The 72089-nt window shown below is 36.2% G+C and overlaps 2 protein-coding genes and 1 pseudogene across 3 annotated transcripts; all 3 read left to right on the plus strand.

Moving 5' to 3' along the window:
• Positions 1 to 14300: 14300 nt before the first annotated feature.
• LOC127130677 (cysteine-rich receptor-like protein kinase 4) lies at positions 14301 to 18153 on the plus strand (annotated as a pseudogene).
• A 3407-nt stretch (positions 18154 to 21560) lies between these two features.
• LOC127130685 (uncharacterized) lies at positions 21561 to 22254 on the plus strand. Of its 2 annotated transcripts, none has more exons than XM_051059653.1 (2): positions 21561 to 21640; positions 21897 to 22254. In XM_051059653.1, the coding sequence occupies exons 1-2, from the start codon at positions 21569 to 21571 to the stop codon at positions 22200 to 22202; spliced, it is 378 nt and encodes a 125-aa protein (XP_050915610.1). In that variant the 5' UTR covers positions 21561 to 21568; the 3' UTR covers positions 22203 to 22254. The 2 variants fall into 2 exon arrangements, with proteins under 2 accessions (XP_050915610.1, XP_050915613.1); XM_051059656.1 differs by lacking the exon at positions 21561 to 21640 and adding an exon at positions 21734 to 21813.
• A 4785-nt stretch (positions 22255 to 27039) lies between these two features.
• On the plus strand, positions 27040 to 28470 carry LOC127103478 (cysteine-rich receptor-like protein kinase 7). The gene is made up of 7 exons (XM_051040733.1): positions 27040 to 27058; positions 27215 to 27289; positions 27383 to 27520; positions 27604 to 27725; positions 27908 to 27968; positions 28056 to 28118; positions 28232 to 28470. The coding sequence occupies exons 1-7, from the start codon at positions 27040 to 27042 to the stop codon at positions 28468 to 28470; spliced, it is 717 nt and encodes a 238-aa protein (XP_050896690.1).
• Positions 28471 to 72089: the final 43619 nt, after the last annotated feature.

Raw genomic sequence — 72089 nt, forward strand, 5'->3', positions numbered from 1 at the left:
TGCACCCATCATTGTACATACATTCTCATATTAAGTCATAGCATAACATGGTCCACTGCATAGCATTGCATTGTCCCATTTGCCTCAAGTGCAAGCCAATCAAGAGAATTAGGTCAAACTGGTCAGGAGATCAGTCAGTCGAGCAAGCAAGTGCATTTCTCAAGGAGCCAAGGCCCTAGGGTTGGTCCAACATGTTCACATGACTTGGGGATCCATTTGAAGTGTTGTGGTCAAGGATTGGATGTTCGGAAGTCATCAGTCAGTGCACAGTCAACCAGAAACCCTAAAAGTCAACTGTGGGTCAACTGTCCATTTAATCAGTGATTTGATGATGGAAATTGGTTTGAGAGGTCTCATTCATGTCCATATAGGCCTCATATATCATGTCAAACACCATCATGGAAGAATTTGAAGCCAGATCAGAAATTTCCAAAAATGGAAACTGGACCTGTAATTGAAACCTGCCCAAAATGGAAAGTCTTGATCCTCAAACTTACATCATGATACAAGCTTCAAATGAATTTTTGCCCAACATGAAAGTTGAAGATCTTGTTCTCCCATTTCCAAAAAGTCCAAGAACACTCAATTCCCATGTATGGTTGGCAAGTTATGATCGAATCGTTTTCAGAAAATCTTGAACTTCAAAAGGCCATATCTCTCAAACCATTTGGCCAATTTGGGTGGGGTTTTTTCCTACAAGTCACATTTGATCCCCTCTTTCCAAAAATGTAACTTTCATGCACCAAAACTTTACCAATCAAAATGGAAATTTTGAACCTACTTGAATTAATTTTAAGTAAGGTAAAAAAGTGAAGTTTTAAAATAATCATTTCCAATCATTTCTACCATCCAAACATGTTCTGAAATGTTGATTAAAACTTGTTGGAAGCCCATTCTTGTGCAGTACATGTAGCCATTCCCTAGTTGCTTGGAACTTGGACAAAAGTACAATTTTCAACAACTCTATCCCATATTTTCATGAACTTGGATTTGTACTCAAAAACAACAGAGATAAACATCATTTTCTGTCAAGTGAAAACCCCTAGCAGCTGAAAACCAACACAGAAAACTCACTCTCTAAAAAATCTCATTTTCTGAACTGTTGAGCTTTCCTCCAAAAAACTCCAAAAGCATTCGAGCCCTGGTCCTTGCATCATCATATATCAGCATTCAGGAAGCAGTTTTGGAGCATTATTCTTGACTGTAGGCCAAGGAACCACAGCTGCATTAACAGCCACCCTTCCATGGCAGAACTCGAGTGAATCAAAACCAAGCATCCTTGAGATTGAAACCTTCCACCATTCACTTATTGGAGCTTGGACCTTCACCTGTTTCAGCCATTGGAGACCAAACAACATCAGAATCACAACTGTCCATTAACTTTGGTAAAATTTCGACCTCTTTGTTTTTTGAAATAGATGCATGCTTTAGATAGGTCTCTTGATGCTGAGTTCATTGATGGTTTTGGTTTTGAAAATGATTAAGTTTACTGAAAGATGTGTTGGTTTGAAGTTTGGTGATGAAACTTGTTTGTGCTCGATTCTTGAGTTGTGTGATGTTTTAATGAAAAGTGATGATGGATTCGTGTTTGCCATGCCTTGATGATCATTTATGTGTGCTCAATTGAGATTTCTGGAAAAAAATGGTTGAACACGATTTGAAGGAGATGGAGGTACTGTTGCTGTAACCAAACCCTAATTTATTTCCAAATTTTTCTGGTTTTGTTTCACGCGTGCATGGCCGGTAACGTCAACAACCAATAGGAACATTTCATTCCCGTGCCCTAAACGACGTCGTCCCGTTTAATGAAGTCCAATATTACACTTTTGCCATCCGGTCCTTTAAAATCTAAATTAATTCATTTTTCATTTCAATATTTATTTCATTTAATTACTCAAACTTTGAAAAATCATAATTCATCCAATTTTAATCCAAATTTCATGGGATTTTTTGCATCATGATCATCATAATCCCTAGTTTTTTATCATGATTTTTGCTGATTTTTGCATGGATAGATTTTAAATGGCATTAGGGTTTTGTTCATGTATGCAAATTTTGTACACTTTGCCAAAACATTTGTGAAATGGTGATACTTTATCCAATGGCTCCCAAATTTTTTGTGCTTAAACTAGACACACTCATGGTGATTTTGGTGTAGAGTTTGTGAATTTATCATTGCTGGTTTGTGAGTTATGATTTCTTGAAGTAGGGTGTGACAATTTGTGTCACACCTTTGATGTCCAACTTCATGATTTTTGATACCATGCTTCTTGACCTCCAATTGATCTGATTTTTTGCATGAACCTACTATTGTATGTCTAGTTTACATGTGAATTTTCTTGGAATTATTTGTGGCATTTCCTAATTGTTTGAGATTTTCTCCCCTGCTTGGTCATATGTTGACTTTTTGTGACACATGTTCCCATTTCATTTGTGAAATTCTCATACTTTATTAGATGGACATGATATTTTACATGAGATAACTAGACATCCTCATCTTTGCCATGGTTTTAGTCCCATTCATTTATCATACACCATTTCTGATTTATGATTTTTCTAAGTTGATGCATGTTTGGTTGACTTCTTTGAGCATGTTCAAAATTGCTTTGCCTTTCTGATTTTCATTGACTGCCTTCCACTTGTCCAAATGGGATGAAATTTGACATGCTTACCATTCTGTGGGTTGTGATTGGTCATGATTTATTTGGTGATTTTTGGAAATGTTTAAGATTGCTTTTGAGTTAAGTCTTGCTGTTGACTTCTATGAGCTTCTGTTTGCTATACCTTGACCTAATTTGCTCATGAAATGATGAGGATGATTGATATGAATGTGAACCCAATTGGTTTTGGTTCTTGATTGTTTGAGCATGATTTTGGATACTTGCCCTTTGCTGTTTTGACTTTTTCATTCTCTTTTGACCCTAGGCTTGCCCTAGTGGTCCTGTTACTCACCTTTGAGTTCATGTTTTCAGGTTGATCAACAAATGACCAATGAGACCAACTCTTTTTGATTGAGCTTGCTTAAATATCATTGTCTAACTTGTTTGTTTTGTAGGTGGCTTGGCTCACATGCCTTAAGCCTCATGCCTTGCACATCCATTTGCCTCCAATTAACTGTTGATGTCTGTTTCTTTTTGCTTTGTTTTGAAGTTGCATACTAACATCTGCTTGACCATTTCAGGTGCTTTTAGTTGCTCAGTTCCTTGTGAACTTTTGCTTTGCTTTGCTTATATAAGCAATTTGCATTGAGGTACAACTTCCTAACTTCATGTAGTCTGGAAGACCTGGCCTGTTACTTGGCCAGGCAACTGTCTGAAGTCCTCCTTAAGAGGCAATGTTTGTGATTGTTTACTTTTTCCTTGCATAGAGTCAAAGACCTCCTAAGTGAAGAGGCAATTGGCAGAACCCAAGGGATATGCAATCTATCCCCTGCTATTCTGTGTGTCATCTGCTTTGCTCACACCACTGTGTTGATGCATTGCAGATGCAAACCCAAGATCTTGTACAATTGTACAGTTGAGCCAGTTTTAAATGTGTAGAAGGGTTCCCACTTTCTGAACCCACACATTCTTGTCTTAAAGCTCTCCCAGGCCAGGGATAAGAGCTGTGAAGTCTTATCTTCACTCACCTTTCATCTGCTTCACCTTAGCCCCTCAATGGCAAGGTTAAGAGCACATTCACCCAGTTCCAGAGGTTTGTTTGTTGAGGTTGATATGACCCCTCGACTAAAACCTAACCCTTGTTTGAGCCTCTTGTGTGCATATAGTGTGTGCTACTTGTGCTGGTATGTTTGTTTGACTTGCTTCCTATGCAAGTTAGGGTTAGTTTAGACTTGCTTCCTGTGCAAGATAGGTTGTGCTTGGCTTGCTTCCTGTGCAAGTTAAGTGTGTGTGTGGCTTGCTTCCTGTGCAAGTCATGACTAGGATAGGCTGGCTCCCTGTGCCAGTTAGCTAGAAACCTTAACTTAGGGTTGATTTTGCATGATAACATCTAGGCTCGAGTCGTAGTCTCCCTAGTTGTGTCTCCCTCTGTTATCTGGTTAGGCTAGTCCTTTATCCCTGCGTAGGGGAACTACGTCGCCCTGATCCTCATACCAGATGAGGTACGTAGGCAGGAGATGAGCAGATCTCTCCGGGCGCCTGTGTCTTTGTTTTGTCTTGTTGTGTGCTTGGAAGCTGATGTAAGTCCATCGAGTGGCATTTGGGTTCCAGTGTGCGTGTGTTTTGGTTCGGATGCTGATGTAAGTCCAGTGATTGGCATTCAGGCTCCATGTTTGCCTTTGCCTGTGTTTGTTTGTGTGCGTGTCAGCCGAGCTACGAATGCTCTGATTCTCCTTCGTCCAAGGAGATACGTATGCATAGGATGCGATATCCTAGCGAGCATGTGTTGTTCCCCAGTCCGAACTACTTCGACTCTGATGTCTATGCTTGATAGACTAAGTAGGCCCGGGATGCGATATCCTGCCGAGTCAGTTTCAGTCTCTTTTGTTTTCTTGTGTCTCTTTCAGCCAGTGTGTGTGAGTTTGAGCAGTGTTTTAGCAACCATTTTCCTTTCTATTGTGCGTGGATCCCGTCGAGTACGACGGATGCGTAGGGGTGCTAATACCTTCCCTTCGCATAACCGACTCCCGAACCCATTCTCTTTGGTCGCGAGACCATGTCTTTTCCTAGGTTTACTTCGAGCGTTTCCTTTCCCTCTTTTGGGATAAATAACGCACGGTGGCGGCTCTGTTGTGTCTTGTTTTCCCGCCGGTTTTTCGCGTGATGCGACACCCAGGATACGATATCCTGCCGAGTCAGTCTCTTTTGTTTTCTTGTGTCTCTTTCAGCCAGTGTGTGTGAGTTTGAGCAGTGTTTAGCAACCATTTTCCTTTCTAGTGTGCGTGGATCCCGTAGAGTACTACGGATGCGTAGGGGTGCTAATACCTTCCCTTCGCATAACCGACTCCCGAACCCATTCTCTTTGGTCGCGAGACCATGTTCTTTCCAGGTTTACTCTGAGCGTTTCCTTTCCCTCTTTTGGGATAAATAACGCACGGTGGCGGCTCTGTTGTTCTTGTTTTCCCGCCGGTTTTTCACGTGATGCGACAGGGAGTTGGTCGATTTACCACTTGGAAAGAAACCGATAGGTGTGCGATGGGTCTATAAGGTTAAAGCAAATCCTAAAGGTGAAGTAATCAAGCACAAAGCACGATTAGTGGCGAAGGGGTTCTTGCAACGAGAAGGTATAGACTATGAGGAGGTATTCGCACCGATGGCTAGATTAGAGACTATTTGTTTGGTTGTTGGTATTGCGCATAACAACAATTGGATGGTTTACCAAATGGATGTCAAATCTGCATTTTTAAATGGTCCTCTTGTTGAGGAAGTCTATGTGGAGCAGCCACCCAGTTTCGTGATAAAAAATCAAGAGATGAAGTATTACAAGCTACACAAGGTGTTGTATGGTTTGAAACAAGCTCCAAGAGCTTGGAACAAGCGTATTGACAACTTTCTTATTAATATTAGTTTCAAACGATGTGTATCCGAACATGGAGTTTATATGAGATCGGATACAAATGATGGTGTTGTTATACTTTGCTTGTATGTTGATGATCTCTTGATTACGGGCAGCCATGACAAGAGTGTTTCAAGGTTCAAAAGTGAGCTCATGAGAGAGTTTGAGATGACAGACCTTGGTGCCATGAATTACTTCCTTGGCATAGAGTTTCACAAGTCAAAAGTGGGGTTGCTTATGCACCAAAGGAGGTATGCTCTAGATATTTTGAAAAAGTGTGATATGGAGCATTGTAATGCTTCTATTACACCTTGTGAGGCTAGAGTGCAGCTGCTCAAAATTGATGAGGAGGATTATGTCGATCCAACGCTTTACCGGAGCTTGATTGGATCGTTACGGTATTTGTGCAATATGCGATCGAATTTGGCTTTTAGTGTCGGTATTGCGAGTAGAGGATCCTTAGATATGTGAAAGGTACTCTTGGTTGCGGAATTCTCTTTCCCGCATCGGACACGGGGCGTAAGTGCAATTTACTTGGCTACACAGATTCTAATTGGTGTGGAGATAAAGATGACCGAAAATCAACGACGGGATACATCTTTATGTTTGGTAGTACATCAATCTCTTGGTGTTCGAAAAAGGAACCGGTTGTAGCACTCTCTTCTTGTGAGGCCGAGTACATTGCGGCGTCGTTAGGTGCGTGCCAAGCTATGTGGCTTATGAATCTATTGAAGGAATTGGGATATGGTGATGATGCTGCAACCACACTGTTTGTAGACAATGTTTCCGCAATAAATCTTGTGAAGAATCCGATTGCACACAGAAGGAGCAAGCATATTGAGATGCAGTTTCATTATTTGAGAGAATTGGTCGGTGATGGAAAGCTTAGATTGAGCTATTGCCGAAGCGAAGACCAAGTCGCAGATTTGTTGACAAAGGGTGTGACAAATGATGTGTTCAAGACGCTGAAAAAGTGTTTGAGCATGGTGGACTTGGAGCAACTAAAGTGAGGTGGTGTGTTAAATGCAATTAAATTCTGTTATTACCTTTCCAAAACTAATAGAATTTATTTGTAGAGTCACTTTAGTTGTATTTTTAAGTTGTATCATTTTATTCTCTGAATCTATAAATATTCTTGTAATATTCACAATTCCAATTAATGCCAAAATTACTATTCATCCAATATCACTATATTCTCTCTAATTCTCTCTCAACTTCATCTTCCCCAAATTTCTATCTTCTACCACTGTCAACCCTTCAATTTGAGTTTTATGTTCTAACATTTTCATCTGTGACACAGACCAAACAAATCTTACTTCAGTTGGATTTTTGTGAACAAACAAGTCTCAAGCTCATTAGAAGGGTTTAGCAAATCAATATCGTTTTGAAGAACCTGTAAAAACCACAAACAAATTTAATAAAAATGCAACTAGAAATCAAATATCAGAACTTAAGGAGGGGAGTTGAGAGACATGTATCGAAGAGAGAAGAAAAAGAGAGGGAAGAAGAGAGAGGGAGAAGAGACAAAGAGTAGTGATGACTATGGTTTTGGTGATGAGAGGAGAAGAGAGAAAAAAAAATTAATGCTTAATAAATTAAATAATAAATTATTAATAAAACAATTTTATGACCTACGTAATTTGAGGGACTTAAAACTATAATATATTAAATAAATGAGGAAACTGAAATCTAAAATTAAATTAAAAAATTAATAAATGTATTAAATCTATATTTTTTAAGGAAAAGAAAATTATTCTCAAACACGAGAAATACTTGCATGGAGTTATACTTAAATTCATATTCTTGGAAACATCCGATAAGAAAAAAAAAATTTATTTTATTTTAAATTTAATTTGTTTTTATTTAGATTCATATGGTGATTGTGATTATGAAGGAGAGAGAAAAAAATATTTTTATTTTTTAATTAATAAAAAGTTATAATTGACTGTGTAATATTCACAATTTATGCTATATTTTTCAATGATGTTTTATGGAAATAATGTTGTAGGTGGGTGGGTCCTTTAATTTATGTCTGTGTTGATTTCTAAGAGCACTCACTATCTTGGATGTGTATGTTATTTTTACTTTTCTTTGTAAACTTGATGTCTATGTTAATTAATAATAGAGGGATTTGTGCATATTGAACAAGTCAATGATACGGTAAGCCAAGCAAAATAGTTAATTAATGAGATCATGAAAATAAGGGTATTAATTGATAAGATCATGAGAATAAAGGGATGCTTATTTCGGTGTTTTTTAAAATGATTTCTATAGTATTATATATTTTCGTTTAAAAATTATATATATTTTTTAAAAAAATCATAAACAATTAGGTTAAATAATTTTTCTTAAAATATTATTTTCTATATTAAATAAAACAAACTAATTTAACGCATTTGTGAAGTTTTCTAGGAATCAAATCGTGAACTTTGATCGGTGTCTTTGATGGTGGATCCTTTTATTTCAATTATTTAATATTTTTTAATGATAAAATATAATATATATATATATATATATATATATATATATATATATATATATATATATATAAGAAAAGGAAGGAAAAAATCAATCCAAATATAAAAACAAAGTTAATTTGGCACAAGAAGTACTGAGAAAACTATAAAAATAAAAATAGAAGAAAAAGAAAGAAAAAAAAAGCTAAGGAATTCCTACCAACCACCAAACAGAAACCAAAAAACCAGAGAATGGATACACACACAACGAAGCCCCACCCAACATAAACCGAATTAGCGCTTATTTGTCAAACCCGCCATCAACAGATCAGGAGAACCTTAACAACATTAGAAATCATTAACCACCTCTAAAGACAGTCAGACCACTTGATCTGTTATTGGTTAAGACATATGATAGAGTTCTGAAGGAGAGAGAGAGAGAGAGAGAGAGAGAGAGAGAGAGAGAGAGAGAGAGAGAGAGAGATGAACGACTATAAAAGCAACACCAAGCCAAAAAATACTCTTATCCACCACCTCTTTCATGTTTGTTGATGAACCAGAGAAGAACTTATCATTACACATTAACCATATATGCCACACAAATTGCATGTCAGATCATGGCAAACACTCTCTAAGGGTTAGCCTTCGACCTTAAAGAGAGGAAAAAATTAAAAAAGAGACCTAAGATCCCTGTAAAGAGCAAAATGTGCCTCTAACCACACGAAGATCATATATCAAACACTAGATGCTAAATAACATGGGACAAATAGATGGAATGTTTTTTCCGGCCAAGCTCCCCTAAAGATACAAGTGATAGTCTCTAGATCGATAATGACCTTCCGCTTTGACAAGTTTTCTCTGGAAGATAACTTATCTTGTAAAATCTTCCAGAAAAAATCACCACCTTAGATGAAGCCCATCTATCCTTAATAAAGGGAAGAAATGGAACCTCACTAACAAAGAGGGCCTTAGAGGCCTGCATGCGAATTGCAAGGGATTGGTACAAACGTCACAAAAAAGACACCATCACTAAAATGCCTCCAAGCCCACCTATCTCTCTCCCTTACTAAACTGGAACTCGTTGAGAGCCAAGAAAAAAACCAGAAACCAATGGTTCCTCCCGGGTGAAGAAAGATCTCCTCCACCTAAGGTCCCACATTATGCTCTCAATTTTCCACCTCCCTATCTCACTCGCCAATCTGGCTTGAATATGGTAAATGATAAAAAAAGTCTCTAAAATCCAATCTTAAAGAGGAATACTTCCTAACCAAGGCTCTTACTAAAAGGATGTTTGAAGACTTGTCCCCACCTTTTAACAAACCCTTCCTCAAATCAAATAGGATGATTTTGCTTTTTGGATATAGGAGGGACATTCCTTTCCACCAAGAAGAAACAGAACGGAGCCCCAAATACCTACTTCCACATAGGGAATAGATCGTGGAAACGTCATACCTGACCGAGAGAATATCAACCCACATGCCTGAAGCACCCGACAAAAGTCTCCATCTCCATTTTATTAAGAGGACTAAATTGACTAGTCAGATATCCCTAACACCTAATCCTTTGTCCCTCAAATACTTACAAACAACATACCACTTAACTCAATAGATTTTAGCTTCTCCTTTCACACCTCCCAAAAGAAAACCTCCTTAAAATTTGACTAACTTTTTGCACACTTTCACACAGTGGCGGAACTGAGGGGGGACGTGGGAAGGCCATGGCCACCCCTCAACTTTTTTTTTTTAATTCATATATATTAAATTACTAAAACATCCTTATTTTAAACTAAAATTATATTTTTTTTCATTCAAAGTTAGGTTAAAATACAGATAAGGTAAAAAGCTCATACCTTTCCTTTCTTTCTCATATGGGTTTGCTACCGGCACCGAAATCGGAACAGATTAAAGTGATCGGCATCTAACAGGTAAATTTTTTTATTCATTCTTCTTTTATAAAAAGTAACAAATTAAAGTGATTGCTTGATTTGTGTTTTTGAGATTTTTAGGGTTCTTCTTTCTTGATGTGTTAAAATAATCTATATGAGGTTTATTAAGCCAATTCATAACACTGTAATTTACAAATATAGTTATACACTGTAATAAGGTTTATTTAATCATTGTTGCTGCTAATTTCTAATAGTGAAGTTACCGGTATTTGAAAACGAATTAAAGTTGATTAATTATGTTTATTAATTTTTTTCTCTTTTAATTTTTATGTTCTCTAAATTGATTTTTGGATATGATATGATATTATAGGAAGAGTAAAGATGAATAATAAGAAAATTGATTCTTTTTTCAAAAGGAAAGCATGTGAAATTAAAAGAGAAGAGAGAGATGAAGAAATTATAATCCCGAGATCCGAATCTGAAACAGTTCTTGAGAATCCAACAATTGAAGAGCATCATGGTTTTGAAAATTCTTTGGAACGCGATCCTGGAAAGCGTCCTCCGATTTGGCAATATCCACCAAATCAAGTGGATGCAATACGAAGAGCTTATCTAAAATGGGGTCCATATCAAATTCATTTAGAAAACTATCCTTTGTCCGGTAACGAGGATCATCCGAGAAGGTTTCAACATACTTGGTTTAGCATATTTCCATAATGGTTAGAATATTCACCATCTGAAGATGCCGCATATTGCTTACCATGTTACCTTTTTAGCAAAAAACCAAGTGGACGTCCCGGATCACTTGTCTTTATTTCTATGGGTTTTAGAAGTTGGAAGAAAGTTAGGAATGGAAAATATTGTTCCTTTCTTAAACACATAGGGAAGGATCCTTGCTCACCACACAACAATGCAATGAAAGCTTATCAAGATGGTCATATTAGAAATGTTATTCAAGTGCAAAGTTCAAGTCAAAGAATGAATAATCGGTTACGACTCAAGACTTCAATTGACACTGTTCGTTGGTTAATACTACAAGCTTGTGCTTTTAGGGGTCACGATGAAAGTAACAAATCAAGAAATCAAGGTAACTTTCTTGAGTTATTGAAACTTTTAGCATCCTACAATGATGAAGTTGCAAAAGTTGTGTTGGAAAATGCTCCACAAAATTGCAAGTATACTTCACATCAAATTCAAAAAGAGCTCTTGCAAATTCTTTCTAGTAGGGTGAAAAAGAGTATTCGTGAGGAAATTGGTGATTCCAAATTTTGTATCGTTGTTGATGAAGCTCGTGATAAGTCAAAAAAGGAACAAATGGCTCTTGTATTAAGATTTGTTGATAAAGTTGGTTTAATACAAGAGAGATTTTTTGATGTGGCACATGTTAAAGACACCACATCTTTAACTCTTAAGGAAGCAATATGTGATATACTTTCTCGACATAACCTTGATGTTTCTAACATTCGTGACCAAGGGTATGATGGTGCTAGCAATATGAGAGGAGAATGGAATGGTTTACAAGCCCTTTTTATGAAGGATTGTCCTTACGCATACTATGTTCATTGTTTTGCTCATCGATTGCAACTTGCATTAGTTACATCATCAAGAGAAGTCAAACTTGTTCATAAATTTTTTGAGAAGCTGATCTTTGTTGTGAATGTTGTTTGTTCTTCTACAAAGCGTCATGATGAGTTACAAGCTGCCCAATTAGAAGAAATTGCTTATTTGTTAGAGATTGATGAGATTGTAACTAGTAAAGATGCCAATCAAGTTGGTACATTGAAACGAGCTGAGATACTCGTTGGGGATCACATTACGATTCAATTTCTAGCTTGATAAACATGTATGAAGCAACTTGTTTAGTTTTAAAAAAATTGCAAAAGATAGAGGGAGTTATGCTACACGTGGGGATGCAGATAGTTGTTACAATTACTTGAAGGCATTTGATTTTATATTTATTTTGCACTTGGTGAAAGAAATCATGGGAATAACAGATATGCTTTGTCAAGTCTTACAAAAAAAATCAAGATGTAGTTAATGCTATGAACTTGGTTCGTTCAACAAAACATCTTATTCAAGGTTTGAGAGAAAATAGTTGGGATATATTGTTTACTAAAGTGGTATCTTTTTGTGAAAAGCATGGTATTGAGATTCCTGATCTTAATGATGTTCATTCAACAACAAGATTTGGACGCTCCCGTCTTGAAGAGAATCAAGTCACAATTCAACATTACTTTAAAGTTGAAATCTTTTTCACTACCATTGACAAACAGTTACAAGAGTTGAATAACAGATTCAGTGAGCAGACAATGAACTTGTTAACTCTTTCTTGTTCTTTATCTCCTAAGGATGGATATAAAGCTTTTAGCATTGATACTATTTGTTCTTTAATTGAAAAATATTATCCTATGGATTTTAGTGATCAAGAGAAGAATAATTTGCAATTTCAACTCCAAAATTTTCTATTTGTTGCTCGTCAAGCATCAAACTTGAATAATTTATCAACTATTCAAGAACTATGTTCATGTTTGGTTGCATCCGGATAGGCTGAAACTTACTTCTTGATTGATAGACTACTTCGTCTTATCATGACTCTTCCCGTTTCTACGGCCACAACTGAGAGGTCTTTTTCAGCAATGAAAATTATTAAGACTAAGTTGAGAAACAAGATGGATGATGGGTTTCTTGGAGATAGCATGACAGTATATATTGAAAGGGAGATTAGTGCAAGCATTTGTTCGGAGTCAATTATTGACGATTTCAAGTCACTCGAAACGCGTAAAACATTACTTTAAGATAGTTTTAAGTCATGTAATTTAAATTTTTAGTAATTAACTTTAATGTTTTATTTAAAATACTATTTACATTTTATTTATAATTTTTATTTTACGTTAGCGGCTATCCCAAAATTTTTTATCTGGCTCCGCCACTGCTTTCACATGTATCTTTAAAAAAGAAAGAAAGAAATCATGGATCGCATTGAGAGAATCTTGTACATCCCTTTATACACTTTCAATCATATATTTTTTATATTGTGTTAAAATTTTGTACCAATATATCTAATTTGGCTATTGAAATGGTTAGATCATACGAACTTAATATCTGAAAATAACAATACTTAAATATTATTTATGATTGCAAAATGTCAATTTCGTACAACCAAAGACTATAATGACGTTAAATTGGTAATATCGAATATGTATTATGGTCGATTTAATAAAAATAGCATGTGCCTGATATATTAACTAATAATTTATAATTAATGACTCATGATTGAAACTAATAATTAATAAATTAATTAAAGTGTGATAAAATTAACAATTCAACTCACTTATAAATATAATATGATACAAAGATATTTAATACATAATTATTTCATTTTAAATTAAAATAAACTATAAAAAATAAAATTGAGTTTTTATTAAAATAATAAAGATAAAATTGGAAGAGAAAATGATAAATTATAAACTATAAATTAAAACGTCATTTGGAATAGTGTGAAAAAATAAATTATAAATTAATAAAATAAATTAAAAATTCGTGATAAAAAGATCATTATCAAACCTATTTAAATTATCATATAAATTATTAGCTATTAACTATAAGCTCAACAACATATCTTACAAAACAAAGTCTCAAGTCTTTTTGTAACGAGATTTTTTATAACTAATCTAGAAGAACAAAATGAAGTTTAATTTTAAACTTTTTGAAGATTATTTAAAGTCGTTGTCCTAAATTATGGGAATGGAGTCAATTTAAAAGAGGTGCACATCGAACCATGAAGAACATACTTAATTTTTAATAGCATCAATATTCAGTGTGAATATATATATATAAAAAATCTTCTCTATTGTGAATTAATTAAGATCTCACAACAAATTCTTTGAAACTTTATATATATATATATATATATATAATATATATATTAATATAATTATATATATATATATATATTATATATATATATATATATATATATATCAAATGTAAATAGTATGAATAATAATTTCACATTAATTATAAATATGAAGATTTAAATATTTATAATTGAGAGAACTCACTCACCTATTATCTTAAAGTTTTATATGAATATGTGATGTATTTCTCACAAATGTATTGCTTCAAAAAAAAAGATGTCTCACAATATACAATGTTCTCTACTAAAAAAACTCCTCCAACAATATATATATATATATATATATATATAAAAGGTTTTATGTTATGTCATATTTTGTATTTAATTATTATAAATAAATTTTAACAAAACCTAGGGTAAGAACTTTATTTTTCATCTTGCTAAGAAGTTTGTATCAATGAGAAGCAATACGATTTCTTAATGGCATATTTTGTATTTAATTATTTAAATATATTAAAGTTTTAAATTAATTTTAACAAAATCTAGGGTAAGAAAGAACTTTCCCACTTTTCATCTTGCTAAGAAGTTTCCGGGACACATCCCACATGAGATGCTATAAGACTTTGTTTAAATATATCTGTGATTGCAAATCAAACTCATTCTCTCCTCCGTCTTGCCATTAACAGATTGAATCAGAAATATTCATGGCTAACTCTAAAATTCTCTTTTTCTATATCCTTGTTAGGTTCATCTGTTTTGCAACAATAAAGGCACAAGCTAATCCTACTTTCTTGTATAATGTTTGTTCCCAAAACACGACCACAGCCAATAGCACCTTCCATGTCAACTCAGGACCCTCCTCTCTTCTTTGTCATCAAAATCCATAGGCAACACGGAATTCTACAACACCACAGTCACTTCCATAAACTCCTCTGACTCTGTTTATGGATTGTTCATGTGCAGGGGGGATGTACCCTCCCAGCTCTGTCAGGAATGCATAGTTAATGCAACCCAAACACTATCCTCTGACTCAGAGTGCTCTTTGTCTGAACGAGCGGTGATTTGGTACGACGAATGCATGGTTAGATACTCCAGCAATTCTTTCTTTTCCACTGTCGGAACAAGTCCTAATGTTATGTTGTTTAACACTGCGAATGTCTCCAACACGTCAAACTTCATGCCTTTATTGGCTTCAAGCATGACAGAAACTGCAGATGAAGCAGCACGTCCACTTACTGGGGACAAGAACAAGATGTTTGCCACAACTGAAAATCCGATTGCAAATTTTCAAACACTTTACTGTCTAGCTCAGTGCACGCCAGACTTGTCGCTCAATGATTGCAGAACATGTCTCAGTGATGCTATTGAACTTCTTCCGCAGTGTTGTGATGGAAAGCAGGGCGGGAGAATTTTATTTCCTAGCTGTAATATTAGGTACGAACTATATCCTTTTTATAGCTCAACTAATGCTCTATCACCAAATGCAACTGTTCCAGAAACAAATGATTCGAAACAAGATGCAGGTTTTTCACAAGATCCATTTTATCTTGACTATAATTGCTCAAGTAACAAGAGTACAATCACTGAGAAAAAGTTCAAATTACTTCTATCATATTTGTCTTCCAATGCCACAAGCGGCAAAACATTTTATAGAACCAAAGTGGAAGATATGGTGTACGGCCTATTCATGTGTCGAGGTGACCTTCCCGCTCGCCTCTGTAATCAATGCGTGAAAAACGCAACGGATCGAATATACTCCAACTGTCTTTCATCATCAGAGGGTATAATTTGGTACAGCCACTGCTTGCTTCGCTATTCTTTTCGTAATTTCTTCTCTGACATGGAAACTAGTCCTAAGTATAGCCATCTTAATATCACCACATATTCCATCTCTGACCAAAACTTGTTCACTAGTAAATTGTCAAATCAGTTATCTCAACAAGCTAATGATACAGGAGACAGTGATGATAGATATACGACCAACAAATTAAAATTGAATGAATTACAAACCTTGTATACACTTGAACAATGTACTCGAGATTTGTCTAGTAGTCAATGCTCTTCATGTCTAAATGATGTAATCGGTACATCAATTCCATGGTCAAATTTGGGAAGTATTGGGGGAAGAATTCTATATCCTAGCTGCAATCTCAGATTTGAATTGTTCCAATTTTACAGCGAGGTTGGTGAAGCTCCACCGCCTGAAAATCCTCCATTAGAAAATAAAGGTGAAACTTTTACTATCCAAAAATGGGTAGCATTTGCATGCTCTCTGTATAATTTCTACTATTTTAATCCCACTTTTGTTACTAGGTTCAGAGATTGATAATTCAGTCATCAATAAATTTTCATCAACATAGCTGCATATAATACAAATTTAAACTACTGATATTTATTCTTCTTACACTATACAGATAATTATCCACCACTAAGGAGAATTGTCGCCATCGTTGTCCCTATCATTATTATGTTGATACTCTTTCCTATTGGTTACTTCTATTTTCTAAAGAGAAAGGGAAGAAAGAGTCGTAGAACTATTCTTCGAGAAAATTGTAAGTATTATTTAACGGAAAAAAATCATTGATCAAGTTTAATAGCTTAGGTTAAACAATTAATCATATAAATTTTATTTAGTTGGTGAAGAAAGTGCCACTTTAGAACCAATGCGATTCGAGTGGATGGTAATTGAAGCAGCAACTAACAACTTTTCTAAAGATAATTTCATTGGCAAAGGTGGATTTGGAGAGGTTTACAAGGTGAGAAAATGAAGAAAAATAATAATCCTTAGTGTCTAATTACTTCTATGATAATTCTTGTTTATATTATTAGTGATAAAATAAAGAAAACTATCTAACAGAATTTCACATATAAACGAAGTAAATATCGAAAATATCGATTAAAGATAAATAAATTTTTATTTTTTTAAATATATTTTTAGGGTATCCTTCTGGATGGGCGAGAAGTTGCTATAAAGAGACTTTCAATAAATTCCAAGCAAGGTGTTGAAGAGTTCAAAAATGAAGTTTTATTGATAGCTAAACTTCAACATAGAAATCTAGTAACATTTATTGGTTTTTGTCTTGAAGAACACGAGAAAATACTTATTTATGAATTTGTGTCCAACAAAAGTCTTGATTATTTCTTATTCGGTTAGACACTTTTCATCTAAAACTCTTTCATTTGTTTTTATCTAGATTCATGAATTACATATATAACTTTTTCTATCTATGAATTAAAATTTGTTTCATTAACAATTTTGTAGATTCTCAATGCAAAAAGTTGTTAACTTGGGTTGAACGCTTCAATATCATTGGAGGAATTGTTCGAGGAATTCTTTATATGCATGAGCATTCCCGACTCAAAGTCATACATCGCGATCTCAAACCAAGTAATATTCTATTAGATGAAAACATGATTCCTAAAATTTCTGATTTTGGTTTGGCTCGAATTGTTGAAATAAGTCAAGATGAAGGAACTACGAATAGAATTGTTGGAACATAGTAAGTTATAAATGTTCATATTTCTCATGTTATCTATTTTCCCAGTTCTTCTTAATTAACATAAATTTTAGATAAAATAACACTGATTTTTTTTTTTTAATAGTGGTTATATGTCTCCGGAATATGCAATGTTTGGACAATTTTCTGAAAAGTCAGATATTTATAGTTTTGGAGTCATGCTTTTAGAGATTGTTGCTGGCAGAAAGAATATGAGTTCATATACACCACACCAGGGTGCTGAAGGGGTTAATGGGCTCTTGAATTATGTGAGTGTAATGATCTAACAATATATAATTTCAATATTCCATTTATGATATATAAACTCTCTTTAGATGGAGCAATATTTTAGCAATGCTTTGCATATATTGTGACTAAATTTCAAATATGTACTAAAATTCATCACATGCAACCATGGTAATAATTGAGAATTTTAATTTAACATGTTATTTCAGGTTTGGAGACAGTGGAAGGATCAAACACCGTTAAGTATATTGGATCCAAATATTGTAGAGGATTATTCGAAAGTTGAAGTAACTAAGTGCATTCAAATTGGTCTATTATGTGTTCAACATAACCCAGATGCTAGACCTTCAATGGTGACAGTTGCTTCATATCTTAGTAGTTATTCAATTGAATTACCAACTCCACAAGAACCTACATTTTTCTTACATCGTAGAACTAATTCAAAATCCCATGCACAAGAATCAAGTTCAACTCAATCTGCAAATAGTTCATCCCTATTCTCTATGAATGAAATGTCTATCACTAATTTTATTCCTAGATAGTTAATTTAATTTGATTTTAGCTGCATTATTGCTGTCAACAAACTATGTGTTCCAGCATCAATATGACATTGAAAAGGATTGAGGAAATGTTAGTAAATAATGTTGTAAATTTTTTGTTAAGTTATATAAATTATAATTTTTATCATGTTGGAGATTACTAGCTATTTGTTGAGTATGTCTTATATTTTATATTGCTGAGATAATTACGAGTTGTTGAGATAATTATTCACTATTACGAAAAACACATACAATGACGGTTGCGAAAGACATATAATGACGATTTCACGTCCGTTATTAGGTAGTGTGTGATTGTATGTATGCTGATTTCAACAACGGGTAAGCGACTCTGATTATAAGTTAGATAGCGCGCTACTTATAACAACGGGGAATGAAAACAATCATTGTGAAATAATTTATAGGTCTTAGGGTTCGAATTCCTACAGCGTCATTCTTGCGTTTGAACATTCACTACGCCAAAAACTGGAATAGACAGCGCACCTTAGAGGGCGCTTTATTACAAAAGCGCACTCTAAAGTGAAGAGAAAAAATAAGGAGCGAACAACTGGAATAGACAGCGCACTTTAGAGGGCGCTTTTGTAACAAAGCGCCCTCTAAAGTGAAGCAAAAAAATAATGAGGAAATGGAGGGACACCAATAGAGGGCGCGTTTATGAAAGCGCCCTCTAAGGGTACCCTTAGAGGGCGCTTTTAAAAAAGCGCTCTCTAAGTCCATGTACATTTCCAGTTTATAAGGCGCTTTTGGAAAACCTTAGAGAGCGCTTTTAGAAGCGCCTTCTTAGGCCCCCTTTAGAGGGCACTTTTTTTACACAAGCGCCCTCTAAGGTCCCCTTTAGTAAACATTAAAATTATAACATATACTGCATGTCTCTTTATTTTCCCTCGCTATATGCTATTTCGTTTACGTAACTGGGTTTTCTCTCTACTGCGATTACTCTCGTCCTCCGTTCGTTCTCCCTCCCTCACCGTCGTCGTCGCCGTCGCCTTTTTCTGCTGCTGCGTTCACGTTCACTGAGTTATCTCCGTCCATCGTCGCTGTTCACTTTCTTCTCCATCGTTACCGTCACCTTGAAGGTATTTCTCTCAATAGTTTGTATTTTCAGGTGTTTGATTAGGGCATTTTCTAAACTGAGTTTTACATTTTGTGCATTATGTTGTTTAGGGCAAACGAGCACTATATGGTGTTCATGAGCACCTTGTTGAAAATCATTTTTTGTTATTTTTTTGTGTATGGTTTTGATCACTGAATGTTGTATGTTGTATGGTTATGTAAGGTTTTTTTATTTCTGATTGAAAACTGATGTCATTTGGAGTGTGTTTGAGCTTGTGCTTGGAAGTTTGATGATTATGGATGCAAGTTTGTTCATGTTTCAAACACCATAAGTTTGCATTGGTCTTTTGTATGCAGTAGGTGTGTGTGAGTTTGTATTCAATAATGATGAAAAAAAGAGAGAGTTTAGATTGTTGTAACATGAGAGAAATGGAAGGTATATGATTGTGTTTTTTGTGTAGCTTCACGAATATGGTCATTGTCTTACTTGGGTCTTATTGAATCATTTCTATATTACAGATAAAATGGCTAGTAACCAAGACGATACCCATGACGCGAGTGGATCACATAACAATGTTGAAAATGAAATCAAACGAGGATTGACTGTTATGAAGTCAATCATTCGTGCAAGAGACAAGGGTGAAAAATTCGAAGTACATTGGAGTGCTGAAGACCAACTAATTGAGCCTAACGGTTCAATGTTGGCAAGTTACATTGGTTTCCTTGTTCGACAACATATTCCGATTACATGTGATAATTGGAGAAGTCCGGAATTGAAGGTTGACAAAGAAAAAATATGGTCCGAGATACAGGTACTTACCATATATTGTTATATATTTTTTTTGTTAACTATTTGTTGACCATATATTGTTATAATATTACTTATAATAACACACTCCATGTGTATGTTTTTTAGAGATCCTTTCACATCGATGAAAGCCGGCAAAAATATTGTATTCAATTGGCCGGAAAAAGACTCCGAGGATTTCGATCCTTTTTGTCCAACAAATTTCTCAAGGATGAGGAAGGAAAATTTGTTGAAGCAGAACGACCAATGAAGTATGCGGAGATTATTTCAGCCGAAGAATGGGATAACTTTGTCGTCAAACGAAGAAACAAAAAATTCCATGTAATGTCTATTAATTATGGTATTATACAATTGTTAAGTTACTTGGTTCTGATATGCCTTAAACTTTTTTATCCAGGAAGTAAGCGACAAAAATCAGAAAAGGGCATCAAAACCCGCGTATCCGTACAAAAAAAGGCGTACGGGATATGCACGGTTACAACAAAGAATTGTGAGTATATTCAAATGCTATGAGCTTATACATTGTCACAATATGTTATAATTGATGATCTTATAATCTGATTCAATGTGTAGCTAGCCTAGGAGAAAAGTGACGCAACATCTCTTCTGGAGCACGTATTGTGGAAGGCTGCTCGGGTTGGGAAGGATGGGGCTGTCGTTGAAGCGGTTCAAAATGTTTATGACGAATGTGTAAGTATATATAACATTATTTCTTTAATTATATTGAAAATTTTGTTAGACATATAATTCATTTTTAATCTCCTCTAATAATATTTCAGGAGACTTTATCCCAAACCTTACCTTCAACCGAGGTCCAGGATTGCAGGAGCCTACTTAGTCGAGTACTAAATGTTCCTGAGTATTCCGGTCGTGTGAGGGGTAAGGGTTTTGGTGTGACTCCGTCGTCATTTTATAAAAAACCAAAAACAAAAAATCCTACCAACAAAGAGGTGATGGAGACCTTGGCGGAGTTAAGGGCACAAGTACTCGAACTGCAAAAGGAGAATGCAAGGTATAGAGAGGAAAGGCACGGTTCCGAGGCAAACGATACTAGTGACCGAGCTAGTATCAATTGTCAACCGAAATTTCCCGAGGTAATTATATATGTTATTATGAAATTAAAATAGCACTTTTTTACTTGACACATATACACGTTAACAATAACATATTTATTATTGGTTTAGGGCATTACACCTTGTCAGCTGTATCTATCGTCACCAACTTATCGCATAGTTGGCAAGGGAAAAGTGCACAACACTTCGGGTGAATTACTTTACCATAATCCCCTCCCGGTGGGATATATGAAAGTTTCGGTTGACCTTGTATTAGATACGGACGCGCTTCTACCATTACCTGACGTTGTTTCAGAGACAACGTTGATGCGAGATGCAGTCGGATCCTTTGTTGGATGGCCGTCATATCTAATTTTCCCAGATGCCGAGGTATATATGTTCTAAATGATTATGAATATTTAGTATTCACATTTCAATTCAGCTACAATTATGATATTTAATCAATCCTTATTACATGGTAATGTTAGACTCCTACAAGACCCACACATAAAGCTGGTAAAGGGATTTCAAGACGCATCGAGTCGGTTGCATCTCAAAAAGAGGTACAAATATATATACCCATTGAATTATATACGCAACGATTCTGTTGCATCACAAAAAGTCATGATTTAATTTATATGAATTTTTAGGTTCCCGGTCGAATGTTGAAAAAAGTTGGTAAGGATATTCCAACGAAGTCCGGGACAAAAACAAATCCTAAATCTCAAAAAGAGGTACAAATATATATATACCCATTGAATTATATACACAACGATTTTGTTGCATCACAAAAAGTCATGATTTAATTTATATGAATTTTTAGGTTCCCGGTCGAATGTTGAAAAAAGCTGGTAAGGATATTCCAACGAAGTCCGGGACAAAAACAAATCCTAAATCTCAAAAAGAGGTACAAATATATATACCCATTGAATTATATACACAACGATTCTGTTGCATCACAAAAAGTCATGATTTAATTTATATTTTTAGGTTCCCGGTCAAATGTTGGACAAAGCTAGTAAGGAAATTCCAACGACGTCCGGGACAAAATCTCAAATTATGATGCGTCTTGAGAAAATGGTGGAAGAGTCAGATATTATGCACGGCGCCATCCGTAGTGTAGATATGGATGAAGGTGTTTTCGGAATTGCTCATTCCGAATTAATTGCAAAGGAGGACATGCAACAACTTTTTGAACACGAAGAATTGGGCATCGCTGTCATTCATACATACATATGGTACTCCGATCAATCTATTATTTACTTAGTTGAACAATTTATTTACACATTTCAATGAGTAGTCTAATGTTTATTATGTTTCTATTTAAGGTATATGTATGACACATTGATGCGGGGAACTGAATTGTGTAACCGATTCAATTTTATTGTTGCTTCCCGTATCAATACAACGTTTATAACGAAAAATCCAACATCCGTAATGAATGAACTAGTCGATAGATTCATGGTGACCGGCGATAATACTACACCCAGTTTGTATTTTTTACCGTTTAATTCTGGCAACGGGTTAGATTTTCTTTCTAATAATTTCATTCTAATCTATGTATATCTTTTACGTAGAAAATTTTCATGCATCTAATTTTTGTTTTATTTTACAGTGGTCACTGGGTGTTGGTTGCTATGGATCTTTCGAGACTAATGGTGTATTATCTCGATTCGTTACCGGGTGATTGGAGTAAATATCCGAGTATGAAGAAGACGGTTGACGCGTAAGTGAAATTCCCCTAAATATTCGTGTGTATTTGTATATTTAATTATGTCTGTTAGATTGATCTCAATATACGTTTTTATTTTGTTAGGGCAATACTAAAATTTAGATCGAAAAAGAATTATCGTAATAGGAAGGACATTACCTGGGTCAGAGTTCAGGTATATATTAAGTTTCTTATTTTTGCTTATAATAGTGTTTGTAAGAAATTAACTCTATATATATATATATATATATATATATATATATATATATATATATAATATATATATAATATATATAATATATATATATATATATATATACATGTATTGTTTGTTTTTCTGTGTAGTGTCCTCAGCAAAACAATTTGATCGATTGCAGATTTTTTGTATTGAGATTTATGAGAGATATCATTGCGTTGAATCGTATAGACATCCCAAAAATGGTATGGAATAATAACTTAGGGTTTATTTTAATATTATCGGATATTTCATCTAATTTGTTACTAAATCATGAATATGTTTTATTCTCTTAATTGTAGTACTTTGACGAATACAAATCTTACTCAAGAGCTCATTTGGATGAAATGAAGGATGAATTGTGTCAATTCATTATTGATCATAGAATCATATAGGTTGTAGTTGTTGTACATATATGTATGGAATGTTGTTGTACATGCATGAATATCAATATATTAATGTTGTATATAAATGGATTCATGTTGTATATATCAATGGATTAATGGTGTATAACATTGGATTAAAGGATGAAATCAATATGAATTTTACACTTTTGCAGCATGCGAACAGGTTCCCAATTAAATACCTACTGTTTTTCAAATAATTTTTTTTTAAAAATAACTAACACTTTAGAGGGCGCTTTCTGTAGGAAGCGCCCTCTAAACACTTTACATTGACAACTTTAGAGGGCGCTTCCAGAAAGCGTCCTCTAAGGTGGCCCTTTATGGACCACTCCAGAGGGCGCTTTTTTCTGAAAGTGCACTATAATGTGGCCCTTAAAGGGCCACTTTAGAGAGCGCTTTCTCCAGGAAAACAAAGTGTTGTCTTTACCTATGCCAGCACCACTTTAGAGGGCGCTTAAAAGCGCTGTTATAGGCCAAAATAAGCGCCCTCTTTTCCCTTATTTGGCGTAGTGATTTCAGTAAAGTTATTTGTTCCAACCGTGATACTATGTCTTAGAGTTTATTATAAAATATGAGTTTGTTTGTTTTTCACTTCCCCTTATTAACCATATACAACCATTCAAATAGAATTTTGAGATAATAATCAGAAAAATTAAATTATTCTAAAAAAATAACTTAAACGGTCCAATATTTTTCAAATTGCATGCATCTTGTAATTCATGATTTCCACATTAACCCATATAATTTGATTCAATCCCAAATACTTCAAAGTAATGCAATTCTATGGGCTAAAGAATTTGTGGCATTGTATCAAATTTTATAGGCTAAAGAGGAAACATGAGTTATAAGATGATTGCAATTGGAAAAACATTTGATCGTTTAAGTTGTTTTTTAAGATAATTTAATGTTTCTAACTATTATATCAAAAATCTATTTAAATGAATGCAAGTTCAATGAGCGGTTAGTGAAGCAAGAAATCACATATGATATAACAAACTGACTAACAAGAGAGAGAGAGAGAGAGAGTTAATTCGCTTATATATGGGTAAATAATTTCACTACGATCGTATTCAAAAACCATGATAAAATTTAATTCCTTTCACAACGGTTGGCATCAACAATTGTGGTGATATATATATATATATATATATATATTATATAATATATATATATATATATATATATATATAATATATATATATATATATATATATATATAAAGTAGAAAATTACTGGAGTCGAGATTCGAACCCTATCACTCCATGAATGTACAATCATGCTTAATTAGTTTGACTATAATACAATGTTTTTTCGTAAATATAAAAAAATAAAGCGCGTCAAAAAATGAGGTATTACCACGGTTAACAGTCAAGTTGTAATTTAGTGTTACGAAATGTGTATTTTGTAGTAGTGATGGTTCGTTGAGTATAACTTATATTGTTGAAAAAAAATATGAGTAGAGATAAGGCACGCATAAAGGAATTATAGTTGCTCTATAGGTGCGGGGTATATACCATTGGCTAAGTTGCATTAACAGAGATCGATCGCATCTATTATTTTTTACTTTCATTTATCTTTAATCTTATATACTAGCACTATTATAAATAATGTTTCTAACGTCGCATGCGAAAGAGATGTAACATCGACTAACGGGGCGACCTAACAAAGGGTGACATGAAAAGATACCACTTAAAACCTCGCTTAATAGAAAATCGAGGGGTAAAGTTATCCGATCATTGGTTCGAACCCCAACATCTGCATTTTTATTATTTACAAAAACAACGTCTCGTACCTCTTGGTTTATCGACAAAACCGAGGGGTAAGATAAGTTATTTTTTTAACTAAAACTTGTTACATTATTTACACAGAATAACAATAAAATAATTTGTTACAGACTACAATGCTCACCCAGAATATTACATTGTTTATACATAATATTAAAATAAAAATTTATTAGTCCATGAAGATCATGTGTTAGATCTTCGAATACTTGACATTTGGGCAATATCCTATATTCTCAATGGCATTACCTCGCATGGATTTGTTTCTGATATAAAACAAAAAAAAGGTTGATAAAAAAAAAGGTCGGATAAATAAATGATTTTTGCTTAAATAAATAGTTAAGAACACAAACCTTAAACCCGGATAATTTGCTGCTCTTGCGTCCGTCTTAGCGATCTTTTCATGGCAAACGATCTTGCAAAACTTAAAGAGGTTGGAGTTTCACCCGCTTCTTCATATTCAGAAATGATAGTTTCAATAGATTCATGATTTTTCACTTGCTTTTATAAATGAAATTTTTTTATGTTTCACGTGGATCACTAATTGTAGTGTCCTGAGCGTTGATATGTCATGAAATGAACGACATATATTTGATCAACAGAATCACTAATGAGTTTTTATGTTTAATTTAGGAAAATACTTTAACCCTCGTTTTAATATAAAACCGAGGTAAACAACCTTTTATTTTATTGTTTACATTTCATTAATTACAAATAAAAAATATAATAAAAAAGGAAGGTTCTTATATTGTTGGTTCCTAGTTTTCCCCCCTCGGTTATATGGAAAAATCGAGGTAATATGTTGTTTTTATAATTTTAGGAAAAAATAATGATCATCACGCCTTAGAATCATATCACTAGAATAGTAATGATCATCTCTATTCAAAATATAACGTATCCTTTTTTATTTTCAAGAGAGAAACAATTAGAAACTCTTACTTCAGATGACAAGCATCTTTTGTGCTTCCTTATCCACAACGTCAAAATTAATCTCCCGTTTACTATTTTTAACTTCTTAATGGAAATGGTTGTGACCTCTCGCGAGGAAATAACTTTCCTCATACCATATGGAAGAGTTCTTTCTGAATTTTTCTCTCAATTAGGGATAGTTAAAAGGGTAAAAAGAGCAGGATTAATTGTTGAAGTTGAGTGGAGTCAGAAGTTTGAATATGTGGAATAGTTCTCTGATCATCAATGAAAATTTTCCTTTCCTTTTCAATCGTATTATTGAGTAATATTTTTTATTGATAATAAGGATTTTGAGTTTTTCTAATCAACTTAGAAAAAATGTAGAAAAAAAACTTAACAAAGAAAAAATGGAATCTAGAAAGGCGTTAAGTGAGAAATACTAATTAAACTATTGAAAAAAACATAAAAATAAAGTAAGTGAGATTCAAAGTGTCCCTAATATTTAAAATTCCCTCAGTTTTTACAAAAGACCGAGGTAATAGGTTATAGAGAAAAAGGGCTATCAGTTGTAAGTGAGTGTTTAAGAGAAAATCAATAATAACAAAAAAGAAGGAGAAAATTTCAAAACTCGTCTTGTAGCAAAGGGGTACTCACAATAAAAGGGGATTAATTATGATGAGATTTTCTCTCTGGTCGTCAGAAGTACTTCTATCAGGGCAGTATTAGCTTTAGTAGTCAGGTGAGACATACATTTATAGCAAATGGATATGAAGACAACATTTCTTCAAGGTAATCTAGTTAAGCAAATTTATACGGCATACTGGTTTATAAATTAAAGAGGTGTTTATATGGTTAAAATTAGTATCCAAGGTAATGGTATAAGCACTTTGGTCTCTTGGAAAAAAAAGGCAAAGATGTCGAACTTAAAGAGAGATTAGGAAGGATAAGGGAGAGAGATTTCAAAGGAAAAGAACTCCATTGATCTGCAATTCGAGGTAAGGGTGAATTATTCATGTATGAGTGTTTAAGAAGATGGGTTTTGAGTGTTCCTTACACTCCTTCATTCTTCCCTTTTTTTATTTGCATTTTGATAATGTTTGAGGACGAAGAAGGTTTGTACAAAATCTTATAAAATGATTGTTATGAAATAATTTATGTGCTCTATTGAGTGATCTGTGTGCATTCTTATATTTTGATTTGATATCTATGTTGATGCCTTTGGATATGCTAAGGTTAATTTGATAACTTTATTGATGTATTTTTATAAGGCAAGGTTAATGTAATAACTGTTGTACCCCAAATTTTCTACTATATCAATCCCAATTTTGTTACTAGGTTCAGAGGTTGATAATTCAATCATCAATAAATTTTCATCAACATACCTGCATATAATACAAATTTAAACTACTGATATTTCTTCTTCTTACACTATACAGATAATTATCCACTACTAAGGAGAATTGCCGCCATTGTTGTCCCTATCATTATTATGTTGATACTCTTTCCTATTGGTTACTACTATTTTCTAAAGAGAAAGGGAAGAAAGAGTCGTAGAACTATTCTTCGAGAAAATTGTAAGTATTATTTAACGGAAAGAAAATCATTGATCAAGTTTAATAGCTTAGGTTAAACAATTAATCATATAAATTTTATTTAGTTGGTGAAGAAAGTGCCACTTTAGAATCAATGCGATTCGAGTGGATGGTAATTGAAGCAGCAACTAACAACTTTTCTAAAGATAATTTCATTGGCAAATGTGGATTTGGAGAGGTTTATAAGGTGAGAAAATGAAGAAAAACAATAATCCTTAGTGTCTAATTACTTCTATGATAATTCTTGTTTCTAATATTAGTGATAAAATAAAGAAAACTATCTAACAGAATGTCACATATAAACGAAGTAAATATCGAAAATATTGATTAAAGATAAATAAATTTTTATTTTCTTAAATATATCTTTAGGGTACCCATCTGGATGGACGAGAAGTTGCTATAAAGAGACTTTCAATAAATTCTAAGCAAGGTATTGAAGAGTTCAAAAATGAAGTTTTATTGATAACTAAGCTTCAACATAGAAATCTAGTAACATTTATTGGTTTTTGTCTTGAAGAACACGAGAAAATACTTATTTATGAATTTGTGTCCAACAAAAGTCTTGATTATTTCTTATTCGGTTAGACACTTTTCATCTAAAACTCTTTCATTTGTTTTTATCTAGATTCATGAAGTACATATATAACTTTTTCTATCTATGAATTAAAATTTGTTTCATTAACAATTTTGTAGATTCTCAATGCAAAAAGTTGTTAACTTGGGTTGAACGCTTCAATATCACTGGAGGAATTGTTCGAGGAATTCTTTATATGCATGAACATTCCCGACTCAAAGTCATACATCGCGATCTCAAACCAAGTAATATTCTATTAGGTGAAAACATGATTCCTAAAATTTCTGATTTTGGTTTGGCTCGAATTGTTGAAATAAGTCAAGATGAAGGAACTACAAATAGAATTGTTGGAACATAGTAAGTTTTAAATGTTCATATTTCTCAGTTTGAAATAGACTTGAAGAAGAGAAGTTAGTATGTTACTGGAGAGAAGCTATTTGGTCCTCAATTCAGTAGTTAGATTTGACTTCCTTGACATCCTTTGGCTTTGGGACGGAGTTGGTCATTATCTTCTTTTTTCCTGCGAAAATAGAAGAAAAAAGGATTCATTATCATTACCACTAATGATATAACTATCATAATAATGGAACTCTTGCAACTGCCAACATGCCTAATTCCACTAATTTACCATCAATTGTCCCATCGGGATGCCTAACAATCCTATAATAATGGTTCCACAAGGCTATATGCTAATCACGAGTTAAGGATTATACCAGATTGTCACTCTTGTATAAATCCCTAATTATCGCCATAAAGGAATACTGAGAAAGAAAAATTGAATATGAAAGGTGACTGAGTGATGCATCAACTCGCCTTTAACAAGATCAATTATCTGTTTACCAGATGTGTCACCTCTTTATTGAATATGTCAGCCTATTTCTGGGATAACCGCCTAACATGGGAGAATGGGGTAAATGATGTTTCTACGATCTGTTGCGATGTAAAAGAAGTCACGGAGAAGTTAACCATACTCCCCGAGATATTCGGAGATTAACTGTCAATTCCCACATCTTCTTAGAGATTGTTGCTATTTCCAATGTGCATATAATTCATCCCTAATTCAACTATAAATACCTTAACACTGAAATTGAGGAGAATAAACCAATCCTCAAACAGAAAATTACATATACAGAGTTTCTCACCTCCTACGTAGCTAGTTTTTTATCCTAAAACAAATCTTAAAGTCTTTTATAATAATTAATATAAATTTAATTTAAAATATACATTTACTAAAAAAAACTTAATTTGTTTGTATTAAACAACCAACCTTCTTATTCCATTTATGACACTAATTTTAGATAAATTACTCATATTTTATCTTGAGGTTACTTAGGTCTTAGGATTATTATATAATATTTTTATTGTGAAAGACAACTTTGGGCTCTAGGGGCACTTTCCTTATCAAATTGGATGAGAGTAATATTCTTCTAGTAATTAAGGGCCTTTTGTTTTAACTTTAGAAAGATAAAAAAAAATTCAAAGATGGAATTTGTAAAAAAAAATAATTTAATATTATAATTTTTTTAGACCAATGTTTTAAAACTCGAACCTACTCAGTTGTTCGGACCGATTTATCGATCAAATCAGTGAACCGTGGATTCGGTTGAATCGGTGAATTGCACTATTTTTTACTAACACATTTTGGATGAAGTACAATAATTTTAAAATAGAAACAACATCTCATCATTTTTATCTTAACTCAAAATTTAAAAATTTGAAAACTTTATCTCTCATCCATTAATCTACTTTCAAAATTCAACTCTATTAATCAATCTTCGTTAGTATAGCACTCGATTTTGCTATTCAATTTTGTTGTTATTATCATTATTCAATCTTAATGTTATATTTTTGCTTTCCATATACCATTTGTCATTTGATTTGGATAATTTTATTCAAGGCTTAAGAATCATTATTTTGTTTCTATTGGAGTTTAAGACTTGTATTTTAAGGAGTTTTGGATATGAAATGATAGCGTAATAATTTTGGGTTAGAGCTTGCTTGCTAGAATAATAATTTATCCTTATTTTATATGAATTTGATTAGAATAATAATTTATTTTTATCTTATATGAATTTGTTACTAAATTCTTTAATTTTTTAGTTTGATTATATTGAAAGTTTGTTTAACTTTTATAGAAGATATTTTTAGATTTTATAACCATAATTTTTATGACTTAATATTTTTTATTTATTTTTATATATTAAGCGAACATGCAGTTCGACCAGTAATCCACCCGTCTGACCAGTGACCGAGTAGTTCAATATTCTGATTGGATTGATTATTGATTGAATTTTAAAATATTAATTTTAAATATATAACATAAATATATATTATTGAAGATTAAAACAAAATTAAAATAATAATTTTTAAAAAAATTACATCTCCAAAATAATTTTTATGAAAAATTAATTAAAATATCTTCTAAACTAAGTGATTTTTTTTTAAATTATTTATAATATCCCTTAGAAACTATGCAATGAGTGAATTAACTGCGAGCATTTTCCTTTAAATTTAACTTTTACATATATCACTAGTGAATGAAATTATTATGAAGACAAATGACAAATCATAGACATAGTATCCTAGACTTTATTTCGTGAGAAACCCTATCTTTCTTCATTTGAGAATATTTCTTAGAGATCGTTCGTGTTTTACATACTTTAAATTTACTTAGTTTTGCTTTTTTTTTTTTGTTTTGGTTTTATTTACTTTAAGAACTTATTCTTTTTTTTTCTTTCTATTTTTATATTTATTATTATTCATACAAAAAATTATATTATAGTAGTACATTTTCTTTTTATTTAACTTATTAAACATAAAAAATATTAAAAAAATACTATAGTCAACTGGCATACTTTTCAACAAATACATATTGTTTGAATATGATATATGAATTCTAATTTTAAGATCCTTCATCAAATAGTGAGCACGTGGACTCTGTTTGCTGATTATGACTTAACTATAATAATTAAATTGTTAATTGATCCTTCTTAATGATGCAGTGTTATTCAATGCACTATTTATTTTCCAAACCACGTGATAACAACTTGGAGAAAAAGTGAATTATTAAAGATGGAATATATATATATATATATATAATATATTATATATATATATATATATATATATATATATATATATATATATATATATATATATATATATATATATATATATATATATATATATATATATATATATATATAAACTCTCCCCATCGAACGTTTCATGAATACGTATAGTGCTAATGTCACCACGAAAAGCAATGTTTGTGGGGGCAGATTTGAATGTGAAAGTTATCTGATATAAGTGTTAAATCAAAAAAGCTATTTGAATTGGTTTCAATTACTCGTTAAGTCTGATCTAATTCAATTAATTCAATGTATTTAATTTGATTCAGTTTTAAAATAATTTAATTAATCTATAAGTTTTAAAATATTTAATTAATCTTTAACTTTATTTTATTTTATTATTATTTATGATCTATAAATTCAAACAAACACTCCGAACACTCTGATATTATTATTATTATTTATTTATCTTAAATGTTTTATAAAGTTTTTGTTGTAAATCTCATTAAAAATATTATTTATATATAACTAATAGAATTAATTAAGATGTTAAATATTTATTTATTTTCAATATAATTTAATATTTTACTATTAAATCTCATTCACACATACCCCGCCTAATTATGACTTTAGCTTCCTGCAATTTACAATTTAAAACATCGATGTTTTTAAAAAAAAATAAAAACTTCGATATCAATATAGAAAAAAATTAGCTTCTGCATTTTTGTTTCCCAAGTGGCATCCATCATTACTACAATATAAAAAGACATAAAACATAATAATTTTAAATAAAGAAAAACAAAAAAAATAGCTTATTCATGTGGTTTTTCTGTCTTTCTATTGTCGTTTATTTAAGGCAAATAGTGTAGCTAAAGGTAAAGAAAACATTGAGATTTCATCATTATCTTTATCTTTTAAAACCAATTCAAAATTATTACTACATTAAAAAAAAAACACGTAAATTATGACGGTTTTAGTAGATCAGTAGCATAACCTGCTACAATTTATCAAAAATTAATTTGCTTTATAAAAATGACGAAGTTATACCGTTTATTTTATGCTATGGCGGTTTGAACACCTACTTTATATTTTAAACTAGTCTATTTTACAATAACGTTTCCTGTTTCACTTTTCCTTTTTTTTTCATTGTACCAATTTTTGTTCTAATTGTATTAACGTATTTCTCTTTTTTATCTATACTTATAAATCAAAGGAATACAAGATTTGGGATGACTTTAATCCATTAAAAGAATAATCAATTAATTATTTTATATAAAAAATATAACTGTATTTATAACTACTCTTATTAATTTTTTAAAACAACACTCTTAAATATACCATTTCTTACCAAAAAAAAAGTTATTATAGAAAACTACTTCATTTCAATTGAATTGAAAAAAGAGAACAAAAATGGATTATACATCTAATAAATGAAAATTATAGAAATTTAAAGTTGATTGAAAAAAGAGAATAAAAATGGATTATACATTTAATAAGTGAAAATTATAAAAATTTAAAGTTGATTGAAAATTAGTTTTTAATACGATGAATGGAGGTGTTAATATATATATATATATATATATAATATATATATATATATATATATATATATATATATATATATATATATATATATATATATATATATATATATATATATATATATATATATATATATATAAAAAAAAAATTATGTATTATTCTTTTTCTGAAAAAGCGCGTATCTTAGAGCACTGTATGTATATGCTTGTGATATGGGTAAGGAAAATAAGGTGTAATGCGAAGAACAGTTTTTACGTGGAGATGAGTATGGAGTTATAACAATATAATTCTTATAAGTGAAAATTTGTGGCAAGCTTGACCTCTCACGTAGAGTTCATATCTATGAAATATTAAACTATGAAATTGTAATGGAGAAATAATAGGTAGTGAATTTTGAGTCACACTGCATAATACATTCTCTCTATGAAGCAATTCATCTTCTGCTTACACACGTCTCATGGAAATGATTTTTGGAAATATGCATATAATATTAATATTATTTAGAATTTTTTTAATTGAAATGCATTGACCGTATAAAATATTTTATATTGTAAGTTAATTATAACCATTGATTTGTTAGAGAAGTTTGATTTTTAATACAATCACATATAAAGTAATACAAACGGATGATTGTGATGTATTGATAATATAAATTTTTTTACACTAACCGTGTATAACAATTAATCTCTATTTTCTAAATATAATTTATTATTTTGAAATCATTATATTAAAAATTTGTTACTCAGCAAATTGATCAAATTTATTAAGTTTATAATTTCAAATTACGCAATTGATTTTTGATTTGAATTCTATGTGAATAACATGTTTGTATTCAATGAGACTCATTACCATAAGACATATAAAGATCATTCAAAGATAAATCATGATTTATATAGATGTCTGAATTTGGAGTCTATTGTAATTATTGAATACGGAGATGTGAAAATTTGAGATTCTTATCACGGAGGATAAGAAATTCGAGATTCCCATAAATAAAGAACCTCATAAGGACGATTCTCTACGGATTATTGAAGTACAAACAAAAGTTCTTCATGGATTGTTGAAACACAACATGAACTTTGAATGCAAGAGAGTCTGAAATGCTAAGGATCTAGAACCGAATAAAATCGATTCTCAACTTATTTATTTATCTAGTTGAAGGTAATAATGAGAATTTTGTTCGTAAAATTCATATTACTCTTCAAGTGGAAGATGATCCTAAGATTTATTATGAAGCAATAGCTTCAAGGACTCCTCTTGTTTAGAAGAAAGTATCATAGTGTTATGGTACACTAAACACCTACAAGTCTAAATTAATGACCAAAGATGTTCTAAACAAAAAGAAGGTGATCATCATTTGACACATATGCACTAGTAGCAAGCACATCGAAATTAGTGCATCGTTTGCATTAGCTTATTTGCATAACCTTATATTTTTTGAAATGGATGTCAAAATAACATTCCTAAATAGAGATCTCAATGAGGAGATTTGCATGGAGTTGCTAGAAGGTTATGTCAAAATGAATAAAAGATGTGCAAGTTTGACAAATCCTTGTATGGATTAAAACAAGTACCGAAACAATGACATCAAAAGTTTGACTATGTCATTGTAAAATTCCCCACTTAAGGGGAGACAAACAACTTAGGGGAGATTTTTCAATCATTATCAAAACAAGAATTCAAACAGTTTGCCATCATAAGAAAATGGAGATTGTGAAGAACACGTCTTATATCTAGTTCGGTTGTGATGAAGACAGAGATAATCAAAGAAGAAAATGATAAAAAAAATGTCATGCACATCAATGATGAAGTTGATCAAGAAAGTTTAGCATATAAGTTTAAGTGAAGATTTAAGACAAATGAACATAACTAAGGTACTCATTGTAATTCATATTATATTACTTTAAATTGCTCAGAACTTCATCTCTCACTTCATCTAAAAACCTTCTTGCATTATCATGCATGATTACCTAAAAATATTATTCACCTAATTCTTGTGACAAGTATTTGTACACAAAGTTGTGTGAGAATATTGTGATATTCCTTTGTCTCTATGTTGATTACATATTGATCATTAGCAATTATATGAATATAATTTTAGAAACAAAGAGGTTCCTAACTTTCACATTTAAGATGAATGATCTTGGAATAGTTGAAATTTTTTTGGGGATCATAGTAAAGCAAAATAGTGGGGGTTATGAACTTAGTCAAACATATTATGTTGAAAAAGTACTTGACAAGTTCAAACGCTTACATTTCAAAAAATTGAGTACTCCATTTGATCCTAGTGTCAAACTTCAAAAGAATTATAGAAGAGTTATTGCTCAATTGAAATATGTAAGTGCATGCAATGTACTAGACCCCGACATAGCATTTGCAATTAATACAATAAGTAGATTTTACTAACAATCCAAATGATGAGGACTGGAAGGCCATCATTATGATTTTTGGCTATCTTATGAAAACCAAAAAAATTGGTCTTCATTATGGTAGATTTCTTGCCATATTAGAAGAATATACCAATGTGAGTTTGATATCAAGTGTTGAATATCATAAATATGCATTTATGTGGATATTTACACTACCTGGGGATGCAATTTATTGGAAGATCAAGAAACAAATGTGGATCATTCTCTCAACCATAGAATCAGAGTTCGAGGCTCTTACTTTCGCTGGTGAAGAAGCTGAATGATTGAGGGACCTTCTGTTGGAAGTTCCATTGGCTAAAGACAGTGTTTGAAAGGTGTTAATGCATTGCAGTAGTCAAACCACTTTCCCTAGAACATATAAAAAGTTCATAACAAAAAGTCTAGGCAAGTAGAACTTAGACATTCTTTTGTGAAAAAAATTGATTAAGAACGTAATCATTTTACTCACATATATACGATCAAATTATAATTTGGCTGATCCTTTTACTAAGCTACTGGCCAGAGACTCAGTAAAGATAACCTCGAAAGGTATGAGGTTGAAACTCCTTGAATAAGAGTTACAATAGCGACGACAATCCAATCTTACGTGAACAGAACATTAACCTCAAGATTCAATGGGTAACAATAAGTGGTTGATTTATTGGATCTTTGTCGGGCATTTGATAATAATGTTGATTATTTTAAATTGAGGGTCGAGTTTTTTCAAACTCTTAATGAAGTTCAACATTGAGAATAAGTATCTCATGGAAAGGGACATAATATGAACTTCACATAATGTGAATTTTGAGATGGTGTCGTTTCAGTGAGAGTTGGACTTTCTCTCATGAAAATTTTTACGAAAACAAGAAAAGCACATGGCCATAAATAAGTGTTAGGAGAGATATGTAGGGGAAGAATCTTTAAAGAATGTGTGTAAGGTAACATCGGTTTAATCATATAGATTAATGGTTTAAAAGCATTACTATCTAACATTTCGATTAGACTTTGCATTGTCCTCACTAAGGTTAAGTTTTAAATCGAAAGATACCTAATTGTATTAACATTCTTTATTTCTCTTTTTTTGAAATTGATCTTGTCATTATTAGAATGAGTGGGGATTATTATAAATTATTAACAATTAATAATCTTGAGGGTGATCCAAAATGACAAGAAAATATTCATTTGAAGATTAATTTTTAAATTCAAATGGAAACACTTGTGAAGTGTTGCAGTAGGTTTGAATTCTGAAATAGGCAACACTTGTGAAGTTTTGCGGTAGGTTTGAATTTGGAATAGGCAACACTTCGTGAAGTGTTGCAGAATGCGAAACAATGCAACCTTTGAAAACATTTGTTGTAGGCGAAACAATACAACATTTGATAAAAGTGCGACTGTAAGCGAAATAGTGTAACGTTTGGAAACTAATGCGGTAGGAGAAACAATGCAACATTTTGCGAAAGTGTTGTTGAAAGTATGTGTTTCATCAAAGTCACAACCTTTATGAAAACAACATCAATTTTCCTTGTAAATTGAGTATTTTGGATTCAGAAAAACACATTAGAAAAACTCTTCTTCTTCACACAAAATGCTGGATTTCATCTTTCCTACATTCAAGTTTTCATCGGTCTTGTGCAAACTCGAGTATATGCTGAATTATCCTTGGCATTCCTGCGTTTCAACTCTAAGATATTTGAGAGTGTTTGAAATACTTATAAAAAAAGTGACATGTTCACGATTATAGCCTTGATCCATTCGACTTAAATTAATTTTCTAACAATGAATGCATACCTCATATTTTACATAAATAAGCGAGAATAGACCTGCATTCTAACTATATTGATTTTTGCCTCATTCTTTCTATTACTTGATATTTGTTTATTTTTTATTTTATTTCTATCATATTAAATATCAATATCTTAAATTATATTTTTTTAAAGATAAACTATTAATTTATTTTCTTATTTTTATTATGTTGATTAAAATTTAATATAAATACAGAATAAGATGAGTTTCAAAATTAATTTATCATATATTATTTTCTTACTAAATGTTGGATTGAGACATATTATATTTCATCTATGTTTGATTGACATTTAAACGAGCACTCAAGTTTTTATCCGTCCGTTTCTTAATGTGCTAACGCATATGTCTTTTATAAATTTTTTATTGTGCATCCTAATAAAAATAATATTATTTAGACACAATAAATAATTAATTAATATATTTAATTAAGATGATAAATGGTTATTTATTTTCAAAATATTTTATTATTCTACTACTAAGTCTCTCACACACACTCCACCTAATTATGACTTCAGCTTCCCGAAATATAAAGTTTGGAATATAACTAAATTACACTGAAAAAGGAGTTGTATAATATATGATTAAAATGACTTATTAAGTAAAGAATGAAAATACACAATATATTACAATTTAAATATCAATATCAATAGAGAAATAAAACAAATTCTGCATAGTTGTTTTCCAAGTGACATTCATTATTACCACAAAAGAAAACATCATCCATAAAACAATAATAACTTTGAATAAAAAAACAAAAAATAAAGGTTATGCATGTGTTTTTTTCTCTCTCATGTTATAAAAAAGAAAGAGAAAAAAAATCTAGACTTGTAAAGAATTGTAACAACACTTTAAAATATCTAATTTTCAAACTTAAAAATATAGTATATTATGAAAATTGGATTTCACCTTTGTTGAATCTTGTTTTCTCTTTTGTTCATGTCAAACCAATTATAAATGAAAAATACAATAATCTTCAACAACATTTGTTATCTTCAACAAATAAATCAATATTAAGTTTCAAAATAGTACAACAAAAAACAAAAATACAACCAATTAAAAATGAAAGAGAAGATACTCTGTTTTATTGTGGAATTTCTTGCGGAAAATAATCCGCATCCGCGGATATATCTACTTGCTGCGACCTAAATAAATAAAATATAATTTCAGACGCATTGAGTATTGGCAGCAAATTTTGCCGGAATACCTGCGGTTTTTCCTTCCACTTTTGTAAATGAATAAAGTTTCATATGAAATTATATTTGGCAGCAAATTCTGTATGAATTCCTGCAGTTTATTGCGGATATTACATTTTCAACGAGAATCTTACAAATCATATTTCTTACCATATTCTTAAGAGTCTGATATCGTTTTTCAGCAATACCGTTCTGAAGGTAGAGAAAAATAAGAAAGAGGGATTTGAATTGTTTTCACATGAACTAAAAGATTTTTGCAACAACACACACAAAATAAATAATAATAACACAAACGATTTATCTTGTTTCGCTTGAAATTCAAAATTACTTCAGTCCATCCGGCCAAGGTGATTTCGTCTTCAATAAGGACTTAATCCACTAATCTCAACAAATTACAAAGTTCGTCTAAGAGTTCAACAACCTTTTAGCCCTCTCAAGTCTATAGACCTAAACAAGTCACTTGAGAAATCAAAAGCAATTACAAAAATTACAAAATGTTTTGCTAGATGCTTCTAGATAAGCAGTATAGACACAATTTTAGACCAGGGAAAAATAACCACACAATATTGAGCAACATCTCTTGAATGGAAACTATTTCTTACAATAATAGTGGTGAGTGAATAATCAGAGTATGAGAATATTGTTGTATCAAAGTTATGTATTTCAGCAAGTTGTGAGAAGGCCCTTATATAGCACTTGATATGCTTCCGTTGGGGGAAATCGATGAAGATTCCGTGCCAGCTGTGAGAGATAAATGTAATAAATTTCTTGTTATTTCCATAGCAGTCTTGGAGCATAATCGAATGTTTCCTTGCTGCTTCGGCTTCTTGCTCAACTTTCTCTCTGGCAGCAGCTTCTACAACTGCATTCTCAGCAGCCTCCTTGGCAGTAGTGCTTCAGAGTGGAGAGGGATGGTGATAAGGGTTCGTTGAGCCGGAGTGCTTCAGAGTGTGAGGGAGGTTGTTTGGAGGTTAAAAATAGGTAATGGAGAAGATGTGATGGTTCTGAAAAGCATGGGGTCAGAGTTTGTGGGTTCTGATGGAAAGGGTTGGTTAGATGGGTTTGGTTCATAAAGAGTTTGTATGGATGATGTAGGTTCATATTGTTGGTGTAAGCCCTAGAGGCCAATACTTTTGGTACTTGTATCGAATTATTTATTAATTAATAAAAGGTTTTTTCTTTATTATGTTTGATTAATAAAGTCCCTAGAATAGCTAGTCCGTTTAATGTATCAAGTATGACTTAATCATGAGATCACATTATACATAAGGACACTATTCTTAAAGTATCCGTAGTCGAGCTTTATTGTGAAGTGGGATAACATTAAAGCATTAAGACTATTATGTTTGTAGACTGATGATCACATCTCATGGATCATGGATAAAGAGTTATCAAGTCTTAAACATAGGTATGAATATTAAGAGTAATATTTATACCGGATTGATCCGCTGTTCGCTGTGTATTTTGGCGAACAACCTCTGGTTTACCAAAACTTGTAGAATTGGGTTACTTGCAGGATCAACCACACAAATCCTAGGACATGTGCAGATCTAGATGACTTTGAAGATATCTAGAATAACTTTCATATCTTTCATTTTGGTTCTCTAAGTGTTTTACGTCGAAAGATGTTGATTAAAACGTTTAAACAGATGTAAATTTAACAAGATAAAGTAAATGGCGGAAAATAACTGACGAAATGTAAAGTGTTGAAAAAGAAAGTGCAGAAAGATAATTGACTGAAAAACGTAAAAGGAATTTGCAAAGAACTTTAAACTTTATAAAATAAACTTTGAAGGAATTGGTGTTTGTTTACACATACATGTTCCAAATATGACTCTTTTCTCTCACACTGGTACTTTGAGTGTTTTCAGGAATTTTGTACAAGTAAATCCTCACACCTTTTTTCGATAACAACTACCCTATTTATATACAAATAACATAACTGTTACTAACGACCAAATCTTAAAACTGTGACACATGGCTTTCTTCCTTTTGCCAGATGCTTCCACGCGTCTTCTGCCAAACGTCACAACTCTTTCGAATTTGAAATTTACAGTTTACGTCGAACTGACGTCTTTCTCCAAGCTTTGTCGAATTGTCGAAACACTACAACATCCCCCATGTCTGTCAAAGTGCCTTCCCATCTGCAGATACCTTGTCGAAATGTCGAAGCTTCAATTTTGTCGAAGTGTCGAACAACACTTATCAACCAAACCGTTTATCCCATGTCATCATCTGTCGAAAGAACCATTCTACATATCAAATCTCATGGCGTCGAAAACGCATGTATACAAATTGCCCCCCAGCAAAGACGTTTCGACTGTTTTTCTGGAGAAACAGTCATTTGTTGTCAACCAGTGTTTTGATGCCATGTCATTTAATCTTTATAAAATCCAAGTCTGGTAATCTCAATTTCCAACACAAATTCATCATTACACTTTCTCCAAAATGTCACGTCTAGCCCACGTTCAGAATCCACTTCCATCATTACCTCACATCATGATTTCTTTTCAACTTCCACCTCTTTAACACTCCCATCAGAATCGGCCACATGTCCCACTACCATCATTACTACTCTAAAGCGTTTCATCATCTTCTTCCTATAAATACCCATAAACCTTTTCTTTAAACCCTTTTCCGCTTCAGATTATTTTTTCTTCATACCCATTTCTTAAGCTTTCATACTCTCCTGAGAAAAATTCCTAAGTTCTTCCTAACAATGGCGCCTCAAAAACCTTCAAGCAGCAAATATTCCAAGAAGAAACAAGACTCAGCTTTCTCTCCTGTGCATGATTTAAAAGGACCCATGACCATTGGAAATCAACAATATGTTCCAGAACCTCCTAATGAGAAAGAGAAAGAATGCATCTATAAATCCCAGGTATTAATCCATGTTCTTATTTCTGGAAACTGTCATGCTATGTTAGGTCCCCTTCCAAATCTAGAGATCAAACCGGATCGCTTAAAAGAATTTTTCCCATCTTACTTCCACACAAAACCCATAGGCGCTGGAAGAAAACCTCAGCCTAAAGAGAAAGTTGTAGAACAAAATGACCCATCGAGTTCGACGGATGCTGGAGAATTGAACTTAGCTTATCTAAATTACAATAGGATATTTAGAACCTGTCCGTGGTCGAAAGACCCTTCTGACTACGTATCTTGGCTAGATAAAATTGAAAGGGTTAAAGGGGCTTTTTGGAAAGAAGTAGGCATTTTTGACCTTATTCAGTTGTCAAGAGTAGGACCTAATATTTGCCCAAATATGCTTTTGGCCTCTCTCTACTTTTGGGACAGTACTTACAACACCTTTCACCTCCCTTGTGGGATGGTTACGCCTACCCTTTTCGACGCAGCAGCCATTGTTGGTCTTCATCCCAATGGTGTAGATTTCGACCCTACTGTCTTAAATGAAGATACCATTGCTTTCGAGACTAGCCTTGCCCCCTACTCCTTATTCATGTCCTATTATCACGACAAGAGCACCACTGAGGTTTTAGATGTCGAACACATAGCTTTTTTGACTTTGTGGCTATCCAAATACGTGTTCTGCTCTCGCTCTCTTCAAGTTGCCAAGAGATTCATCACCATAGCCAATCAACTTCATGCAGGCACAAAACTATGTTTGAGCGAAATGATTCTGGCGAGCCTTTACGAATCTCTGAGTGAGAGCGTACATTTTTTGAAAAACGCCAAAACCCAAGGTAAAGTCAACTTATCAGGACCTTTCTGGCTCTTGCAATTATGGCTTAATGCCACCTTTGAGGCTTTCCTCCCTGTAGAGCCAGAGGTAGATGAAGAAGAAGTGAAAACTAGGATTGTCGAGTGGCCAAGGTTAGTGAAAATAACACCAACTGATGAAGGGATTAGCCTTCGACAAGCTTTCACAAGCTATGTCATGATGTTTGCCAAGAGGCATCAATTTACTTCGACCATGGCACCTTTTGCTGATAGAAAAATTGGACCTAAGTGGTTTACCCAACAACTGCCTTTAGAAATGCAGAAAGATGAAAATATATTTCTGAATGTTTGGGAATCATTCTTAACCCCTAGGCTCCTTTTTTCTTATCGTAACACTACTAAAAACCAAATTGCTTTGATAGTTTATCAACCCAACCTTGTTTCTAGACAGTTCGGCCTAATCCAGATAAAACCTCGACCAATATTTCCCAAGAAAGGATCCATCATCTTTTATAACTCCCTCCATACTGAAGACGAGGGCAAAGAATTGTCGAAGAAACTGGCTGATGATCTCCTCGACATTCGACCAGTTATATTTCGACCATCATTCCTATGTACTCCTGAGTTTGATGAATGGTGGAAAGACTACTATTCCAACAAATTTTTCGACGTAGCTGCCTTTGCTACACAATTGACAAATGCTTTCGCTTCTGTGCAGGATCGGACTAAAAAAGGTATTCAAAGACACATTAGGGAGATACAGAGATTTCAAAAATATTTTGAAACTGCGTATAAACCTGATGATCTTAGTCGAACCATACACGAAGCAGCAGCTGAATTAAAACGTAAACTGACGGAGAAGTTTGAAAAACTGTCATTACCTTCAAATCTTCGACCAGAGACGCGCTATGACCTGGCTTTCAGTTGTCATCCACCAATGTTTCCTCCTCTGCCAACTGCTGAATTTGGGGTGGCCTTCAGCCCTCCATTTACAGATTGGTTTGTTTGTGGGGACTTTATGAAAATTCTCCGTCAACAGTACAAAAAACCTGTTGAGCTTGTGGTTCCGACTAAGTATCATCTGGGCGAATACCCAGGACACCTTCATATTGGAATAGAACACGTTCGCGTGGAGGATCCCATTCTTGAAGGTGTTCACAGAAAAACACGCTTTTTTTTCTTTTGTTATTCTAACTGTATTATCATGTATCTCTTACATTCGTTTTTTTTTAATCTCCTTTCTTTCCTTAGCCGTGAAGATCCCTGCTAAGAAAACTGTTGTCGAAGCGTCGCCCAGTGCTGCTAAGAAGCCTTCGACAAAGGTACAAAACTTTTCTCTTCTTATTTATTCTATTCCCTTTTTCAAAAACTAACTGGCTTTGGTCTGCATGACTAGGTAAGTCGAAAACTCCCAACAATCCAAAAGAGAAAGAGTGAAGAGGAGAGAGAAGAGGATAAAGTCCCTAATGAAGAGTCTGGTGACGAATCTCCAAAGTTAATCCCTCCCCCTCAGAAGAAGAAGAAACTCACGAAGGTTTCTTCCCAAAGATCCATCGTTAAACCAACTAGGAAGGATTCTGCCAGTACTCCTCCTGCTAAGCCTCAGTCGAAAGACACGGAGAGTGGGAAATCCAACTTTAATACTGAGATTCCTGAGGTAATTTTTATTTCGACAGCATATATTCACCTTTCCTGCATCTTTTCTTCTAAGTCTTAGAATTATTTTCAGGAACAAGTGGCTGTCGAAAGAACGCCTGAGAAAATTCTGGAGGAAACAGCCCCAGAAGAAAATCCTGCATCTTTTCATGACATGCAAACTGTAGCAGAATTCGACACTACAGTGGGTGAAGCTTCTGAAGATGAATCTCCTCCTCATCCAGGATTAAATGTTGCACCTCAGGGTGATGACATTGACATGGAGGCTGGGGTCGAAGATGATCCTGAAGACGAAACTGCCAAAGATGGGGACAACCAGTCGAAACATACAGAGGCTGAGCGTACTTCAGAGCGAAACATTCCACCTGCTCCTGACCAGACTCAAGGGAGTAGCAAATCAACTGGTTCGACTAGTTTCTCTCGCGAGGAGCTTGAAAATCTCAAAGTGAAGAGACCCTTGGAGTATCTGAAGGCCATGCTTAACGCCCGTTTTAATTTTCAAGATTCTTCACAGAGCAGTTCGACTACTTCTGGGGCCACTTCTGAAACACCATCGCTTGGCAGCATCTTGACCAAAATTAAAGTGAAAATCCTTGATGTTGATTTGTTCAAAATTTTGGAAGAGAACTCCCTTGCTCACCTTGAACTTAAGAAGATTTTGAAGCAAGTGAATGTCTTGGAAGCTTCTGCTGAGGTTGGGAGTTTTGTGATGGAACTGATGACCCTAATTGACTTGGCCACTGCAGATCTTCTTCGTCAAAGAGATCTTACCACTCAAATCTCCTCAAAGTCTGAAGCTCAAACTGCTGAATGGGATGCTGTTTCGACTTCGACTGACAAAGTTTCAAAGTTGCAAAAGCTTTCTGAAACTTATATCAAAGAAGTTGCTGCTTGTGATGACAATATCCAAAAATGGGAGAAACAGATAGCAGCACTTCAAGAAAAGATCTCTCAAGAGAAGAAACGTAAGGCATCCATACAGCAACCCAAGCAGAGCGAGATTGACGAAGAGTTGAGGGTGGGCATTCGACATGCTGAGAAGGCCCAACAACTTAGTCAAGAGATTGAGACTCTCTCTACTCACAAAAGTCTTTGTGATCATCGACTCCAGTTTCAGAGGCAGAAATTCGCCATTTTGAAGGAAACTTTTGCTAGTATTAATTCGTAGTCGAATTAATTTAACAGTCCTCAGCCCTTTGAGGCTTTCTTTGTAATGACTTTAATGATGTTTTTCTTTGGCAAATCTTATCACAGTTATGTTTGCAATTATTCTATTATTATTTTTACTTCCTGCAATATTGGCTTATATTTTTTCAAATACTTGCCATTTATCCTTAGGATTCTCTCATCCTTTCCTATTTCTTCTATCTCATACGCGCCATTTGAAAATATTTTCAAAATCTGGAAAGGTCCTTCCCACTTAGGAGACCACTTTCCCATTAACTTATCCTTTCGATCCATAGGAAGGATTACTTTCCACACAAGGTCACCAATTAAGAAGGTCTTGAATTTTACTCTCTTATTGTAAAACTTTTCGACTCTTTCTTTTTGTCTTCTTATTAGATCTAGCGCACGTAGTCTTTCTTCGTCTAGATCAACCAATTCATCCATCATCATATTCCAATATATATCTGATGGGATTTCATGATGCCTTTGTACTCTAACTGACTGCAAATATATTTCGACTGGTAAAACTGCATCATGTCCGTAAGTCAACTTAAATGGAGTCGAATTCGTTGCTTCTTTATGAGACGTTCGACAAGCCCATAGAATTTGATCTAAAGTCTTATGCCAATTTCTAGGTTTTTTTCCTACATGCTTCTTGATCAAATTTATCACCACTTTGTTGGATACTTCAACCTGCCCATTGGCTTGAGCATAGTAAGGTGTCGAAGTAAGGAGTTTAAAACCTGTTTCTTGTGCAAATTTCTGCATGTTTCTACCAGTGAACACAGATCCTTGATCTGTTGTTATTGTTTCAGGTATCCCAAATCTGTGAATTATGTATTTTTGGATAAAGTCTATGACTGCTTCTTGATCCACATTTACCAATGGTATAGCTTCAATCCATTTAGTGAAATAGTCTATCCCAACCAAAATGTACCTTTGTCCTTTTGAAGAGGCTGGTCGAATTTCCCCAATCAAGTCTAAAGCCCATCCTCTAAATGGCCAAGGCTTTATAATTGAATGCAGCTCACTTGCAGGAACATGAGGTATGCCTGCATGTATTTGACACTCCTGACATCCTTTTGCAAATTCGACACAGTCCTTTAGCATTGTTGGCCAATACATTCCTTGTCGAAATAATAACCACTTCATTTTGTGACCTGCTTGGTGTGCGCCACACGCTCCACTGTGTACATTCGACAAGGCTATGTAGGCTTCGTCTTCACTTAAGCATTTCAACAAGACTCCTTCTGCAGTCTTTTTGAACAATTCATTTCCCAAAAGTACATAACTCAAAGCTCTGTATTTTATCCTTCTTTCTGCTTTCTGATTTGGGTCTTGTAGATAATTCTTGATAGGCTTTCTCCAATCTGTAATTCCTAAATCATCTATGTTGAATATCTCAAAGTTTTCTTCGTCACCGTATCCTAATCTTATTGACTCCAGATCTGATGGGGACAACTTGGTGGATACGACTCTTCCTCTGACTTCAATGGCTTCTTCTAACTTTTTCTTCGACACTTTATATCCAGATGCTAGTTGAGCAAGATCGTTCGCTTCTTGATTCTCCAACCTGGGAATGTGCCTGAAGACCATATTGTCGAACTCTTTGAGAAGTCTATTGGCTATTACAAAGTACATGATTAAATTTTCTTTCACGCACTTATACTCTTTCGTCAACTGCTTTATCACCAGTTCGGAATCACCCATTATTTCGACTCTCGTTGCCCCCAATTTCAACAAGATTTCAAGTCCAACGATCAAAGCTTCATATTCTGCTTCATTATTTGAACACAGACTTTCAACTTTGTACTTGAATCTTGTTGGAATTTTGTCAGGAGAAATAATCAACATCCCCACGCCCGTTCCATTTTTATGACTGGAACCGTCGAAATACAGTTTCCAAGGTTCTAATTCGACATATTCCACATATTCGTTTATAGAATGGTCGGCTATGAAATCAGCGACCACTTGCCCTTTCACAGCTTTTAAAGGCAGATATTTCAAGGAGTATTCTGTTAAAGCTAAAGCCCATTTTTCCAATTCGACTATGTAAAATAGATTTAGATAACATATACTTTATTACGTCGAAATAGGAGGAAATATATACATCAACAGGTTTTATATAATGCTTCAATTTCATACAAGAGAAATATACACATAGGCATAGCTTTTCTATAATACTATATCTAGTTTCGGCATCATTCAGGACTCTACTGAGATAATAAATGGCTCTTTCGACGCCATTCTTGTCTTCTTGACACAACATACTTCCTAATGTTTTGTCTGATGCCGAAATGTACAATCTCATACTTCTTTTTCTACAAGGAGACATCAGGATTGGGGGACTAGCCAGGTATTCCTTGATTTTGTCGAAAGCCGCTTGCTGTTCTTGCCCCCATGCGAAGTCTTCCTTCTTTAGTCGAAGTAGAGGAGAGAAAGCTTGTGTCTTCCCACTGAGGTTGGAGATGAATCTTCTGAGAAAGTTGATTTTCCCTAGCAGAGACTGCAACCCCTTTTTGGTTGATGGTGCTTTCGCTTCCATTATGGCTTTGGCTTTATTTTCGTTTATTTTGATCCCCTTCTTGTGGACCACAAAACCTAAGAAATCACCCGCCTTCACACCAAAAGCACATTTAAGTGGGTTCATTTTCAAACCAAACTTCCTCATCCTTTCAAAGGATTGTCGAAGATGATCTATATGACTTTTCCCTGAAACGGACTTAATCACAATGTCGTCAATATACACTTGCATGAAAGTTTCGATAAAGTCATGAAAGATGGAATTCATAGCACGTTGGTAAGTTGCTCCAGCGTTCTTTAAACCAAAAGGCATTACTACCCATTCGTACGTTCCTATTGCTCCAGAACAACGGAAAGCCGTTTTAGGAACATCTTCTTCAGCGATAAAAATTTGGTTATAGCCAGAGTATCCGTCTAACATACTTAAGTACTCATGGCCGGCTGCAGAATCTATGAGCATTTCTGCCACTGGCATAGGATATTCATCCTTTGGGGTAGCCGAGTTTAAGTCTCGAAAATCAATGCATACCCTAAGTTTGCCATTTTCTTAATTACTGGAACAATATTTGCAATCCATTCGACATACCTGGTTGTGCGGATGAACTTGCATTTTAGAAGTCTTTCGACCTCTTCTTTTATTTTCGACAGGATTTCTGGTGCGAAGCGTCTCGGAGTCTGCTTTACTGGCTTCTTTCCTTCCATTATCGGCAACTGCATTTCGACCAAACTTCTGTCAAGACCAGGCATCTCGTCATAATCCCATGCGAAACAGTCTTTGAACTCTTTCAGCAACTGGACTATTTCGACCTTGAACTGGGGGTCCATTTTTGCGCTTACGTAGGTTGGTCTATTCTCTGCCCCCACTCCTAAGTTTATTTCTTCTAATGGATCCTGCGCCACCATCTTCTCGTTAGTTGACACTGGATCTTTTTCGAACCCTAGAGGTTCGTCGTCATAAATGGCGTCAAGCTTTTGGTGTTGCCATTCGCCCATTTGGCTGTTATCGTGATCTTCTGCAACGTCTTCTTGGGGACATTGTTTGTTGGAGTTTTCTTTGCTGGCTTCGGCAACCATGTATTTTACTTCAGCCTCAAGGGCCTCTTTGAGTTTGTTTTCGGCTATGTAAGCCGTAATCTTTTCGAGTGCTGATTGTTCACTCGTCATCGTCAAATTCGCTTCCCCATCCTGTTGGCGCTATGTGAGTAGTTCCCCACATATAGGTTTTGCCAATCACTTCTTTATCCCACTGGAAACCATGCGTAGGATGAAGGTACATGGAGCAGTAGGCATTGTCTGTCGCCTTTAAATCGAATTCGGCTGGACTGCATGGAGGTATGTGAGCCAGGTTTTTGTCGAAGCTTTGGCTGTTGATATTGTTTATCTCTGTCATGAAGTAGCTTTGATCTGCCTCAATGTTTTCGACGATCCCGTCTGGCCTCCATATGGCTATTCGCTGATGCATCGAAGAGGGTACGGCTCCTACACCATGAATCCATTCCCTTCCAAGCAGTAGGTTGTAGTTGGCCTTTGAAGCGATGACTATGAACATTGTTGGCCTTGTTATGGTTCCAACAGTTAAGTTTACTTGGATGACGCCCATAGTTGTCCCTACTTTTCCTTCATAATTCGACAGCACCATATTGTGAGGTTTCGCGTCTGAATCGTCTTTTCCAATCTTCTTCAGCATGTAATGGGGCATCAAATTCACTGCTGCTCCCCCATCCACCAGTATTTTATTCACACCGATATTCTCCACCTTTCCTTTTATGAACAAAGGTTTCAAATGCGCTTTCATGGAGTCGTCTGGTCTTTCGAAGAAAGCATTCTGCTCTTCGACGCACCCGTTATTCATCACGTAGTAATAGACGGGCCTGTGTGCCATTGTTTCCTCTTCCATCTCGTCTTCTTCGTCTTGGACCTCCATGACTCTATCATAGTCTCTAGGGAGAACAGAGACCACGTTGCAGATCACGTTGAAGGATGATTCCGAGTCAGAGTTGAAACTGTCAATTACTTCGTCATCTTCCTGGTTCTTCGGCTTCGACGCCACTGGTTCGACAGTGCTGCCAGGATTGATCTGGGGGGGAGTCTCTTTTCTGCTCCTTGTCTGACGATTGTTGCTAGATTCTGCTTCGTCTTTTCCATTCATGTTCTTTTTTGCCGCCTCTATTTCTGCCCTCTTCTGCCTCTGGAACCTCCTCCATTGGGATCTGGACATGGGGTTTTTGCCTTTGTAATTCTCTGAAGGATATGGTCTTGGCTTGTGTTTTTCCATTTCCTTCTTGCCTTCCATCGACGCGCCTCTCTGAACCTCAAACTTTCCCCATTTCTTCTGCCCCTGGCCGTCTCTAATGGGTTGAACCCATTTGTCGTCCGTTGCTTTGTCAGATGGTTTATAGGTGTTTTGGCGTCTTTCTCCGTGCCTCCACTGGTGGTGATCACTTCTCCTTGGGTCATATCTCATTGTTCCCCAATTCTCTTTCCTCTTGGCTTTATCCAATGCTTCCAGGTTGGTTGTTGCCTTCCTGTCGAAGATTGCACTGCAGCGTGGGCACAACATCACTTTGGTTTTCATCCTTTGGCACCTCTTGATGAATTCTATTAAGTTTTCCTCCTCTTTAGGGTACGCCAGCCTTTGGTACTCTTTTCGACGATGATCTTCGCCCACCTCGGCCCGGTCCTTCTGAGATATTTCCACCATATTCACCCCAACATTTCGTTCGTCGGCGATGCTTAATTCGTTCATCTTTCTAATGAGTCTCTCTTCTTCGCCTTCGACGCCTTTTGGTGTTTGGTCGAATTCTTTCTCTGGGCAGCAGCACCAAGATATGATCCTGGGACCATGTCTGCAACAACATTTGTTCCAATTTCTTCTGGGGCCTTCCATTGTCCTACGCAGGATCCCACTGACCACGGGCTTCGAAGGACCGTTAGCAGCTTCCGCTTTGATTTTTGTGACTTCTTTACTGAAAGGCCCCATAGTGTTGACGCAGTTGGCGATATCACTTTTCTTCGTTTGGTCAGAATCAAGGCCTTCAGCAGCCTTGTTTTCGATAATGAGGTCTTCAGTAACCTTCTCTTTCGTATTAGGGGAATGCTCAATCGCCTCGACTGTTTCTTCATTGTTGTCTGAAGAAGCGTCTCCCCAACCGCTTGGTTGGATTGTGTTGACGTCGATCTGAGAGCTTGCCGGTGCATTGTACTTCACAAGATAGTCATACTTCCCACTTGGCTGTCCCAAGCGGTCCCAATTCTCCTCTTGTCGAAACTTCACATTTTCGACAGTATTGTCACCGTCCTTCTTGTCGAAACCTTCAGTAGTTTCCATTCTTTTCTGGTTGTCGAAGCCTTCAGTAACTTCAACTTCGTTCTGGCTTGCGAGATCATCAGCAATCTCGACCATGTTGATATTTGTGTCGAAACTTCCAGGGGCCTCCACTATTTCCAAATTGCCATCAGGAGCAACTTCGGCCTCCACCATGTTCACGATGGATGGTTCAGCGTAGTGGGCTTCGACTACCTGCATAGGATTCGAATCGATCCTCATCTGTTGTTTCGGTTTGTCGCCAAACTTCAGCGTTCCGTCACGGATAGCATTTTGAACGAGATCCCTGAAAAGGAAACAACGAGACGTTTTATGGCCCAGAAAATTATGGTATTTACAAAAACCTCTCTTTTTCTGTTGTTCCATAGGCGGTTCTTTAGCGCCTGGCGGTTTTATTAATTGACCATCTTTAACCAACAGATCGAAGATTTCGTCACATTTGGTGATGTCGAACGTATAAGTCCTTTTGGGGAGCTTATCGTTGGTTTCGACTGGGTTTCCGTTCGACGGAGTTAGCACTTTGCACGAATAAGGTGGGCCTTGCTTTAGTTCTGCTAGGTCAATCTCTTGTTCGTCGAAGTTACTTGGTTCGTTTTCGTCGTACTCATCATCTTGGCGAACCCCTACGTAGGCTACCCTCTCTTTTTTATTCTTATTTGCTCTGAATTTTTCGTCCCTTAACCTTTCGACCTGTCTCACTCTATCTGCTAATTGTGCCATATCCCTCAGATACTGGGTATCTAGTTTCTTCCTTATAGAATAATCTAGTCCCCCTGCGGCCATTTCGACCAACTCATGTTCTGGCACCAGGGTGAAACATCTAGCCTTTAGCAATCTGAACCTATTTAAATAATCATCTATTGGTTCTGAGTGTTTTCTCTTAACACTGGCTAATTCTTTCAGACTTATTTTTGTTTGTCCCATGTAGAATTGTTCATGGAACATCCTTTCTAATTGGATCCACGTATATACTGAGTTTGCAGGCAAAGATGTAAACCAAGTAAACGCGTTTTTTGTTAAGGAACTAGGGAAATATTTTATTTTCAAATTTTCATTACGGGCTATTTCCCCTGCCTCGATCAGATAACGTGCCACATGTTCTATGGTGGACTCACTAGTGTCCCCTGAGAACTTTGTGAACTTAGGGACTTTCCACCTTGGTGGCAGTTCTTCTTGCAGAATATATTCCGATAGTGGGGATGCGTAACTAGGCCTTTGTAATCCCATGTTCATCCCATTTTGTGCCATTATCGTTTCGACCATGGCTGCCAAATTGTTTTCGACAGGCGGATTATTATACCGTATCTGTTGTTGCAATACAGCATCCGCGTCTTGGCCTCTCTGGATTACTATCCTTCTAGGCTCTTGTGGAATAGGGATTTCGACACGAGGTTGTTCGACTACATCCTCTTGGTTTCTGACGTTTGTTTGAGGATTATCCAACGGTATCTGGTTTATCGTAGGCTCTTCCTGGACCGCTACCACTGGGTTATGAATCACTTGTTCTCTATGTCGAGTTTGAGGGACTCCAAAGAAATCAACAATGCGTGTCATTTGCGCTGCTAACAATTGGTTTGTTTGGGTGGTGTTTTGTACTAGAGGGTTAAACACCGCTCCCATTTGTTGTGTCAACATTTGGACCATATCATGATTACTCTCGTCCATTTGTTGTCTAATTACCTGCGCAGAATTATTTGTTATCGGCGGCACATAAAGTGGTTGTTGATTCAGTCTACTCATGTTTCCACCATATCCTGACCCTTGTAAGGGCGAAGACACGTTGGCCATCGAATCAGAATATATTAACGGGGAATTGTGTAAATTTGCCATTACCGAAGTTGGCATTCCAAAGGGTTGTTCCCTACCAGGCGGAGGCATGGTGAAATTTGTTACAAAAGGCCTAGAAGTGTTTCCCATAGGAGGGGGTGTCCCAACGTGCATTTGTTGTGCCCTGAAGATCGAACTAGGCGCGTTTTGCGATATTGAAACCGCTGGCGTTGACCCTGTTGACGAAGGTACAGCCTCTGACACAGGGACTGATCCTATATTGCCTTTTGTCGAAGGGACAGGGTTGGATACTGGGATGGATTCGTTTGGATTATTTGGCTGGTTCGCCATTTTCCTTACTCTTGTTCTTTTTGGTATTTCTACATCGGATACGGCTAATTTACCGCTTCTCAGTCTCATACAATGAAGAACAAACTTTGACTAGCGATTATCTAACTTTCTAGATTTCTGCACTGTCCCACTGGGCGTGCCAATTTGTTCGTTGTGTATTTTGGCGAACAACCTCTGGTTTACCAAAACTTGTAGAATTGGGTTACTTGCAGGATCAACCACACAAATCCTAGGACATGTGCAAATCTAGATGACTTTGAAGATATCTAGAACAACTTTCATATCTTTCATTTTGGTTCTCTAAGTGTTTTACGTCGAAAGATGTTGATTAAAACGTTTAAACAGATGTAAATTTAACAAGATAAAGTAAATGGCGGAAAATAACTGACAAAATGTAAAGTGTCGAAAAAGAAAGTGCAGAAAGATAATTGACTGGAAAACGTAAAAGGAATTTGCAAAGAACTTTAAACTTTATAAAATAAACTTTGAAGGAATTGGTGTTTGTTTACACATACATGTTCCAAATATGACTCTTTTCTCTCACACGGGTACTTTGAGTGTTTTCAGGAATTTTGTACAAGTAAATCCTCACACCTTTTTTCGATAACAACTACCCTATTTATATACAAATAACATAACTGTTACTAACGACCAAATCTTAAAACTGTGACACATGGCTTTCTTCCTTTTGCCAGATGCTTCCACGCGTCTTCTGCTAAACGTCACAACTCTTTCGAATTTGAAATTTACAGTTTACGTCGAACTGACGTCTTTCTCCAAGCTTTGTCGAATTGTCGAAACACTACAACATCCCCCATGTCTGTCAAAGTGCCTTCCCATCTGCAGATACCTTGTCGAAATGTCGAAGCTTCAATTTTGTCGAAGTGTCGAACAACACTTATCAACCAAACCGTTTATCCCATGTCATCATCTGTCGAAAGAACCATTCTACATATCAAATCTCATGGCGTCGAAAACGCATGTATACACCCGCTATGAGAATACTATATAGAAAGTTATGTAAAGTGTCATAAGTTATTCTCATGGTGATAATGGTGTATACCACTCTTCAACCTGAAACCACTATGGATCCTAGATGTAGAGTCGAGTGCTTTATTGCTGATCCAACGTTGTCCGTAACTGGATAACCATAAAGACAGTTGATGGGTACTCCACGAAGCATGCTGAGGGACATGAGTGACCTAGATGGAATTTGCCCATCCTGCGTAACAGGATAAATGTCTATGGGCCCAATATTGAACTGGACAAGGATGACACGGTCTATACCTTGTGTTCAATATAGACATAAGGGCAAAGGGGTAATTATACACATAATTATTATCACAGGAGGTTTTGTCAGATCACATGATATTTTCGTGTCTTGGGTAGCAGTGATGTGTTGCTAGATACCGCTCACTGTTTATTATGTTAAATGCGTGATTTAATATAATTGCCAACGTCGCGAAAACCTACAGGGTCACACACAAAGGACGGATTGATGAGAGATAGAGTAACTAAGGAACATCGTAAGGTACGGTGTACTTAAGTAGAATACGAAATATGGTAAGGTACCAAATACTTAAGTGATTTTGGCATATTATAAGATATGGGCCAAAATACACTTAAGTGGGCTTTTAGCTTGAAGCCCACACAAGTGGTTCTATAAATAGAATCCTTAGGTAGAAGCATTGTCACTCAGACTAAGACTCAAGTGAAGACTTGGAATTTCGTTTCCCTCTCTCTCTCACTCAAAGCCTTCATTCGTACCAGCTAGCACTGAGATTGAAGGAACCCGTTCGTGTGGACTGAGTAGAGACGTTGTCATCGTTCAACGTTCGTGATCGCTCCGTGGATTTGTATCCAAGGTTTTGATCGTTATAAGAGATCTGCACCAAAGGTTTGAATCGCCACAAGAGGTAACGATTCTATCATTGATCATGCCCATTCGTAAGGATCACTAAATGGAGAAATTTTTAAATTCCGCTGCGCCTTGGATGCCAATTCTCCTTCACATATGAGGTAGGGAGTGAGGTTGTTGGTTATTGAGATTTTGATTTTTCAATGGGAGCGTGAATATTTGTGGTAGGTGGAGTGGAGGATGTTGTAATTATGGTTAAGAGTGTCGGGGTGGTAGGGGGAGTGATGAGGCAAGTTGCCTAGAGCCAGAAGAATTTAGAGCTTCTGAGATAGTGATCTTACCAGAAGGTTCTGACGAAGAGGTCAGGGGAATTGACTTCTTGGTCGCTGAAGACTCTCCCAGCTTGAGAGTTTTCTTCTTCTGAATAGTCGTCTTCTGAGAAGGTTCCCTCTTTCTCTTCAAGAAGTTAGGAGGCTAATCTGGGAGTCAATCCAAGTTGAAGTAAGAGATGTTGTGGCCTTGAGATTCTAGATCTTACAGATAACGTGCTATGACTTATGGAGGATCAACCTTTGAGAAGAGATACATCTCATTCGCTTTCTCTCTTAGGTCCTTCAGAGCTTCCCAGGAGGTGTTTCTGGTGAGTTTGACATGGACCTTGTCAATCAATCCCATACTTTTTAGATTCCTCCCATTGAGCGGCTTCCCAATGTCTATTGTGACGTCTTCCATCAGATTCAGAGAGATGAGATAATCCACCAGACCACTCTCAATCAGAACATCTGAGATCAACCTGTCTAGAGGGACGTAGTTCCTTGGCTCCATGTTGTTTCTGGTGTCTCTGACAGAGGCTCTTAGGTGTTTTAATAGGAGAGAAGGGAGGTTAAGCTTCATACACTTTTGTAGATAGTAGAAGACGCACTTCTGATCTATGTTGACGTAGTCAAAAAAACTGGATGATGGACGGTGGTGGATGCTTCCCAGAATTATCTTGAGCCACACCCTTAGATTCTTGTGAAGCTCTTGATTCTTGGAGGATGTTCGTCCTTTAGGGTTCTGAGAGAAGATGGTGGGGATGGTTTCCTGGGACATGTACTTAGCCCTAGGTTTTATGTTGCAAATTCTTCTTCCCCCAACCTTTTCCATGTTCAGAAGCGCAACAATGGATTTTCTAGTGATTACCATCTTGATGATCAGAACATGAGAAACGATATAGTGATCATCGGAGTCAGCGAATCTCCAGAATTCTTTCACCAAGTTTGTGTAGATGGGGCCATAAAGACGGTTGAAGTATGTGAGCCAACCTTGATTCTACAGTTCTGGTGTTAGATCCATACCATTTTCTTTAAGGTTGTCAAAGTCCACCAGTAACTCACAAAGAACTTCAAGTTGTTCAAAAGGAGTTGAAAGGTTAATGTAGGATGGACGATTAAGAACATGAGGTTCTTGATAGGAGGTTGTTGTTTGAGTAGCAGTAGTGGATGCGAATAGTTATGGGGATTCAACCTGTTGTTCAGTGGCATTCATCTGTTGAGAAAACTCGAAGACTTAATGTTCCTGAGCATTCATGATGAAGTTATTGTGAAGGAGATAAAGAGATGTTACAGAGAAGAGTTGGAGGTTTAGGTTTGTGTAAGTAGTGAGGAGTGAAAGTGTGAAAGTGGGAGTCGTGGGAGAATATAAACAAAATTAACATATTTGGACACACAAACGATAACGTTAGAAGGAACACAAAATTAATTGTTGCTAAAGCCGAGTTTTGACAATCATGGGAAAAATTAAATGCAGCTAGATGAGATTCTAATCTCAGGATTTCCACATTGTCCAAGGGGATTTCAACAGTTTGGCCTTTGAGTTCTGAGCTAGACAAGGTGTCTAGAAGAGTGTTAGGGACCAATTAGTACTACTTTTTATATAATTTTATTGGTCCCTTTTACCAATTTTTGATGTAATTACACACTTTTATTCTCACTATTTTGTATAAATGCAATTAGGTTTAATTGATGTTGTCTTGAGTAGTTATTTCACATATTTGTTAGTTTTGTAGAATTTTTGGACAAGAGAGCTTCGGAATGCATAATCATAATTTGGAAGAAGTGTTGAATGCAATTTGGAGGCCTATTTTTGAAGATTAACATTTGGAAGAATATTTGGATGAAGCTTGCAAGGCAAGGAAGCTGAAGTGGCTTCAGTTCGCGCCGCGATCTCCCTTCGCGCCGCGAACCTTGCGAATCCAGCAAGCTGTTTTGGCCAAGTGTGTTGTTTTCAATGCCAGCTGTGTTTTCCAATTCTGTATCTGTTTTAGGGGGCTTTTCAGTTTGAGATGAAAATGAGCATTTTAGGAAAGGTCAACCCTTTTTAGAAAACAGAATGGAAAATGTTCATTGATGGATTCATAGTTTGATATTTTGTAAGAGAAAAACAGATTTCTTACCATTGCCTTTTGCTTTCCAAAATGATGATGAGGAGCTAAACCCCATTTTGTCAAGATCGGAGGTAGTAACTATTCTTATTTGTTTATGTATTTCATTTGACTCTTATATATGATAAAATATTGTTGATGTATTGAATGATATTTTTTCCCTAAGTTGAATATTAGATTTGAGTAGTTGTTGAAAGAGATTATTTAAGTCTTGACATAAAATATATTTTCAAGTAGTGAATAAGTTGTAGAAATAGATTTATTCACTACTCTTCTTTTGTATCAACCATTAAAGATTGATATATTGATAGTTAGGTGGAGAAATCGTCTAAAGATTAATATAGTAATTATCACACTATCATTTTGACATAAATGATATTGAGAGGATACTTGAACATCATCAATAATCTTGAATCTTATAGTTGTCATAAGGAATCATAAGCAATTTGAATAGTGAACTCCAATCTTGCCAAGCCTTTTACATTTGATTAAAACCATTTTATTATTTTAGTGACATTTTACTCAAAGGATAACTTTTCAAACAAAACAACTTGGTTACTTTCTAAACTTATAACAATTTGGATTATAGAACGGCGGTAATAACAACCAATCTCTATGGATACGATATTAAAATATTTGCCGAAAATATACTTTTCAACAAATTGGCGCTGTTGCCGGGGATTAGTGTTCGATATTACAAGCATTGCAATAATTCATTGTTTTAAGTTTTGTACTTACTATCACTCTTGTGTTTCACTTGGTTTGTTAGTTTTGTAGATTCTAGTGCATGCGAGGAAAAGCTAACGAGGAGCAATTTCAATTCGATCCCGAAATTGAAAGAACACTTCGAAAGCTCAATAGCAAAACACGAAGAAGAAGGAAACTAGCCGAAGAGAGGAACCGGAGAGAAGAAGCATCTACTTCCACACTTGTTCAAATCGAAGAAGTGGTTGTAGAGGCTTGTGACGAAAACATGGCGGATGACACTCCTACCGAAATGTCCACTAATAGTCCAAGAAGGAATGCTCAATTTGCTCGTGGAGGAAGGAATACAGAGATGAAGACCAGAATCCTCCAACTTCTCTATGCAAATCCATTCACCGGAATGGACCATGAAGATCCGTATACCCATCTCATCAAATTCTATGAGATTGTGGGTTCTACGGGAATTGATGAAACAGGTGAAAAGGCATTATTCAAGAGGATGTTCCCACACTCCTTAGTGGGAAAGGCAAAAGAGTGGTACCTTGATCAAGCACCAAGAGTGATGACGGATTGAAATTTGCTAGAAGAAAAGTTCTTAGAAAGATATTTCCCTCAATCCCGATTCATGGAAGCCAAAACGGCTATTGTGGTATTCACTCAAGGAAGCAACGAATCTCTAAATAAGGCTTGGGAAAGATTCAAGTCAATGTTGAGAAAATGCAAGGGCCATGGTTTTGATGAGCTCACTCAAATCCATATTTTTCTAAATGGGCTCTAATCAACTCACAAGACACTTTTGGATGCTACCGCGGGTGGTTCTCTTATGTCAAAGAATGCGGAAGAAGCAAAAGTCATTATTGACCGGATGGCACTCAATGATCGTCAAAGTCAACATGACCGTAGTCCTTCACAACGTAAACCGGGAGTGCTTGAGTTAAATACCAATGATGCCATTCTTGCTCAAAACAAGCTACTCTCTCAACAAGTGGAGTTGCTTACTCAACAAATGGCCAAGCTTCCACAACAAATGAAGGAAATTCAAGAGTCTCAAGTTCGACATCCAGTAGCATGTTGCGAGTTATGTCAAGGAGATCATCCAACCGATTTTTGCCCTCCACTAGAAAAAGTGAGTTATGTGAACAATCAAAATCAAGGCTATCAAAGACAACCTCCCAACAACTCACATCCAAGAAACAATCAAGGTTATCAACCATCAAGGTTCAATAACCAAAATTTTCAGCAACAAAGTCCTTATCAACACCCAAACTCTCAAGGACAACAATCGCAAGGAGGAAATTCAAAGCTAGAGGACACTCTTCAACAATTCATGCAAGCTTCCATGGAAAATCAGAAGAGTAACGAGGCAACAATTAAGAATCTGGAAAATCAAGTAGGCCAACTTGCGAAGCAATTGTCGGAACAAAACGCAGGATCCTCTTTTTCCGCTAACACTCAAACTAATCCAAAGGAGCATTGTAAAGCAATTGTCATGAGAAGCGGTAAAGAGTTGACAAGTGGAAAAAGTGAGGAAATTACAGTAGAGAATGATATGGATGTTGTGCTGGAAAACGAGGATGTGGGTTGTGGAAAGGAGAAAGTGGTAGGAACTCTTTAGTTCGCGCCGCGATCTCCCTTTACGCCGTGAAAAGAGCAGGAACAGCAGTTGCCAACAGAGCAACAGATTGAAGTGGAAAGGAAAAAGGATGCAGAGCCAAGAAAGAAAAAGAAAGGAGACAAAGGTGTGAGTGTCATTCCAACCCAACATCTACCTTATCCGCATGCACCATCGAAGAAGGACAATGCTAGACATTATGCACGGTTCATGGATATATTCAAACAACTTCAAATCAATATTCCATTTGCCGATACATTAGAGCAAATGCCACGGTATGCAAAGTTCATGAAGGATATTCTCACAAAGAAAAGGAGACATGTGGAAGACGAAACCATCTTGCTTGATGCACGTTATAGTGCCATCATCCAAAAAACTCTTCCAAGGAAGGAATCCGATCCGGGCCGAGTCGTTTTACCGGTAACCATTGGAAACACCTACATTGGTAATGGTTTGATTGACTTGGGATCTAGCATCAATTTAATCCCCCTATCCATTGTTAAAAGATTAGGAAATGTTGAGATCAAATCTACACAGATGACCTTACAACTAGCCGATAAATCTACCACTTCACCATATGGAGTTGCTCAAGACATGCTAGTGAAGGTGGACAAATTCTTGTTTCCGGTAGATTTCGTGATAGTGGAGATGGATGAGGATCGTGATGTTCCTCTAATTCTTGGAAGGCCATTCATGAAAACAACCCGGATGATGATTGACATTGATGAAAGTGAGAGTGCAAGATGAAGAGGTGACCTTCAATCTTTTTGAAGCCATGAAGCATCCAAATGACAAGTATGATTCTTTCCGAATCGATGCAACTGAAGAGGAAATAGTGAAGGTCGCAAACCAAGTTCATATTTCTAATCCTCTAGAAAGATCTCTTATCGGAGCCTACAATGTGTTGACCGGAAATGAAGAAAAAGAGATTGAAGCAATGTTGCATGAATTAGAATCTTGTGGGGAGCTTGCTTATCATGAAGAAACAAATGAAGACTTGGATGTGACAAAGAAAATGGAAGAACCAAAACTAGAGTTGAAAATGCTACCTTCACACTTGAAGTATGTGTTCCTTGGTGACGAGTGTACTAAACCGGTGATCATTAGCAACACCTTGTCCACAAAAGAGGAATACAAATTGATACAAGTGCTGAAAAAGAATGAGGGTGCAATAGGGTGGGTGTTATCCGACTTGAAGGGTATTAGTTCGGCCTATTGTATGCATAAGATCATGATGGAAGAAAATTTCAAACCCGTTGCACAACCTCAAAGGCGTCTAAATCCATCAATGAAAGAAGTAGTTCGGAAAGAAGTTGTCAAACTCTTAGAAGCCGAAATGATTTATCCTATCTCCAATAGTGCATGGGTGAGTCCGGTGCAAGTAGTTCCCAAGAAAGGTGGCATGACGGTTATAAAAAATGATAAAAATGAGTTGATTCCAACAAGAACGGTAACCGGGTGGAGGATGTGTATTGACTATAGAAGGCTAAACCAAGCTACAAGGAAAGATCACTTCCCACTACCTTTCATGGACCAAATGTTGGAAAGGTTAGCCGGCAAAAATTTCTATTGCTTCTTGGACGGGTATTCGGGGTACAACCAAATCTCGGTCAATCCGACGGATCATGAGAAAACGGCTTTTACATGTCCTTTTGGCGTCTTTGCTTACCGAAGAATGCCTTTTGGGTTATGTAATGCACCGACAACATTTCAACGGTGTATGCAAGCGATATTCTCAGATTTAATAGAAGAATTCATTGAGGTGTTCATGGATGATTTCTCCGTTTATGGATCATCTTTTGATTTGTGCCTAAAACATCTTGATGTGGTTTTGGGAAGATGCGTGGAGACCAACTTAATGCTCAATTGAGAAAAATGCAACTTTATGGTCACCGAAGGTGTTGTACTCGGTCACAAGATCTTCTCCGAAGGATTAGAAGTTGACAACGCTAAGGTGGAAGTCATTGAGAAATTACCACCTCCAACAAATATAAAAGGCATAAGGAGCTTTCTCGGACATGCCGGTTTCTACTGGAGATTCATCAAAGATTTTTCAAAGATAGCAAAGCCATTGAGTAACTTGCTCAACAAAGGTATGCACTTTCTTTTCGATGAGTCATGTCTAAAAGCTTTCCTTGATTTGAAAGAAAAGTTAGTCACCGCACCCATAATCGTTGCACCAAATTGGAAACTTGATTTTGAACTTATGTGTGATGCAAGCGGTTATGCGGTTGGTGCGGTGTTGGGTCAAAGAAGAGATAGAATTTTCCATGCTATCCACTATGCTAGTAAAGTGTTAAATGAGGCAATTATGCGACAACTGAAAAAGAATTACTAGCTATAGTGTATGCATTGGAAAAATTTAGAGCTTACTTGATAGGGTTTAAAGTTGTAGTCTACACCGATCATGCGGCGATCAAATATTTGTTAACCAAGCCGGATTCCAAACAAAGATTAATTCGTTGGATTCTCTTATTGCAAGAGTTTGATTTGGAAATCCGGGATAAAAAAGGTTCCGAAAATTTAGTTGTGGATCATTTGTCTCGTTTGGTTAATGTAGACATTACAAACAAAGAAGAGGAAGTAAGAGAAGAATTTTCGGATGAAAAGTTGTATGCGATTCAAGTGAGGCCTTAGTTTGCCGATTTTGCTAATTACAAGGCAACCAGTTTAACACCGGAAGACCTCACTAGTAATCAAAGAAGGAAATTCTTGGCGGATGCAAAATATTATGTGTGGGATGATCCTTATTTGTTTAAAGTGGGTGTAGACAATATTTTGAGAAGGTGTGTAATAATTGAGGAGTCAAGAGACATCCTTTGGCATTGTCACAACTCTCCGTATGGAGGTCACTATAGCGGTTTGAGAACAACCACTTGTTGATTGTGATTTTAGTGTCGGGTTTTTGTTATCGTCTCCACAGGGATTGTGAGATATCGCCGCCGTTCGACAGTTGTTTCAATTCTTAACTCGTAGTAACAAGGGGGTTTTTGGTTTTAGTCACGGTGTCTTGCATAAAAGTGTAATAAAATGCGGTAAAAGATTTGGTTTTAATATTTGAGAAATATTGCCAAAGTTAGGGTTCGACGATCACTTTGCATGTATATGTTCGATCAACAAAACTTATAAACTCCTTTAGATGATAAACTATTTCACAAAGTCCTCCCAATGTGTTTATCTCTAACACACATTGTGAGTTTTCCCATTTTGATCCATTGTTTATCTCTAACACAATCTATCAAAATGACAACTTTTTGGTTCAACCTTATGGTGAACAAAATCATTCATTACTATCTCTAGATAACAAACAAGATTGGATGAAAACCTAGGTAAAGAGTTGGTAAACATCTCTCGATCATAAACCAACACAAAGAGTTTTCAATAAGAACAAAGTTTTCACCATATATTCATCATTAAAGAGTTTACAAATGAAGATCATCCCATTTACACACAAAGCTAATGATCATCTACATCTAACCTTGACAAAATGAAGAACTTAGCTACTCGTTTTCATGGTAGCTTGGTCAACAAGTTTCGGAAGAAGGTTGATCAACATCCGAGTCGAATAATCGAGATTGGATGGGAATCCACCTTCTTTTTGTGAAAGATTGTTAAGAGATGAAGAGAAATGATTTCTAGGTCACAAAAGATCTCTAGAGCAATGCTGGAAAATATCTAAAAAGTACAAAAGTATGGAGGTGTAAAAGTATGGCTTCAAAAAGTAGCCCTTGCTACTTATAGAGCTGCTACTGAGCTGTCATGCTCGCTAGGCGAGCAGAATGGCTCGCCTAGCGAGCCCCAAAATAGGCACCTGAGGCACCTGCGCCCAAAGAAATAACCTCTGCCAGATTGGCATGTTCGCTAGGCGAACAAAATCTTCGCTAGGCGAAGCCCACGCTTCAGCCTTCGCTCCAGCGAGCTTAGGAGGTTTTGCTACTGTAATTGCTCGCTGGGAGCTCGCTAATGGCTCGCCTAGCGAGTGAGTGTTGGCTGCGCTTTTGGCCAAGTCTGGACGTGTTCACTACACATTGTAGCACCTCAAATTTGCACCTCCCATTTGTATATACATTTTCATTTTAGGTCATTAACATTTGCATTGTTCATTGCATAGTCTATCAAGTCATCAGTCAAGACTGGTCAGGAGATTCAGTTGTGCAAGAAAGCAAGTGAATTTTCCATGGAATCAAAGCCCTAGGGTTGGTTCAATGAGTTCACATGATCCAAGGATCATTTTGAAGAGATTTGGTCAAGCATTGGATGTTCAAAGCTCATCAGTCAATGATCAATTCATCTGAAACCCTAGAAAGTCAACCAAAGTCAACTGTCAGTTCAACCATGGATTTGAAAGTGGGAGATGGTTAGAGAGGCCTCATTCATGTCCATACAAGTCTCATTTGACATTTCAAACATCAACAATGAAGAATTTGAGGTCAGATCAAAACTTTCCAAAAATAGTAAGTGACCTGTAATTTGAAATTGCCAAAAATGGAAAGGTTTTCTCCTCAAGATTACATTATCAAGAAAGCTTCAAATGAAATTTTGTCCAACATGAAAGTTGAATATATTGCTCTCCCATTTCCAAAAAGTCCAAGATCATGAATTTCTCATGTGTGGTTGAAAAGATATGGATCAAACATGGCCAAGTGAACTTGAACTTCAAACATGCATAACTTTCACACCAAATGTCCAAATGGAGTGGCTCTTTTTGCAACATTTTTCTCTTGATCTCTACTATCCAAATCATGCATAATATGCCATGAATTTCCATCACATAAACATTTGGTTTTTCATTTGAATTTTGGAGGGAAAGTTCAAATTTGAAAATAATGCATTGTCCATACATTCCATCACTTGCATTTGGCTCCAAACAGAATTTCAAGTGATTCCAAAGCAAAATTCGTGCACTATTCCATTGGTTTGCATGCATAAGGGTGAAATTGCAAATTTGCCAAAACACTCTATTCTCACTAAACCACTTACCACATGGTTAAGCATGATTAAGAACTTGATTAACAGAGCATATATAAACCTAATCCTAACAGAATTCAGCATTGGCAACATCACATTTTTCAGATCTACAATTTTCTTCAAATTTTCTCTCTCAAACTTTTTCAATTTTCTTCAAACCAATTCATCATCCATTGATCAAATCATCATCTGGAAGGATTATGGCGCATGTTTGAAGCAAGAACCATCACAATTCATGCAGATTTGAAGCAGCTCGAAGCTTACACTCATCCATGGCAGTTGAGAATTCTGTTGGAATCAAGCTCGAGTAAACATCAAACCTTCCTCCATTCAATCATACAAGAGCTTTGGAGCATCTGTTTGAGCTGTTCAAGGCCTGAAATCACCATTTCCACTTCTGCATCTTCATCAAGGTCAGAAATCGAATTCCATAATTCATGAAATTGTTATGTGCTTGTTGTAGATCCTTCAATGCTGATCAATTTGAGCTTTAGATCACTGATTTCCATGCAGAATTGAAGTAGATATAGGAATTTAAAGATTGACATGTGAAAATTGTTTGCCTCGATCTGTTCATGTTAGTGAGACTTAGCCTTAATCATGCATGGATTAGTGATTAGGGATGAAAGATGAACGTATTGATATGATTATTTTGCATTTCTGTGAACATTTGTTCTTGGCCTATGATGAACACGATGAAGATTGCTGAGAAATTTTCCAGAATGCATGTTTGATCCGTTTCAAGGTGTAATCCGCGTCCTGCATGTGTTTGTCCAATACTCGTTTCTGATTGGTGCATGTTGTTTCCATGTGAGCATTCCTATTGGTTAAGCCTGGCCACGTCATTAGTGAAGCGCTGCGTTTCACATATAGGCGCGCTTCAGTTCAAATTTTCACTCAGTTCGAATCCTGGCTCCAGCATGTTTTCAGATTGCATTTCATTTTTCTCATTTGCCTCATCCATTCATGTACTATGCTTTTCATATTTTTTTTATTTTTTCTTCCACTTCATAAATTCATAACTAAATGAATATTAATCCAAATAATGTGTGGATTTTTGCATCATGCTCCTTATTGTTTCTAGTTTTTTTGGTGATTTTTCCAGAAATTTTGCTCGGATGGAAATTAATTTTGCTTAGGGTTTATGTGCATGTGTCATATTTTGTACCTTGCTTGCCATATCTCTTGTGAAATGATGAGATTTAATCCAATGATTTTGAAATTTTGTATGGTTAAACTAGATATCTTTCTGGACATTTTGGTGTTGAGTTTGCATTTTTATCATTTGTGGTTGCTGAGATATGCTCATGTTAATGTAGGTGTGACAATGTGTGTCACACCTTTGCTTGCTCAACTTGTCTAATTTCTTTGCCATGCCAAATGAAGTCCAATTGATGTGATTTTTTGCATGATACTTGATATGGATGTTGTGATTGATCATGAATTTTCTTGGAATTTTTGGATTGGTTTCTGATTTGATTGAGATTTTTCTTGCTGGATGATCATTTGTGCACTTTTGAATTGCTTTGAACTTCAATGATTTGTGAAATGCTGGTTGTTTATCCTATGAATGTGAAATTTTGCACATTGTTTCTAGACATATTGAAGTTTGTTTTGGCTTTGGTTTGAGGTCTTTATCATGTTTCATTTCTGTTTTAGGCTTGTGCTAAGTTGATGTATCAAGTTGTGTCACATTTGAGCTTGTTTTGATTGCCTTGCCTTATACAATTTGATTGCCATGCTTAATCATGTCCAAATGCCCTAATTTTTGGTGTGTTGATCATGTTATGTGTTCTGTTTAGCCATGATTTTTGTTGAGATTAATTGAATCATTTTTGAATTGATGTGCATTTGTTCATTCTGTTGCCTCAATGTGCTTTCAACTTGCATACTTTGTCATGACTGGTTTGTGAAATGAATTTGGTTGATGATATTGACATGAGACCTTTTGGATTATGTTCTTAATTGATTGAGGTTGATTCATGTTAAATTTCATGTTCTGTTTTGGATTTTTTCTCCATCCTTGACCCTAGGCCTTGTCCTAGTGGTTTGTGCTTATGTTTGAGCTTTGTTTTCAGGTTAAGAAGCACATGGCCATGAGGAGATTGATTCATTTGCTTGAATTGGTTGATTGTTTGATGTTGACTAATATTGACTTGTTTTGTAGGTGGTTTTTAGCTCATTTGAGTTGAGCTTGTGCTTTGCACCTTGTTGCATTGCTTGTTTGACTGTGTACTGTTGACTGTTGACTATTGGTTGTTTGTTTGACTTTTTGAATTGTATACTGATTGAGTTGGATTTTTTTCAGGTACATTAGTTGCTTAAGTTCTTTTGAACTTGCTTCTGCTTTGCTTGGTTGCTTAACCATTTGAGGTATAACTCACTGACTTCATGTAGTCTGGAAGACCTGTCCTGTTACTTGGGCAGGCACCTGTCTGAAGCCCTCCTTAAGAGGCAATGCTTGTGTTTGTTTATCTTTGTGCCAAGCAGGAAAAGACCTCTATGAGGCAATTGGCAGATAAAAGAGATGTGCAATCCATCTCCTGCTATTCAGTGTGTCCTCCACTTTGCTCACACACCTTGTGTTGATGCATTGTGGATATTAACACAAGATCTTTGTTGAGTCAGTCATATGTGGAGAAGAGTTCCAACTTTCTGAACTCCCACACTTTCATTTGTCTGAAGCTCTCCCAGGCCAGGGATAAGAGCTGTGAAGTCTTATCTTCACTTCCCATTTCATCTGCTTCACCTTAACTCTCAATGTTAGGGTTAAGAGCTAACATCACCCTGTTACAGTGGCTTGTTTGTCGAGGTTGACATGACCCCTTGACTAAAGCTTAACCATGTGTGAGCCTATCTGTTTATATATAGTGTGTGTGCTTGCCTTTGTGCTTGTGTTTACTCAGTTGTTGTTTAGGATAGCTTTCTCCCTGTGCAAGTTAGATAGAAACTTCAACCTAGGACCATGGTGAATTTACATGATAACTATTAGGCTCGAGTTAGTCTCCCTTCTAGTTTGTCATTTCCCAGTCTCTGGTTAGGTTAGAAGTTCTTTCTCTGCGTAGGGGAACTACGTCGCCCTGATCCTCATACCAGATGAGGTACGTAGGCAGGAGATGAGTTGATCTCTCCGGGCGCCCTTTTTGTTTTGTTTGTGTGAGTTGCTTCTCCTTTTCTGGTTGGAGTCCGATGTAAGTCCAGCGATTGGCATTCGGTTTCCAGTTTCTTTGTTGGAGTCTGATGTAAGTCCAGCGATTGGCAGTTGGTTTCCAGTGTGTGTTTGTTGGTTCGGAGTTTGATGTAAGTCCAGTGATTGGCATTCAGTTTCCATGTTTGCCTGTTTGTGTGGAGTTTGACGTAAGTCCAGCGATTGGCATTCGGTTTCCTGTTTGTGTTTTGTTTGGCGTGCGTTAGCCGAGCTACGAGTGCTTTGATTCTTCTTTAGTCCGAGAAGATACGTATGCATAGGATGCGACATCCTAGCGAGCACGCTTCCCCCTATCCCGAACTACGTCGACTCTGATGTCTGTGCCTGACAGACTACGTAGGCCCAGGATGCGATATCCTACCGAGTTAGTTTCTCTTGTCTTTCTGTGTCTCTTTCCAGCCTGTGTGTGTGCAGTTTGTGAGCAGTGTTTAGCAACCTTTATCCTTCCTTTTGTGCGTGGATCCCGTCGAGTACGACGGATGCGTAGGGGTGCTAATACCTTCCCTTCGCATAACCGAATCCCGATCCCATCTCTCTTTGGTCGCGAGACCATGTCTTTTCCAGGTTTACTTTGAGAGTTTCCTTTCCCTCTTTTGGGATAAATAACGCACGGTGGCGGCTCTGTTGTTTTGTTTTCCCGCCGGTTTTTCGCGTAATGCGAAAACTGGCGACTCTGCTGGGGATAAGGTGAAGTTGACCTCTTGCTGGTCCATCTTCCCTAAGCGAGTCTCTCCTAGCGTTCTCTAGGATAGGGTTAGGTTGCTTGTGTTGCTCTATTTATTGCATTTATGATTATTGTACTGTGATTATTTGCATAAATGTTTGCATGCATCATACTATCATTGTGCTGTCTTCCTGTACAGGTTGTTCCTCTGATTTGGGGTGGGTGTTCTGAGTGGGGCTAAAACCCAGGCCCGAGTATACACCTAGGATTAGCGTGGTCTCGTGTTTCCTCACTTGCTATATCAGCATGTTGTTGCGACGTGTCACCACAGTCAGACGAGGTTCATTTGAGAGAGTCCTTCCGTTTGGAGTTATTCCACTCAGGTTGGGTGATCTCATCTGAGCTATTGACTTCGGTGATCGTTCTTTCCCGGATCTTTGGTTTAGATGATCTTAAGAGAGCTGCAACGGCACACCCAAAAGGGCAAACCCGTTGAGTATCTTTGCCCGATTGTCGAGACCACTGTCCGCCTTAGGATGACCTTGTTAGAATTCACCTGTGAGGGGAGGGTTTGATTCTTGCAAGAGCAGTTTCTGCCAGTGATTCTGTGATGGTGATTATGGTTAAGTCGGATTTATGGATCTTTATTCGAGACGCCGGAGGTTTGACCTTGGTATTGATCAGAGGGTTCCGTTTATTTCGGATCCCTGGGTTGAATTTGAAGGTACTTGCACAGATGTTGATGTGGTTCAGAAGTATGGGTTCAGATGACTTTGGGTTTCAGATGAATTTATGGTTCCGAGTTCAAGCCGAAGCTTTGATCCTGTGCCGCGTGATACTCAGCCGACCAGTCATGGCTCCATCATTTGCATCATAGCATGTTTATTTTCAAAAAAAAAATAATAATGCATGAAAAAAAAGTTAACCTGCATACGCATCACACGCATCATACACATATCATTCTTGCATTACAGGTGTTCTTGATCGAGACTTCTCACTCTGGTTCCTGTGTCAGGCAGGATAGCTGATCATAGACCGCATCGCTACTCAACCAGACTCAATCATCAGAGAAGTATGGACCAGGTTCGGGCAGAATTGGCTGAGATGAGGGCAAACATGGCCCCATTTATGACTATGATGCAAGGTGTTGTTCAAGGGCAAGAGGAGCTGCGTGCCTTAGCCCAAAGACAAGAGACCGTGATTCCGCAGTCCAACCGAGCGTCACCAGTGGGTGTACCTGTTCATGAGAATGTTGCTACTGCTGCTCCCGCCAATGACTATGCCGTGGGTGATGAGTTAAGGGGGATCAAAATCAACGAACAGCCTCTTGCTGCAGAGACTGTCAATGCCAGAGTTACTCGGGGTCTTGTTCGTCATCCTGCTCCGATTGTTGATAGACAAGAGGATATGTTCACTTTGCTTAGTGAAGAGGATGAGGTTGGTGGAAGGTTTGAAGAGAGGAACTGTAAAGTTGACGCCCTTGCTGAGAAAATAAGAGCTATGGAATGTCAGAATTCCCTGGGTTTTGATGTGACCAACATGGGTCTGGTAGAAGGGTTGAGGATTCCTTATAAATTCAAAGCACCCTCTTTCGATAAATACAATGGTACTTCTTGCCCTCGCACCCACGTGCAGGCCTATTACAGGAAGATCTTTGCTTACACCGATGACGAGAAAATGTGGATGTATTTCTTCCAGGATAGCTTATCTGGGGCTTCCTTGGACTGGTACATGGAACTTAAGAGAGATTCTATCCGCTGTTGGAGGGATCTGGGTGAGGCCTTCTTGAGGCAGTATAAACACAACATGGACATGGCGCCGAGCCGGAGTCAGCTGCAGAGTCTTTGTCAGAAATCTGGTGAGAGCTTCAAGGAGTACGCCCAGAGGTGGCGTGAGTTGGCTGCGAGAGTACAACCCCCTATGCTGGAGAGGGAGTTAACTGACATGTTCATTGGTACTCTACAAGGTGTCTTCATGGACCGGATGGGAAGTTGCCCATTCGGTAGTTTCTCAGACGTAGTAATCTGTGGAGAGAGGACAGAGAGTTTGATCAAAGCTGGTAAAATTCAAGATGTTGGGTCCTCGTCGTCCAAGAAACCTTTTGCTGGGGCACCTCGTCGGAGAGAGGGTGAAACCAGTGTTGTGCAACACGGTAGGAGGGGTGTGAATAGAACTCAGTATCGTCAGGTTGCCGTTGTAACCATCCCAGCGCCTCAACCTCGTCAACAACCGCAACAACAGAGAGTTCAACAACCGCCACAACAACAACAACAACAGCAACGTCCGTATCAGCCTAGGCAGAGGATGCCTGATCGACATTTTGATCCTTTACCGATGACCTATGCTGAGTTGCTACCTGAGTTGCTCAGATTAGGGTTTGTTGAATTGAGAACCATGGCACCGTTGACAAAAATACCACCTGGGTATGATGCCAACGTGCGTTGTGATTTCCATTCTGGTGCACCGGGGCACCACATTGAAAACTGCAGGGCTTTTCATCATAAAGTCCAGGACCTAATTGACGCTAAAACTATCAATTTTGCTCCTGTGCCGAATGTTGTAAACAACCCTATGCCGCTGCATGGTGCACACCGAGTGAATAATATTGAAGGGGTAGAAGCTGAAGATCTTGTGGTCAGTGTTGAAGATGTTCAGACCTCTTTGTTGGTTGTAAAGGGCCGTTTGTTGAGTGGAGATGTATACCCGGGCTGTTGTAAGGGTTGTATTGATTGTGCTGAATCAGAGGATGGTTGTGATCAGTTGAGGGCTGGTATTCAGAAGCTGATGGATGAGGGTTGTGTATAGTTTGTTCGGGCCGATAGAGATCGTGGGGTAGTGTCAAGCGTCACTATCTACTTCAAACCGTCTGAAGGACGTGGTCAGAGGGCTGTTAGTGCGCCTACAACTAGTGGTACTCCTGTTACTATTTCCGCTCCTGTGACCGTCAGTAATCCAACTACAATTGGTGCTCCGGGCAGAAGGGCTGTTGACAGTAGGGTTGTGCCATGGAGATATGACAATGCTTATCGCAGCAATCGGAGGGCTGAAAGTCAGGTCAGGCCGGTGAACCAAGCGCCTGTGACTATCAGTGTGTCGGTAAGAACTCTTGTGGTTGTGAGTCCAGTTGTGGACAATGTTGGTGGACCAGGAGGTTTTACCAGAAGTGGACGTCTGTTTGCTCCGCAACCTTTGAGAGACAATAATGTCGAGGCTCTCGCCAAGGCTAAAGGCAAACAGGCTGTGATTGATGAGGAACCAGCTCAGAAGGAGGCGCCTGAGGGTTCATTCGAGAAGGATGTGGAGGAGTTCATGAAAATAATTAAGAAGAGTGATTACAAGATTGTAGATCAACTGAATCCGACTCCGTCCAAAATTTCAATACTCTCATTGCTTCTGTGCTCTGAGGCCCATCGTAATGCCCTGTTGAAGATGCTGAATCTGGCTTACGTGCCTCAGGAGATTTCCGTCAACCAGCTAGAGGGAGTGATTGCCAATGTGAGCACCAGGCATGGTTTGGGGTTCACAGACCTGTACTTGACGCCTGAGGGACGTAATCATAATAAGGCCTTGCATATCACCATGGAGTGCAAGGGTGTTGTCCTGTCTCATGTGTTGGTAGACACAGGCTCGTCTCTGAACGTGTTGCCCAAGCAGATTTTGAAAAAGATTGATGTGAAGGGAGTTGTGCTCACTCCGAGTGACCTGATTGTGCGTGCATTTGGTGGATCCAAACGTTTTGTTTTTGGTGAAGTCACCTTGCCAGTGAAGATAGGTCCGGAGGTTTTCGACATTGTCTTCTATGTAATGGACATCCAGCCCGCTTACAGTTGTTTATTGGGGCGTCCGTGGATTCACGCAGCTGGGGCAGTTTCGTCGACTCTCCACCAGAAGTTGAAGTATGTCTGGAACGGTCAGATCGTGACCGTGTGTGGTGAAGAAGATATTCTGGTGAGTCACCTATCCTCTTTCAAGTATGTAGAGGTGGATGGCGAGATCCACGAGACTTTATGCCAGGCATTTGAGACTGTTGCTCTTGAGAGGGTGGCTTTTGCTGAG

The sequence above is a fragment of the Lathyrus oleraceus genome, chromosome 1 (genome assembly GCF_024323335.1).
Source record: "Lathyrus oleraceus cultivar Zhongwan6 chromosome 1, CAAS_Psat_ZW6_1.0, whole genome shotgun sequence".
Lineage (NCBI taxonomy): Eukaryota > Viridiplantae > Streptophyta > Magnoliopsida > Fabales > Fabaceae > Lathyrus > Lathyrus oleraceus.

Bases quoted from the DNA above. Each gene is read 5' to 3' on its own strand.
- LOC127130685 (XM_051059653.1), top strand. From the start codon at position 21,569: ATGTTGAAAAAAGTTGGTAAGGATATTCCAACGAAGTCCGGGACAAAA. The intron at 21,641-21,896 runs GTACAAATATAT...TTATATTTTTAG, and splicing joins ATCCTAAATCTCAAAAAGAG to GTTCCCGGTCAAATGTTGGA.
- LOC127103478 (XM_051040733.1), top strand. The intron at 27,726-27,907 runs GTGAGAAAATGA...ATATATCTTTAG, and splicing joins GATTTGGAGAGGTTTATAAG to GGTACCCATCTGGATGGACG. The intron at 28,119-28,231 runs GTTAGACACTTT...ACAATTTTGTAG, and splicing joins TCTTGATTATTTCTTATTCG to ATTCTCAATGCAAAAAGTTG.